At 45.6% G+C, this 69,665-nt stretch overlaps 6 protein-coding genes, 1 long non-coding RNA gene and 5 other non-coding genes across 15 annotated transcripts; 6 read left to right on the top strand and 6 right to left on the bottom strand.

Moving 5' to 3' along the window:
• The first annotated feature begins 3,112 nt into the window (after positions 1-3,112).
• TRNAV-CAC lies at positions 3,113-3,185 on the top strand. The gene has a single exon. It is a non-coding gene; the product is annotated as a tRNA-Val (tRNA).
• Positions 3,186-12,397: 9,212 nt separating this feature from the next.
• LOC103665079 lies at positions 12,398-22,080 on the top strand. The gene is made up of 2 exons (XR_569230.2): positions 12,398-12,535; positions 18,702-22,080. It is a non-coding gene; the product is annotated as an uncharacterized LOC103665079 (long non-coding RNA).
• On the top strand, positions 12,663-12,736 carry TRNAI-AAU. The gene has a single exon. It is a non-coding gene; the product is annotated as a tRNA-Ile (tRNA).
• TRNAT-AGU lies at positions 19,492-19,565 on the bottom strand. Its single transcript has one exon. It is a non-coding gene; the product is annotated as a tRNA-Thr (tRNA).
• A 1,764-nt stretch (positions 22,081-23,844) lies between the features above and the next one.
• TRNAV-UAC lies at positions 23,845-23,917 on the top strand. Its single transcript has one exon. It is a non-coding gene; the product is annotated as a tRNA-Val (tRNA).
• Positions 23,918-29,149: 5,232 nt separating this feature from the next.
• Positions 29,150-29,221, bottom strand: TRNAH-GUG. Its single transcript has one exon. It is a non-coding gene; the product is annotated as a tRNA-His (tRNA).
• Positions 29,222-35,986: 6,765 nt separating this feature from the next.
• Positions 35,987-36,412, bottom strand: LOC103665080 (histone H2A type 1-E-like). The gene has a single exon (XM_008692998.2). The coding sequence runs from the start codon at positions 36,386-36,388 to the stop codon at positions 36,002-36,004; it is 387 nt and encodes a 128-aa protein (XP_008691220.1). The 5' UTR covers positions 36,389-36,412; the 3' UTR covers positions 35,987-36,001.
• A 260-nt stretch (positions 36,413-36,672) lies between these two features.
• On the top strand, positions 36,673-48,242 carry LOC103665081 (histone H2B type 1-K-like). Of its 4 annotated transcripts, none has more exons than XM_008693001.2 (2): positions 36,673-37,106; positions 48,158-48,242. In XM_008693001.2, exon 1 carries the CDS (start codon positions 36,717-36,719, stop codon positions 37,095-37,097), a length of 381 nt encoding a protein of 126 aa, XP_008691223.1. In that variant the 5' UTR covers positions 36,673-36,716; the 3' UTR covers positions 37,098-37,106; positions 48,158-48,242. The 4 variants fall into 4 exon arrangements, with proteins under 4 accessions (XP_008691223.1, XP_040501118.1, XP_008691224.1 ...); XM_040645184.1 differs by lacking the exon at positions 48,158-48,242 and adding an exon at positions 44,053-44,067; XM_008693002.2 differs by lacking the exon at positions 48,158-48,242 and adding an exon at positions 39,141-39,221.
• On the bottom strand, positions 39,447-40,946 carry LOC103665083 (histone H4). Its single transcript, XM_008693003.2, has one exon. The coding sequence runs from the start codon at positions 39,840-39,842 to the stop codon at positions 39,531-39,533; it is 312 nt and encodes a 103-aa protein (XP_008691225.1). The 5' UTR covers positions 39,843-40,946; the 3' UTR covers positions 39,447-39,530.
• On the bottom strand, positions 45,417-50,913 carry LOC103665202 (histone H3.1-like). Its single transcript, XM_040644633.1, has 3 exons — positions 50,875-50,913; positions 50,230-50,785; positions 45,417-45,550 (listed from the first exon to the last, which is right to left on the bottom strand). The coding sequence occupies exons 1-3, from the start codon at positions 50,911-50,913 to the stop codon at positions 45,546-45,548; spliced, it is 600 nt and encodes a 199-aa protein (XP_040500567.1). The 3' UTR covers positions 45,417-45,545.
• LOC103665085 (histone H2A type 1) lies at positions 50,795-51,495 on the bottom strand. The gene has a single exon (XM_008693004.2). The coding sequence runs from the start codon at positions 51,484-51,486 to the stop codon at positions 51,094-51,096; it is 393 nt and encodes a 130-aa protein (XP_008691226.1). The 5' UTR covers positions 51,487-51,495; the 3' UTR covers positions 50,795-51,093.
• Positions 51,496-51,757: 262 nt separating this feature from the next.
• Positions 51,758-52,914, top strand: LOC103665086 (histone H2B type 1-J). The gene has a single exon (XM_008693005.2). The coding sequence runs from the start codon at positions 51,796-51,798 to the stop codon at positions 52,174-52,176; it is 381 nt and encodes a 126-aa protein (XP_008691227.1). The 5' UTR covers positions 51,758-51,795; the 3' UTR covers positions 52,177-52,914.
• The last annotated feature ends 16,751 nt before the right edge of the window (positions 52,915-69,665 follow it).

Genomic DNA, 69,665 nt, shown 5'->3' on the forward strand with positions numbered 1-69,665 from the left:
GCTCACTCTCGTTCTCCGTCGCCCACCGACAGTCGAATAAGCAGCTGAACGGAGACTCGGAGGGAATCTCTGCCCCTGTATCCTTCTGGTCGCTGATGTTGGCGCAACTCTCCGCAACCCCTCCAAGAATACCAGTGTTGCTTTTGGTTTACCATTGTCACAGTTAGAGGAATTGCTAGTGGCTTCCACTTGGCCTTTTCTGCCATAATAGCATTCCCTCCATCGGGCATAGGAACAATATTAGGGGCGCCTGCGTGGCTCAGCCGGTTAAGCGTTTGAATCTTGATTTCGGCTGAGGTCATGATCTCAGGGTTGTGGGATCCAGCTCCACATCTGGCTCCATGTTCAGTGAGGAGTCTATTTGGGATTCTCTCTCTCCCTCTGCCCCTCCCTCTATGCTCTCTCTCTCAAAATAAATAAAAGAAACAGTGTTAAGCTGCTGTCTGGAGTTAGGGAAATGATCTCAGGGTGGGTTTAGGGACCCCCGGTGCCCACAGTGAAATGGACCAGAAGCAAACTTCACTGAGTCCCTACCTTGCTTGGCGGACAGCAGTGATGCTTTTTAACTCTAGGACTTAATGCCAGCTCTGAGTCATTTTCTAGAAATCCCAGAAAATTCTATTTCCTTTTCCCTAATGCACTGTCACTTTGGTGAAAGAACACAGTTCCTTTTAGGAAAGGCTAGGAGGAAGAAGAATGGTATAAAATTTTGGGCAACATGTCAGTGGTCTTTCTCAAGGGAAGCTGGACTTCTCTACATTCAAAACTGGCTCCAGTGTGGGAGCTCATACAAATCAAGTCCGAGATCAAGGTGCCTGCAGGGCTGGTTTCGGATGAGACCTCTCTTTCTGGCTTGTAGATGGCTGTCTTCTCAGTGTGTCCTCACATGGTCTTTCCTTTGTGCAAACTCGGAGAGAGATTGCTGGTATGTCTTTGACTTCATATAAGGACACCAGTCCAGTTGGAGGAGGGCCCACCCTTCTGACCTCATTTAACCTTATTTACCTCCTGAAAGTTCCTATTTCCAAATACAGTCACATTGCGGGTTAGGGCTTGACCATGTGAATTTTGAGTTCGTTACAACGCCCATCTAATCCTTGGAAATTCATTGCCAGCATTTGGCTCCTATCACCCTGTGACCCAATCATGTCCATTATGTTCGGGGATTCCGTTCAGTGGTAGCAGGTCCCCCTGTCATTTCCGGCCTATTAGGAAAAGTCACCGCAGAGCAACTCAAGGATGCTGAGGCTCTCCTCATGAATTTCTTTCTCACAACCTTGGTGAAAGTTCCCCTGAAGAAGCCCATGATCAATTCATTCTAGAATTTCAGTCTCCTTATGCTTCTAGTTTGCTCCGCATACACTAAGGAAATACTGATGTTTCAGTTTCATTGTGTTGGTTCACCCTAACTTTGGGTCCACATATTAATCATTTATTATATTTTTTTAATGAATAAAAATTTAGAGCTGTTCCCAGGTCCTCGGGTACCTCTACCAACATAGTAAGACTATGTCCGTGAGCTTGGTCTGATGAACTTTATATTCCTGCCGCCTTGATCCTATCCACTTAAGATCCAACCCCATTCACCCTGCCCGGTTTCTGTCAGTATAAATGGGGGAAATCATGCAGTTATTTTGACGTGTATCACACCTCTTCATGGGTCATGCTTTGTACTTGACCCTCTGGAGTCTCAAAAAAGGAGAGAGGTGGTAGTGACAGATCGTAGAGAGTATCAGCTGAGCTTAGCAAGACAAGTACCTCAACGAGGCCATTACAGATATCTCAGACAAGAGGACACTGATCTCTTAGGTTGGGCTCAAAGGATGGCTTCTACCAGTTAGCACTAGGGGGTTGTAATCTGGAAGTGTTGAATAATTCCCCTAAATATGGTTGAGAGAGGTGATCGTTCCCCTCTTCTAAGCTTATCTCATTCCAGAAAATAAAGTCTGCAATATTTCTAATTTTTAGCAGAATCTCTGACTAAGATCAGACCCACATTCACTAAATTATGATGCAATTTACTCCTTTCCTTTTTTGCTATCCTATTTTACCCATTCCCCAAGATAAGAATTTATCTTTTACCTACATCAGTTCATTTTTATTTGCGTCAGTTCACTTCAACAGTACATTTAGAAAGACTTGTTCTCAGTCTGAGTGTCATCAAGAGCAGCTGTGCCATTACATTTTGTTGCCAAATATTGCCAATTTGGTTGGCGTAATACCTTATACTAAATTTTTTTTGCTTTAATATCATGTGTCCAGTTCAGCTATGATAGAGAGGACATGAGATCCAAGAGCGAGGTGACATAAGCTTGTCTGATTCTTGCTTGTATGGGCTGTAAGTCTGGCAGTAAAAGTACAACAAAGGTGTCATGCTTCTGTAAGAAGACTGCTTACTAGACTCCGAGTTCCTGGACAGAGGGAAGAGACAAGACTCTTGCACGTGTATCTGAGCCGGGGACGGTGTCCTGAAGCATCTCATCTGCTCCCTGCTGGGTCTCGGCAGCCTGTAGTGAGATGGGGCCGCATGACTCTTTCTGGCCAATTATCCGCAAAGGAAGAGGCTGTGGCAGAAAGTGCTCGTGGCTTCTGACCATCTCCTGAGCTTAAGCTGCTCAATTCTGGTTCCCAGAGAGTCATTTTCTGTTCCCAAGGGATGCATACTAGGCCCCACTGCAGGGGCAGAGAACTGGTGTAGACAGCATGGGGAGGTCTTGAGATCAAATTCTCCGGTGTGGTCATTTGACAGTATGTGTGAGTTTAATCGTTACGCTCTACTCCTTACATTTACACACTGTTGTCTGTCAAGTTCTATTTTTTTTTTTAATAAAAACTTATATTATTAGTTCCACAACCCTCCACCCCCGCTCTAGTTCTCCAAGATGCTGTGTAGGCTTTTCAGGCCTGAAGTTTGTGCAGGGACGGGGCTCTGGGTGAAGCTTTTGCTTGGTTATGAGGGTTTTCTTTCTTTGTAAATAGAAGAGAAACACACCACAACAACGAACATTTATTTCCTGGACGGGCCTGCAGTCAAACCCAGGCTCTGCAGGCAAAAACCTCCTTAATGACGTGTGGTCGGTCAGAGGCACCTACGGGTCACCCCGCCACAAGCGTTTCCGTAGTGTAGTGGTTATCACGTTCGCCTCACACGCGAAAGGTCCCCGGTTCGAAACCGGGCGGAAACAACTTCTTTTCTGAACCGCACGTCACTTGATTGCAGATGTCGACTTCCTTATGTCCACAAACCACGGGCCAGTCAAGCCGTCGCCGCTCCTGTGTGTTGGAAAGTAGTTTTCCTGGGAGACCTGCGCTGCTGCTCCCCTCCGCTCGCCTCTGCGGTCCCGGGGCCCGTGCGCAGGGGGGTGGGGGGAGGCGCGGGGACAAGGACGGGGGCGCGCGCCGCAGGGAGGGTCGCTCTCCTCGGAGTCCGGGTCTCCTCGGAAGGCGCGGCTTCCCCTAGGAGCCGAGAGGCAGGGACACCAGCCGCCAGCCCCACTCTGTTTCTTGGCAGGCCCCTATTCTCCCCCCGATCCGCTGACCCCGGCGCCGGGGGAGCAGGCGCTGCGGGGCGCAGAGGGGGTGCGCTCCCCGCCGCGCGCGCTTCCCGGAGGCTCGGAGCACGGCCGGGTGCGGCGGCAGCAGGTAGGACCCGGGGCTCCGCGCTCCACCTGCGGGGGCGACTCTTCCCTCCCCCGCTCTGCTGGCTGTCTGCGCAGACTTCGCCGGGCGGTTCCTTCCCCGCCCCGGGAGGTCCCGGGCTCGGCGAGGAGGGAGCCCGCGCCCCCTCGCGGTGGGAAAGGCGCTCCGCTCTCCCGGCGCTTGTCCCGTGCGGTTGTGGGCGCCGGCGAGCTGAGCGTGCCAGAGCCGACCCGGGTCACAGCCATACCAGGTCACAGTGGACACACATAACCATGAACTACAACACGAACGACTATACACAGATGTGGTAGTACTTCAACATAATATGGAAAACAGGTGTTTATTTGAAATTATATTCAATTTGCTGTTCTGTTGCATAAATACTGTTACTCAGTCAAAACAATAGGACTGGTTAAAAGTAGCCATTAGTAACTAAGGGACTAATTGAACAAATAATATATGGGAGGAAATATAACAATATTTTTATAATGTTTCTGTCCCTCGACACAGAAACTTAAGCTTCTTATTGCTTCTGTCAGTTTTGTAGCCTACGTTATTGTGTATGCATTAAGTACATACGTGTAATATTTTTAAAAAGGAAAACAAATACAATAGGACACATTAAACATATTACCTATATTAAATAAAAGATAACAACTTTTTTTTTCCTGTCCCATGATACTGTAGGATATCTTTACTTTTTGCTTCCTTTTCCAGTAATGAACTGCCTGCAGCCTTTAGGAACTTCTTCTTTTCTTTAATGTAATGATAAAACCAAGACCAGTTAAAGATAAAATTCACACTGATATGCAGCTCTGTTCCACTCAAGCCCATGTTACACTGGTCCTTGTGTCAGTTCAGTGCAACGACACCCAACTGATATCCTCTCAATAAAACCAAGCGTGGAATCCTCAGGGTTTTACTTAATAGCAACATCCGGTTCCTTGGACAGGTGGGAATTATTTTCTAGCTCTGCGAAAGTGTCCACCTACTTTCCATCTTGTTTGGGTTGACCAGCTGTTTGACATCAAGTCTTCTGCATCCGTAACTTCATCATATCATCTCCATGTCAGAAACGTCCACTGGCTAAAAACATTCCATAGCACATTGGACACTATTGTATCTCAACCACTCTTTCTTGGGGAAAATGGTTTTAAAACACAGACGTAATGTGAACCTGTAAAATAAAAGTTGGATTCCAAATAAGTTACGGCTTTAGTAAAGAAATGAGAAAGTCCTGCCCTTTGTGGTGATTTTTTTTTTTTTAGTTCTATGTGAACTAGCCTTATTTCCAAAACATGGAGTCATTTTTCCACTGTATGAGTTTTTCGACATTGAACAACCTGCCTCATCTAGTCGGTTCATCCCTTCCTACTCTGCATATGCCCTCTTCAAAGACCACCAACCAGTTTGGGAGCATCTGTATTTCTGTTTTGCAATGATCTTTTTCTACATTCTCATCCTCAACTGTGTTCCTAACTTAAAGGAGGGAATTCTCCTTGTCCCTAATTTTGAAAATCTGATTTTGTGACTTTACAAAACACAAGTATTTTTACATCTTTTCTGTGGCCAGCAGCAATGATAGCCGTCCTGCACACAGGTGTTTAAAGAGGCCAGATCCTTTCATTTCTAGACAGTCAAAAAATCTCATTGTTTCTGCAAATTTCGAGAAACTGAAAAGTGAACAAAACCTTTAGTTGTGAAAGCTTCACTATCACAGGTGAATAAGGCACACCGTGTTCGGCATGAGCTGTGCTTTACAAGATGTGACGTGTGACACGGGTGGGACCTTTAGCAGATATCAGCTTTTCCTGTTCTTTGGTAAGACATCCGTTGGCTGTATTTGCCAAAATTTACATCTGTGCTGTCAGCTGAGTATGCAGATCGACGAACAAAATCTAGTATTTATTTGGGCAAAAGATCATGAGGTTACAAGTGATGTGGGCCATTCTGATAGAGTCGATCCCTGGTTATCTTTAATAGGACCTAGAGGATGAGGGACTGTGTTCACAAAAACATTTACTGAGACCAGGAGGGAAAAGTTACATCTCATTCAAGGAGAGACTTTAGCAAAGATGTGCATCTCTGAGTGTCTTGGCCTTGTTTAGAAATTGTTTGGTACTATAAAAATATTCACCAGCTGTGATGGTTCATTTCATGTTTCAACTTGAATGGGCCGTGGTGCCTGGATATTTGGTCAAACATTATTCTGGTTGTTTCTGTGAGGATGTTGTTGGATGGTATTGACACTTACATTGGTGGACTTTGAGTCAAGCAGATCGCCCTCCGTAACGAGAGTGAGCTTCATACAACCAAGTGAAGTCTTGAATGGAAAAAAGGGCTGGTCATCAGGGGACAGGAGGGAATTTTGACACCATGCTGCCTTTGGATTTTATCTGCAACATCAGGTCTTCCTGGTTTCCCAGCAGACTCCCTTTGGACTCAAAGTATCGCTCCTTCCCGGGTGTCTAGTCTGCCAGCTTCCCCATCAGAGTTTGGACTCACTGAGCCGCCACAATCATGTGAGCCAACTCCTTCTAATGAATCTCTTTCTATAACGTAAACATCCTATTGGTTCTGTTTCTTTGGAGAAACCTGACCAACATACCAGTTATTATTGTAAAGTATGTAACTCTTCAAGAGTCCATAGGTGGCCCCCTATAGTTTCTACAGCAGTGTTCTGATCCAAGTGATCTTTTAAAAGGGGGTCTTGGTCCTCCTGTCCATGCAAATAAGGAGTATCGTTGGCAGTACAAGACAGCTGGCAGTCAAGGATGCCAGTCCTCGAGCAGCAGCATTTCTGGTGTTGGGGGTGGGGCACCACCTCTGTCACCTGGGGGGGGGCAGCCACCTCTATCACCTTGGGGGGCTGTTGGAAGTGGCTGTCCATCCCAATTTGGGAAGGGGGTCCATGGAATATCCGTATTCTCAAAGGAACATAAGATCCAAAATATCCATGACACACTGATGAGAGGAGGAAAGGACTAAGGGGTTATTGCAGTTAGTCATAGTCACGTTAATCTCCGCTCCAGGAACCTCATGATTGCTTTCACAGGATATATACAAACGAATATAAGTGAATGTAAGATAATATAAACATAGTATATGTATAGCATAGATACAAATATAATATGTTATAAATAGTATATAAATATCTAATTGTAGTCTATAAATAATAATAATATAAAAACTTATCAGAGTTTCCGGGAAGAAGATGTACTTATCTCTGTCCTTTCATCGCGAAGTGCAACTAAAACCCCTGTACATTATACATAAAGTAGACAGAAGAAGAATCCGGAAGGTGGAGAAAGGAAGGAGCCCGGCTAGGGACCTGGGGCCAGAGGAATGGTCTCCTGGGTCCTAGACTTGGAGCTACGTAAGCTGGAAGCCTGAAACATCAGTGGGTGCAGACAGAAAACTTGAAGAAAAGCTGCTCTCTCCTGTCAGAAGACCATCAAAGGACAGCCCAGCGTGACAAAACACTTCTGGACGATAACTGCCGTCCTCTAACCACACACCGCATTAAACTGTAGACTCACCACTACCCAGGGCAGCAAAGGTCAGGCAGGAAGCCCAGACTTGTACCCCCACCCAGCAGTATCTCTCCCCCTCCCTCCCTGCTAGGGTGGTGATACAGGAGCCTAGTGAAGAACAGGACTTTCGTCATTGCCCGGTGGTAACTGGGTCCTGCCTCCACCCACAGCTCCGGGCCAGGGGAGACTACACGGGAGCCAGAATTCTCACCAACTGCCAACAGAAATAAGATGTTCCCCGCCTCTGGTGTCGGTGGACCTGAGTGGGGGATTCTGGACTTTTGGACTGTCCACCTGGCAGTAATGCCCCCCCCATGGGGGGGTAGAGAAAGCCAATTACAAGAGACGGTTTAAATAAGAGCCGGGGTCTCATAACACAAAGTACATAATGTCCAGATTTCAGTTGAAAATCACTTGTCAAACCCAAAACTGGAATAATCTCAAACTGAATAAAAGAGACATTCAACCAAGTCCAATAACAAGATGAAAGGGACGTTAGGAGCATCTGACAGAGATTTTAAAGCAGCCATCTTAAAAATGTTTCAATGAACAATTATGAACATGCTTGAAACAAATGAAAAATAGAAAGCCTCAGCCAAAAAAAAAAAATCAGAAAAAAGAAAGAAAAAATGTAAAGGAATGCAAAATGAAAATTTTAGAATTGAAAAATTCAATAGCCAAAATAAAAATCTCAGCGCATGGGCTCAACAGAAGAATGCAAACACCAGAGGAAAGAGTCTGTGAATTGGAAGACGGAAAAACAGAAAGTACCCTCCAGCAGCCCTAGCAACGAATACACTCATACACTGCTGGCGGGGAGTTACTACAGCCGCTGTGGAAACACTTCGGCATTTTCCTTAAAAACTAAATATGACATCACCATGAGACCAACAATTGCCTCCTGGGCATTTACCCCAGAGAAGTAAAGACTTATGTTCACACAAATAACTGCGTAGGGAAGGAAAAACAATTTTCCTCTATCTTCTAGATTCTTGGCTGAGACCTCCCTGTTTAAAAGACAAATTAGCAAAAGAAAAAGAAACAGAAGTTTAACAATACGTCTATCTTCTGTATATACAGTAGTTACACGGTATTCCTGGGTCTCTCTCGTGTATACAGAGGTAACATGTTATTAAAGTTCTGTTTCTTTTACTTTTGTTAATCTGTCTTTCATAATGGGTGATGGGAGGGTCTCAGCCAAGAACTTAAAAGGGTAGAGGGAAGATTATGTTTCCTCTCCCTCAACTGTGTGTGAATGTTTATTCATCACAGCCAAAACCTAGAAAAAATCCAGATGTCCTGCAAGGAGTGAATGGGTTGAACAGTCCTGCCATGGAATATTGCTCAGCAAAAAGAGGGAAACACTATGGATACCTTTAAGAATCTGGATAAATCTGCACAGAATTTTGGAGTGAAAAAAAATTCCCAAAGGTTACATACGGTATGATTCAATTTACGTAACATTCTTGAAATGGTAAAACTACAGAAATGGCGGAGAGATTAGTGGTTGCCAGTGGTTAAGGAGGGAATGGGGGTAGGAGGAAAGTGGGTGTGGTCCTTAAAGAGCAACTTGACAAATCCTCAGGCTGTTGGAAACGTTCTGGATGGTGACTGCTTGAATGTCAATATTCTGGTTGTAATATTGTTTTGCAAGATGTTGCCTTTGGGGAAAATGGTAAAGGGTACATGGGATCTTTCTGTATTATTTCTTACTACTGTATGGGAATCCACAATGATCTCAAAATTAAAAAATTATTTAGAAAACTTAAGTATTTATCTAATACATTCAGATCTCAAAGCATTTTTTTAAAAATATTATTGTTTCATTTGCTCTCAGTCTTTTATTGTATGTTTTTCCTTCTGCTCATCTCTGTTCCTTCATGATATCACCTGGTTACTTCTGGTGTAAAGCTTTCACAAAAGCCAGAATCTACTATGCAGTAATTTTCACAACCAGGTCACATCCAGTCCCACTTTTACTCTTGATGTCCTCTTCTGAATTCCGTCCCCCGTTCTTCTGCTCCATTTTCATTTACAACCAACCTACGAGTCCTCTTTCCCTCCTTCACCCAAAGTCACTACACTTTGCAGAGTTAAGGGAATCATGTGTTGTCACTGATGACATTTTTCATGTCTAGGTACCGGTTCCAGCAACAAACAAAAGGAACATCATTTGCTGTCTCCAAACGATCATTTCAGATACAGATTTCTTTGACTTATTGCTCGAAATGCCTTTACCTAATGTTTATCTGAGCTTTGGATGAATGATGGGAAGTAGCAAGACACTTTCAACTTCTGTTAAAAACGACTTTTCCCTGCTCCTGCGGCTTCGGAGAGATCAGTTCACAGGAGAGAATCCTAACGAGAGGAGTCAATTTATACAAATGATACCAGATTTGTTTACTTTTCTTATTTTTTCTTGTGTTCCTTAGAGATTAATGCTCACATTTCTGGGACTTGAAGCTAAGCCATTTGAAGCCATGGGGAGACACACTAGAAATCTTGCACAAAACCAATTTGCATCCATGTTCGATTTCCTTACTTGAGACAGAAAGAAGAAATTGGCTCTTTGTCGTTCCATTTTCAAAAATTGGTTGAACAGCCACTCACTGTAGCTGTGGTGGATGCTCTGATGGGGAGAAGGGGAAACAAGAAGAGTCAGGAGAGGCTGTCCAAGTAGAACAGTGATGCACGGAGACCAGTGAACTGCTCGCTGTTTCCATATGACAAATGCATACTGAGCCCAAGGGCCAACTCCTACATCCCACTCAGGTTTTTGGATTCCTGCCTTCAAACTCCATTGCTCTCCACAATTTATTGGTGGTCACGGAAAAAAAATTCTGCACTCCACAGTTTCCAAGACAGAAGTTAAGGTACTCTCCTGAGGCCCCACTGGGAGCGTTTCGTATTAGGGTTTCTCTACAGAAGGCCCCACTGTCATAGCCTACTTTCCTTGCTGACATCACGGTTCACAATTCTCTCCATCAGTTAACTTGTAAACACTACACAGTATGCTCTGTCATGCTGTCTTCATCTGGTGACAGTCCTCTCCAAAATCACAGGAAAGAAAGGGTGAAGGATTCTAACACAGGAAATTCTGTTTAAGCGGCTGTGCCATGAAGCCAAAATATGGACGTTTTCCATGGCATGTGGTTTAAGAGCTTTCACTAGACTGTGCTGCTAATCTATCCTGATCATTCGTCAGAAAATACATCAGTATCAGACCGGAAGAACAAAAGAAGATCCTTCTTAAGGTGCAATGAAGGTACTCCTCTGTGGAGGAGATCATGCCTGTACTTAGGTACTCAGAATTGTGGGTGCTGCTGGATTTTAAACTCTGGGAGGTTGTCGGGAGGGACCATGTGTGGCTTTGGGCCATTATGGGTTACATGGTGAAGACCAGGCTGGATCATGGCATCATGTCCATAAACATTTGTCAGATCAGTGAACAACATTATGGGTAACTTTCTGAAATGTATCCGAAACTCTCTCTGACATACCATTGCCCCCCAGGTGCCCAGCAATGTCCCCCAGAAGTCTAAGTAAAGACTGGCAATGCACCTGTAAGGGGTCAGCCCCTCGCAATTCTGGAAGTTTCCATGGCAACAGGTACATATTATTTCTCATTTTGCCCAACTTCAATATAAGAAAATCATGGCTATCTCTTACTATCAATAGAATAAACGACGTGTGATGGAAAGTTGACTTGAAACAACACACAAATCACCCAGCACAAAGTAGGCCCACAAATGGTTAGTGTCTTCATTGAGAGCAGCTAGGCTGTTACCATATATATGTTAAAGGAACTAGTTTCAAGGATGACAAAAGCAGTTTTGGCACAGAAATCTGGAAACATTTGGTTCTGTTGTACAGAGTTGCAACCGTGTGTCCCTCTCAACCTAGTGATTAAAGCAAGCCCATAAACTTCAGAAGGTCAGGTTTCTGAACCCGACAGGGAGTCAAGGATACAAAAGAACCTAAGGAAACTAAATCCCACAAAGAGGCCTCCACAGGATGAAAGAGGCCTCTGGTTGCCCTTCTCCCTGGCAGATGGGCAGAGGGGCAAAGGAAGACAAACCTATGAAGACCCGATCAGGAGAAACTGGAGGAAACTCGAAGAGACTTTTAAGGTTTGTTGGCCAGGCAACCCAAACCACTGCCGACTGTCTCTGCTAGGGAGAGTAAGCCAAAAGGGGGCTGCGGGAAAAGTCCAGAAAGTGGAGAGAAATACCCACGGAGGCACCCGCAACGGCAAGGCCTTCTAAAGTCAGGGAGAGTGGCAGGAAAGCTAGGGGCAACCAATCCAAGGCACTTTGCATTAAACTGCCAACAGCCAGGACTGAGAGCTGAGAGAAATCTCTCTGAGGCTGTCTGGAAGGAGAGAGATGGCCCAGCCACAAAAATAGCCCGGGGAAGACTGGAGAGCAAAGAGGATGCCCAGCAGCACGAAGAGCTGGCCCTTAGGCAGGCGAGATCGCCCAGGGTTTGGAAAGCCAAGGGAGCGGCAGTGCAAAGTGCAAAGAGAAAAGGGGCGCGAAGAGCAAAAAATCTGGCTTTTCAATTCACCTTCCACTGAAGTTTTACTAGAGGACAAGCAAGTGCGGACAACCGCGAGCTCACACGGAGGGTGCTGACGCAGAGAAGGAACGTGGTCTTACAGCTTTTATTTTACATCAAAGCCAAATTTATAAATGGCATAATGGAAAATAAGTAAATAAATAGTCGATCTGCCTTGTCGAAAGAGCTGTCCTTTCTCCAAAGGAAAAAAAGAAGAGAAAAATTGTCTTTCGAGGCTTAGATACATGTTTGTATAAAGGGGTCCATGAACTTCAGAAGCAGCAAAGGGTAGTGAGTTAGAAGGAGGCATGGGAGGGCTGTCGAGTCCAACAGAGAACAGATAAAGGCCCGGGCTCCGAACTTACCCTGGTTTTGACTTCTTTTGTCTTGGATTTAGGGCGTCGTAGTTCCCGACGGAGCGGGGTCAGAGGCTGTCGAGGGGGCGGACCCCACAGTCCTCGCGTCCCGCAGTCGCCAGCCCTGCCCTCGGGCGCCACCACGCGCCCGCGAGCCGTACTGCAGCCCCGGATTCCGGACGCCGCTCGCGATTCCGGGTGGGGCGAGCGCGGAGCAGCCGAGGCCGGGCGGCTGGGGCTGCACCGTCCGGCGGAGCTGACGCGCCCCAACGGCCTCCAGGAGCGGGGAGCCTGCGCGGCGCGCGAAGCCGAGTCCTCCGAGCCTGCGCGGCGGCGGGTCCCCGGCCAGGAGAATGGGAGCCCCGCGCGGGACTTCCAGCTGCCGCCGCCGTCACTTTGAGAAAGACTAAGTTTTCCCGGAAGTCCGTTCAGCTGGGTCGGCACCGGGAAGTAAGTCTGTTTTCTCTTTCTTTATGGAAGAAAGAACATTTCTCTTAACCTCTTAGAGGGGAAGGCGTTGGTGGAACTTGGCGGGGCATGACTTTAACACGTGCAAGTAAAGAGGCTGCCCTAGGGTGGCCGGTTAGCTCAGTTGGTTAGAGCGTGGTGCTAATAACGCCAAGGTCGCGGGTTCGATCCCCGTACGGGCCAAATCTTTTCCGTCCAGCACATCCCGGTGGGCTCTGTTGCCTCCCGCCCATTGACAAATAATCTGACGTCGCCGCTGCTGGGCGTTGGGTTCGGAAGCTTTACTCTTTTGAAGAAAGAAATCCCGTCCGGGAATCCGGAGGGAGCGAGGTGCTGCCTTTCGGGACGGGTCACGAGGGGCGATCAGAGAGGGCTTGCACAGCTCCGGAGACTTTGTCGTGACACCTTGCAGGCTTCCGGAGGAGCGGGCGGCGCTGGGGCAGCAAGTGCGGTCGCGGAGGGGGGGGGAGCGGGGCGCGGGGCGCGCTCGCCGCTGCAGCCCCTTCCCTCCTCGTGGCGGGAGACGGTCCCCGCTCGCCGCCGCTCTCTGCGGCGCGCACGGCTCGTTGGAACATTTACGAGCTCCAGTCCCAGCCCCGCGAGTTCCGCGGCGGCATCTACGCGGCTCGGGCAGGGTGGGGGCGGGAGGAGTCTCGGGCCGCCCCGGGTCCTAGCGCCGGCCTCGATCCCCTCCCCCCCCCACCTCCCCGCCCGGATCCCCCGGCCTCCGCCACCTGCTTTCCTCGCCCCTCCCACGACCCCGCAGGCTGCCAGCGTGCTCTGCTTTTCCTCCTGCTTCAGAGTCAGGGGCTACCACAAAAGTGACGTTAACCGTACTGATTAAATAATAACGAGAGCAATGGCTCAAGCTTGGTTCCTGGGACGTAGGAGATGCCCAGTGAATCCAAGAAAGCAGGGCTTCGTCTGTGTGCACAGTGACGAGCTCAAAGTTAAAGGCTGAAAAACCTATTTACAACATTAATAAAGGATATCTACTTCTCCATGGTATATTAAATACTATACCTAGAAATTTGTACAAGGACTCGACAGGCCTTTGCTGACTTCGGGGACGAAGGGGCAGCCCCGCCACGGATGCGGACACGCGCTAGGAACTGAGTGTGACCGCTCACTGACAGCCTGCTAGGAAGCGGACGTCTCAGCCCCACACCTGCCGCCAGGAACCGGGGCCTGCAACACCTTCATGCTAGCCTGATGAGCCCCCTGGGTTTTGTTTTTCTTGGATAAGGTAATAGCTTCACGTGGTCAGTAACTAAATGGGTGCGCCCCCCACCTGTCCCTTTTCCACCTGTCGCTGCTCAGCACTGTCTCCCAGATGTAACTCCTATTCTTAGTCTCACGTGTATGCTCCCTGATTTCCTTTATGCATGGAGATGTAAATATGAATATAAATTTTCTCTTTCTAGTTACACAACATGTCACATTGTACACACTATTTTGCATCGTGCTCTTTTCACTTGATGTATCTTGGAGGTGTTTATTGATCAGCATATACTGAGCTGTCAAACAGCATATTTACTATTACATACCATACAGAAACAGAGCCTATTTTCAGTTGAGTTGGTCCAGCTAGCCAGAAGCTGAATCTGAACTTTTAAATCCATTTTTCCCCCGACTCAGGAAGTATACGAGTAGGGCTGGCAAGAGGCAGGAACAGGACACCTTTAACTTTCTGTTGTATTGTGCATGAAACACTTTCTGTGTGAATTTCAAATAGCACTGAAGCAGGAGCTCCAAAGCACACCGTTGATCAAGGGAAATTACTTATAGATTTGTTCAACGATAATTTTCAGAAAAGGGTAAAACTGTGACTCAGATATAAAAATGAGCATGCTGTTAGACAATAAGATATTTTCTTTTGTTCACAAGAGCGAAGTCTACTAGACTGTTACGACTCAGCATAGATTGAGGAAAGAGAAAGAGCTTCTCTGTAGATCTAGACGCTAGAACTGTGTGACAGCGTCAGCCATATTCCAGACAAACAGGACAGTCATCCCTCAGTCAGTCCTCTGTAATTCTTGCTCCCCTAGATCTTGAGTTAACAGTTGTAAGGGTAAATGGAAATTATTTTCTCTGTTTATATAGTGAAAAGTTGTTCCTTGCAGTGTTTCCTTGGATACGTAGTGAATCTGAGTCCTTACTCTAATCTTCAGAATAGAGATAAATATCTCTATGGATTAAGTCCAGTCTTCAGTTTTTACAATGTAGACTATTTCTAAGGCTGTGGGCCAAGTAACCTCTAGGTATATAAAAATGTACCTCCAGAATTAGGTCAGGGGTCTCTCAGGAGATTGTCGGGAGACTCACAAGGTGCAGCCTTTTGCTTCTCCAGGAGATAAAGAGAAGTCAACATTCTTTCTTCAGCTTTGCTGTAAACAATGAGTCAGATTTTGTCAAAATCTTGTTGTCACTTCTGTGCTGCATTATATACGTGTAAATACGGTAATACTTCATAAAGTGTGTTCTCTCTCTTCTGTGGATAAGGAAGCATCTTTCTGCTGGCAGAGTCCTTTTATTTCCCCAACACAGTTTCATGAACCCATGTGCTTCTTGAGAAGAATTCTGGAAATCCAGACTCAGTAGAATGGTTATGGTGTTAGAGTGGTTGAAGCCATACCACCGGGAGTCTGTAACCACGTGTATCTGGTGTAGCCATCTTTTCCTGTGAAGCTTGGACACGGTCTTTCTTTGTCAAAGATGGAGCCGATTGCAAGCGCTTTCCCAACAAAATTACTATATAGAGAGATGACAAAGGATTTTAAGTGGTTGTGATTGATTTATTACTTACAATTTTTGAAGGCAAAAGGGCTGATGAGAATTCATAACAAGAATAATGTCACTAGCAGGGAATTTGGTTGTTTCTGTGGCATGCAAAACAAGATCACAAAGCCAGTCTATAATAAGTTCTAGACAAAATAGTTGTAGACATAATGACCTATCATATTTTCAAAGAAGATGAAAAATACTGCATCTAATTTATAGAAGTGGGTGAACATAATTTCCACAGAGAAAACGTCTTGAAATGAACATATGATAATCCTGAGACATCATATGCCACAAACATACAAGTCACATAGGAAGAACACACCAAGGCTATGTCTACAGTATGGAGCAAAGAGCCTTGGTAAGTCTGGAGTAAGTACTACGTATTTATACATTAATAAGACTTATTAATAATTAATAACTGCGGTAAGTCCCCAAAGTAAAACTCAGTAGCCTAGAAGATTCTAGATTCAAATTAAAGAAGTAAAGTTGTGACCAAGTTAACATAAAAATAGTTGGAATTATGCCTGATTACATTCTACCCCTGTTGTCAAATAGCAGGCAAAACGACACATGTATGTTGATGGAAATATCGCATGGACAGTAAGATCATTGGTAAACCTCCAGGAATTTCCCATTCAGTGTGCAGTTTCTGAAATATTTATATTAACATTTTACCCACGCAACCTTGACTTAGGGAAGACTAAGCCTTTCTCCTCCTCTTCTCCTTCCTCTTTCTTCTCCTTCTTCTGGCTTCCCTTCTGATTTTCAACTCTTCCTGTGCAATTTGTCAGTAGTAACATATCAAATAGCCTTGGTTCTTTCCGGCATCTCTCTTTTTGCAGGGCAAAAGAACTAGAGCCCATCAGCCTTTCATAAAGGAAATCTTTATGATTTTCCAGGTCTCTCCTGGGAAGTCTCAAAGACAGTTATAGGTGGAAAAGATATCTTGAACGTTTTATCGTACATTTAGGATTTGATTTGGGGAAGGCAAAAATTAAAAGCTGTTGGGATATTTGAACACTTAGGAGAGGAATCAGATCATGGTTGCTGGAGAAAATACTTGGCTACTTGTTTCAAAGTTACAGTAAAACATTTTAAAATAAACATAGAAGGTAACATGATGGTAAAGAACTGTAGTTCATTCCTCTGTGAGAAACCTTTGCTGTCTTCAATAATGAAAGACAGCACAGTCAGCAGAAACTATAAAAGGTTATTCTGCTAAAATACAGAGTATTTGCTCTCCAAGAAGATGACACAAGGGAAAACCAAAAGGAACCTGTCATATTATGGGGGCAGCAAGAAGCAGTAAACCAAATATCAAAGTGAAGCAGACTTTCCTAGATTTTAATAGAGTTTATGGCTCTTCAAACTCGGGTATTATAAATGAGGATGAATAAACTTAACTTTCAAATTCTGTCCTTCATTATGCTCTTCCCCATTCTGGAACACTGACACTGTACTTTAGGACTGGCTTCAGGAATCCACAAGGTTGGGACTCATTTCGTATGATGACCAAGCTGTTACCAACACGGATGGTGTCCCACTTTGGTATCTTCAAATGAATTAGTGAGTAAGGATCGTAAACATTTGTGTCGGGATTGTTTGTAATGGAACAAGCATTCCGAGTTTGTATTTTAGACACTTGAACCTCCGAGACCTAGTTTGTTCAGTTGTTCACAGTGGTTTTTAATAGCAGCTCTCCAGTGTAAAGGACCCCGAAATACCAGACTTCTGACTGTTCCCCCAGGTGGCCTGACCGGCCACGAAGCGTGAAAGCAAGGGACACGGGACTTGGGATGTAGTCCTCTGAGAAATATTTGGCCAGTTGCAGCATGTAAATAAATAGATCAACCAACCCACCATTAACAAGCATATTTCAGGGTTTGGTTTATAGATCTGTTTAAAACCCCAAGCCACTGCTTATAAACTGCGAGGTAGCCTTGTTTTCCAACACTTTCCCTGTCGCGATGCCACCGTTTTGTTTAGTTTGATCTGCCGGTCTTGCTTTCTTGAATTTGGTTTGATCATTATCTTTCTAAGAAGACTTCTTGTCAGCCCACTTTATTTATTTATTTTTTTTAAAGATTTTATTTATTTATTTGACAGAGATAGAGACAGCCAGCGAGAGAGGGAACACAAGCAGGGGGAGTGGGAGAGGAAGAAGCAGGCTCATAGCAGAGGAGCCTGATGTGGGGCTCGATCCCACAACGCCAGGATCACGCCCTGAGCCGAAGGCAGATGCTTAGCCGCTGTGCCACCCAGGCGCCCCTCTTGTCAGCCCACTTTAAATAAAAGATCCTCACCGAACCCGTTATCTTGCAAAACTTAAAATGTTGACACCGTATGTTCTGTCTCATCTTCTGTCATCCCTCCGACTTCCTTCCTCCTTCTCTTCCTAAGTTTGGCAAAAGACAGAGGAGAGAGGATTCAGCTTCCTTATCCATCACCCAGGCTGTGGGGGGCGTCTGGGGGACATACTGATAATGGTATTGAGAGTGGAGAAGCCTCCCTTTAATCCGTCGTGACTTTGGAGAAGCCAACAGTGTTAGGCAGGGAGGTCTGACCCCTGTTGTTCGCTTCATGATTCAGACAAGGATTGATGGCGTGTCTGTTCCTGCCTGACGGAGTTTTTGGTAGGTAGAGGACAGGAGTAACACTTCACTATGTGATCTCTGGGTCTCAAGGCATTTTCAGCCTTCCCCGGATTTAGTTCCTGCAAGGAGAGAATACTGCAGTAGGAAAGTTCCATGAGGCTTGTAAGTGAGCGGGGAGGAAAGCCCATCTCCCTCGTGCCTTTCTGCGATCTTAGCTGAGACCCCTGTAAGGAAAGATTAAGAAGGGCAAAACAACCGGATTTTGTTAACACGTTTACCTCCGGTGTTACCTCGGGAGACACCCCGGGAAAGATGAGTAACTGTTGAGGAGGCTTCGAAGTCCAGCTCACACAGCTTTTGAACCAAGGACAATAAATCCGTGGTGAAAAGACGTAACAAAGGGAAGGCAGATTCAGGCCAAGTGCGCTCGGAAGCAAAGCAGGGTCGGGCCTGGTTAGTACTTGGATGGCAGATTCAGGCCAAGCGCGGAGATAAAAGTTGGTCAGTCAAGTTTGCGATGTGACTGCCAGGGTGCTAGGCTCTAAAGTTGTCTCTGCGGATTAACCTTTGTCTTTCCCGGTAGAGAGGGAAGAAGGGACCTCTTTGTAATCTTCTGTCCTGCTTCTAGGCAGGTAGGGGGGAGGGCAGAGAACTTTTTGGGAATCTGCTTCTTCTCATTTGCTTTCAGCTCGCAGTCACCCGTAGGCCGAAGTGGCAGAGTTTGGGGTGGTGTCATCTGCCACCCTTCACCTCCATCTTTTTGTTCACAGTCCTTTGGTTTGGATGTCGGCAGGCGCAGAACTGCTAGGAGTACAAGGGAGATGAAGCCAGGTTAGCTGTGCCGTGTAAGCGGGATTCCAGGCACGGGCAGGACCGGGTTAAAGACAGTGACGCTGGAGGAACGCCAGCCAACAACTTTGAAATCTCTTTACACAAGACGGAAAAGCCCGTGCGCAGGCCCGTGCACACACACTTTAGGTTGTGGACTACAGTGTCACTTCGGAGTCAAGCAGGCGATAGTCCCTTTGTGGTTTATTTCTTCAGAATGTCACTGAGCTCCAGTCTTGCCCCTCGCACTCTGGCTTGTCCAAAACCAGAATGGTGAGTGTTAAGTGTCCGGGGCGCTCTTACTTGTCCTCATAAACGATGAGTCTGACTCACACCGGATGCCACGGCTTCTTAATTCTTCGTCTGACACTGACAACCAAACTCCCTCATTTAGCTGAAAATGTTGGCTGTCACAGAGCCAGAGATTGCAGACTGAACCTCCAAGACAGAATGTGGGATGTTGCTTTCTAGCACCTACTGCAAGATAACTGTCGCTCGGTTCCTAACCTGGTCTTACCTGTCATGGGCAAAGCCGTCGCTTTGATCAGCTATGGAAATGAGACTCGTTTTCCCTTCATCCCAGTCCGTCACCACGTGATGCAATCACCTAGCAAGAGACTGTCCTCAGTTGGAATAACAATTGAACACAACTACCTGCCGTACAAATTCTTCAAGGCGTCTCCAACATATCCAAGGCAAGGACACTGTTGAAAATAGAAAACGAAACAAAGAAGGCCCCGCTGGGATTCGAACCCAGGATCTCCTGTTTACTAGACAGGCGCTTTGACCAGCTAAGCCACAGAGCCCCTTTTTGCATTTATGTTCAATTATATCATATTTATACCATTTTCTGTGAAATGTGGCAGTTTGTCAGAAATTTACTTGATTCCATGACAAAGAGAAGGTATCTGTGTTTCTGAGCGTTTATGAAAACAGAAACTTCAACATTTAGAAAATGCATTCTTCAATGCAAAGTTTAAAATTTTAAATTAAAAAAAAAAGGGTTAAATTCCTATTTCATGGTGACTATCGCCATCTAGAGGAAATGTTGGATATTGCAGCACCTTCTAATTTTGTTTCTGCTTCAATCCACTCATTTTGTCCACAAATGTTGAGTCACTAATGTATGTACTTTTCTAGGTACTTTTCTAGGTATTGAAGATAGAACGGCAAACGAAAAGCAAACGAAACTTTCTTTCCTTATAGAATTTGTATTCTAGAGGGAGGTCAGGAAAGCAAGTGTAAACAATTTGCCCTAACCTCTACCCCCCCCCCCCAAACAACAATGCGGGGTGGAAGAACTAATCCCACCACCGCCAGGTCACGAACCCACAGTGCTACCTTCTGAGCTAATTTTGTGCATTTGAACAAGACTACTGTGCTTCCTTCTATTTTATCTGGTTGGCTCAAGCAAGCAAGCGGGGCTGAGGACGCACTGATGGAGAGGAGATGTGCAGCCACCCCACTTCCAACTTGCCCAAACCAGGCAATGTCAGGCCCCTTCTTTCACAGTTTGGAGCCCCACAGATGTGCTCAGCGTGGAGTTCCAAGGAGGAAACTTCACTTCGGGCACAGTCTCGTTCTGTTCATTGACCGCTGGGTTAACACTGAGTTGATGTCAGTCTTCGTCAAGACAGAGAAACTGAGTGGAGGATACAGAAAAGTCAGGAGAAAAGTGGGGTACAGTGTGATAAGTAACCCCCACGGGATGCGGGGTGGGGGGGATCTGGGCTTGGTCAAGGAGGGGCTTAGCCAAGTCACATGACCTCTCCTGGGACAAGTTCTGCCTCAGGTGTTGGAAAAGCAGATGGGGTTGTGGCCGGTGTGGCCTGCATGCAGCCCAGCCCGGGGGAGGAACAGATGGGCCCATCAGCCTGAGGTGTTTAGGTACCCACCCTGTGCTTTGTGAGTGACGAGGGCCTGTGCATTCACCGGGCATCCACAAAGGGCAAGACTCTGGCGTGGTGAGAAATCACTTGGGAGACTTCCTTGGGACAGAGCCTCTGTATACCTGCTTTCCTCTGGACATCTCCACCCCTCCGGGCCAGCCCACCCTGTATCTGACCTATTTGCCCTTTCTTACAACACTTCAAGGTTTATGTATTCCCTTTGTCCCCAGGTCCTGCTGCCTTCCTCTCCTTATATAAGCTAATTTGTTTATTGTACATCATTTTGACATGTATTTTTTGTAAAGTTGACATTGCGTGCACATATATTATAAATTTACATAAATGGTATATTATGTATTTTTATGTCTTTTAAAAACACTATGACTTTAAGATCCATCAAAATTGTCCCACGTCTACCTAAGTCATGACTTTTGACTGCTGTATAAAATCCCCTGGTGGGCACTCACGATGTGTTTCCTCTCTTCTGTCCCAATGGTGGACTCACAGGTTGCCTCCACTGTCTCCCGATTCCAAATAACACTGCCTTTTCATCCACCCCCTTTATGTCCGTGTTTGCCAATTTCCCTGGGCTGTAGGAGCAGAATGGCTAACTAGTCCCAGTCTATTCTCCAGTCCACACCCCACCAGCTGTGCATGCCCTGTTATCCTTGTCCACACTCAACACTATTCGGCTTTCTACTTTGTAATCTAACATGAGTAATGAATCTCATCATTTTTTTAAAATTTGCATTTATGCTTTCTAGGGATTTTGAGCATCTGTTTATATGCCTGTTGGCCACTGGCACAGCGTCTTATGACATCGACTCTTTTCTTACAATTTGCCTGTTCTTACTGAAGTTGGTGTGTCTTTGACGTGGACGCACAGGGGTATATTGTATATTGTGGCTGTTGGGCTACTGTGAATTTTAGATCTTGCAGTATCATCTCCCCTTGTGTTACCTGTCTGTTGACTTGTCAGTGGAGGAACTTAATGACAGATGTTGTTAAGGATTTTTCTCCTCCCTACCCCATGGTTTGTACTTTTGAGGTTACGCTTAAAGGGTCTTTCTCTGTTACTAAGTTAAAAAATGTTCTCTCTAAAAAACAAAATATGTGTAGATTTTCTTTTTCACATTTGAGATGTTGGTCCATCGAATACTCTAGATAAGTGTGTTGGTTTTTTATATGACAGTCTATCAGAACTGTCTCTTCTGGTTCTCAAACTTTGGTTTGGTAAGGGTCTCCAAGATGTGTGATCGCTCATGTGGTGTCCTTTATCTTACCCTCTTCACATTTCCATGCAATTACGTATTTAATAAAATCATTTTTCCTGTTAGAATATCTATCTGCAAGGTCAGGGAGAATCCAGTTATTTCCTAATGCCCTGTATGAATCATAACATGGAAATAATATATTTTAATAAAACAATTGTTCAAATTATATTTTATGAATTTCCCATCAGATAACCTTCCATAGATTTGTCTTGTGTTTATATTCTTGTAAGCCTGGGCCTATGTTTCATGGACCTATAAAGTCAATCCTAGGTTCCCCAAACTGTAAGCAAGTATTTTGGATCTTACAAGAAAAAGATAGGAGAATACGGATTCTGAGTTGCTGGGATGGATGAATGGGCAAGGTGCTGAACTTAAAGTTTGGGTGAGCCCACCCTTGCTTGTGGCAAATAATCTTATCTTCTAATTTTTCCTCTTCAATATGAACTGGAAACCCCTCTTGTTGGTTCCAGAAAACCTATGGATTTCTATTTTGCAGTCAGGCCATTTGATTATTTTTCTCTCTCCTGTAATCCCGCATTTTACCACCAGAGCTTGGAAACAAATCCTATGAGACCGTGTTTAATAGGCACATGATTGGACCTTCCCACCATGGTCTCAGCCCACCATGGATTTGGCATCACTGCTCACGGTCATCAGTTTCTAAGTCTACTGTAATTTTATCCTCAACAAAAACGTGAGCTGAGAAGACGGTGCGAGACACACAAAAGGATTATGTGGCCCATAAACAACGTCCTCGGCCTAGTGGCCTGACTTTCAAAGGGCTCCTAACTCTTCACGAAGGCTCTGGAGAGCAAGGGCCCAGAGTTTGAAGGAGACCCTCAGACCCATATTGTGTCTGAGGAAAGAGGAGACAGAAAGAGAGAGAGATTGTGTAAGGGAGGTAAAATTTCTCTTCTAGGCTTTTGGGGTTTCTGGCTGGGCCTAAGAATTAAACGGACATAAAACAAATTAGTAGGAGAAATACACATTTCAGTAAGTAATTTTTACATGGCCGTGGGAGCCGTCACAAGAAAACAAAGGCTGGAAGGAGCAGTCAGGGCCCCTTGCTACTAGGTTGGGCTAACGGTGTGAAAATGGGACGAGACAAAGCGGTTGGGAGAGGGCAGTTAACTGTGGACGGGTGACCAGGAAGACAAGGGTTAGTTTCACCAGGGTTTTGGTGCAGATTTCTCTTGGCCTGGACGCCCTGGCTCTGGCGATAAGAAGGCTTCCTTCCTCCCGGACAGGGAGGGGCTCCTTTCGCAGGGGGATTTTACCTCCTGCTTTCAGGAACAAAAAGGAAGGTCAAGAGTGCTCTTTCTTCCACCTGCTGTTTTTCAAGTGCCTTTAACTCAAAATAATCAATATGCCAGAGCTGCATATTTTGGGGTGGCATGCTCTGAACCCCGATAGTTGAAAACGTTTATTTGTGCCCCATCTTGATGCATACATATCCTAAGCTTAATCCCAGCTCTGACCCAACCGCAAATGAAGGGAGGTCAGGACAGCGCCGCTCACTCGTCTGTAATTTCCCGGACCTGAAGGCGGGTGTTTGCCGGCACGTCCGGTGCAGGTGCGCGCGCGGTTTAAACCGCAGCTCCTGCGCGGGGCGTGGCACGTGGCCGGCGCTCGAAGTACCTGGTCTCGGGAGGAAGGGGCGCGTGGGCCGCAGTCTGGGGGTGGCTCAGGGCGCACGCCAAGAGCGCGGCTTTACCGGAGTTGCTCTGGCGCGTTCACGGCCGGCGTTACTTGGGGCTGTTCCAGGCTCGTGCGCGGCCCGGACGCGCCAGGAGCGCAGTGACAGGTTTCCCGGTGTTTAAACAGGGTCGCCCACCTTTCTGTTGGGTAATTAGCAGCAGTTGTTCGACGTGTTTGTGCAGAAGCTTTTGTATTCGGCGACATGCAGGTGCCCGTCAGCTTGCGGTTCCATAGTGTAGTGGTTATCACGTCTGCTTTACACGCAGAAGGTCCTGGGTTCGATCCCCAGTGGAACCAGCGGCGGCAGCGTTTCCTTTTCTGCCCCTGCTCGAAGGCAAACGGAGCGGGTTTGCTTTGGATTTTATTCTCAGTGCTTTGCTTTCCTTTTCCTTTTCTTTCTTTCTTTCTCTCTCTTTTCTTTTTTAAGTTAAGGTTTCTGAGAGTGCTGATAGAAACAGGCTGGCGGACAGTTCTGGGCGATGCGCCTTCCTCCGCCGCACAGCTGCGGGCTGTCGTCCCAGAAAAACGGTCTTGTCCGTGCCACGTCCAGCCGCCGTGAGGGGCAGGAGGAAGCCTGCGTGCTCCAGACGCGGATTCCCGCACCACGACAGCGAGCGCCTCACCTGCCCGAATTCCTACGACCGTCCACCTGGGCGAGGGGCGGGGCCGGGGCCGGGGTGCGGTCGGGAGGGGCAGCCTGGGCCTGGGGTAGCGACACAGCGCAGGTGCCTGGTCTGGGGGCGCTGCACGCGGCCCTGCGGTTCTGCGCCGGACACAGGGCCGTGTGCAAGGATGCGGACCCGCACCCTGAGCCCTCCCGGCCGTCTTCAGGGCCTCTTCCCGATCCCAGGGAACCGTGCCATCGAAGGTCCGAGCTGCCCGTCACCTTTCCAGGGTCCTGCTCTTACCTCGGAATAGAAAAAGTCAGAATTGTCACATATTCGAAGACTGTATTACAGAAAGGTACTAAAAACACAGAAACAAAAAGCAACTTGGACGGAACAGGCCGAGAACACACTGATGCACTCGGAGAGGTGGGGCACAGCACTGAAAACCCAAACAACAGCTCTGCGTATCTCTCTACAGAAGGGAAGAGGCTTCTGTAAAACGAAAAGATATTATCAGAAAGGAAAAATTCAACAAGTAGATCAGAAAGTGTGGTGATATTCTGGAATGTGAAGCAGAAACAGTGCTGAAGGAGAGAAAAAAATTATAGTGGAGGAAAAGACAAGGGAATGTGTAGTAGCTAAATACTATTACTTCTAAAAATAAATAATAGGGAAAATGCAAGGAAGACAAACTTCAAAAAATCAGGTATACAATCACAACCCTAAAAAAAAATTCTAGGCAGCCAGGAATCACTGAATATTCAGTCAAAAAGATAAAAATATTCTGATCCTTGACTATTGAGGAAACAGAAAAGAACATAAAATCTTCTAGAGAGGGGGAAAGACAAGTCACAAAAAGGATCAGTTAACCAAACAGCTGATTTTTCAAGGTTGACACCCGGGAGCTAGAAGACAACGAAGCAATGGTCTCCAGGCCTGAAGAAGATGAACTCTGCCCTCGATTCTATGTGAAACCCAAGTATCCATCAAGTGCGAACATAAAAGAGAGACATTTTCAAATGTACGTTGCCTTGTAAAATTTACCTTTAGTTCTCCCTTCCCCAGGATCTCTGTAAAAGTGAAGTGTCAGTTGAGGTGAGTAGGGTGACTTGAGACGCAGAAAGTACGAGAGAGAAATGCAGCGTAGGAGACGAGCGAGGGATAGGCCAAGATGAGAGCAGCAGCATGTGTTCGCGGTGCTGAGGACGCCAGACTCGCAAGAGTTCAGGAAAGTCTGGGGAAGACAAATTCAAGGAGGTGAGAAGTGGAGAGCAGCTCGGACGTGGGTAGACATCCTCAAACGAGATTTCAATAACCGGGGGATGAATTTGGGGTTGAAATAATAAGGTCTATTGGAAACTGTGCAAATAAAAATAACATTACTCACTCCATGTGGGAGGGGCATTCATTGTCTGTTAGGACGATTTAAATTGGAAAGGAATAGATAAGGAAAGAAAAGGATAAATACGGAATCGTTAGTTGCTGATGATATGATATCTACAGAGAAAACAGAATTGATAAGTGTTTAAGATCAATAAATGAGTTTAGCACAGTTGCAAGATACTGCTCGTAATCTTAATTCAGAAGCAGACAGAAAATTAGGCTTGAGAAATTATACCTAAGAATTAATCTGACAAATTATGTATAGTATTTACGCAAGAATTACAAAATATTATGGAAAGATCAAAAACTGCTTAAGTAAATACAGAGATACTCCGTATTAATGAGAGCAAAAGCTTTATAAAATAAACGTGTAAACTTTCTTTAAGATTATAATATATATTAAGTGAGAGTTCAATCAGAATACTAGCACTGGGAAGGACTAGAGAGCTTTGGCAAGCTAAATCATTTTTAAAAAGAAGGTAGAACTGCTTTCTCTTTCTTTTTTTTTTTTAAAGATTTTTAAAAATTTATTTATTTGAGAGAAAGAGCAAACATGAATGGGGGAGGGCAGAGGGAGATGGAGAAGCAGGCTGGGAGCCTGATGCAGGACTCAATCCCAGGACCCTGGGATCATGACCCAAGTGGAAGGCAGGTGCTTAACTGACTGAGCCACCCAGGCGCCCCTGAACTGCTTTCTCCTGTAAATATTACATGTGCTGCAAAGGATAACGATGAATATATATGGTATTTTTGGAGAGGTATATGAATAAGCCAATGAAACAGAATGGATGGCACAATATAGACCAAAGCAAATAATGAAACCATTGAATCTGACCGAGGGGGCAGGGCAGGGCAGAGGGCAACGTCAACTGTTCTTTAAGTATTACGGACTCAATTATCCATATTTGGGGACAAAAAAATCCAAACTTTAAAATATACATAAAAATGAATTATAGGCAGATCACAGGCTGAAATGCGAAAAGCAAAGATTTTAGCTATTAAGGCAGAGGAGGAGAATTGCTAAAAACTCTTTCTCAGCTCTGGGTCTACCAGGAGCCGTGGGGGAGAAACCAAAGCACGTGTGTCACGTGGTCTCTGCTCATGGGGACCTGCTTACCTGCTGTGCTCCGATCGGGCGTGCGGTTGGCCCTCTCCTTCTGCAGCCTCTGTGCATAGGAGTCCATCCTGCCCTGGGCCTCCCACTTAAAGGGAAGACCAAGAAGGCTGGAGAACAGAGAGCAGCAGGCCTGCCTCCGGAGGCCTGTAGGGGTTAAGATCCCAGTTTTATTCCTTAGCCAAGTGGGGGGCTGTTGCTTCTGATTCCCGGCGCTGGGGCCCAGAGCTTCTGCTCCTGCCGGGCTCATCCCAAGGCCAGCACCTCTACACGTCTTAAGCTTTCTCGACTGACTGTTCTTTGGGAGGTCCTGGAGGAAAAGCCCCTCGTTTCCCTGTTGAAAAGCTTTCCAAGACACGAGCAGCCGTGCCGGCGTAAAGGAGACGCGAGAGTGGTCTGCGTCGGGACAGATGGCTGCACGCTGGGGAGACAGGAATACTCCAAGCCCTGCCTAGCATGCTCCCTCTGGGTTTCTGCTCAGATTAAGAGAAAGTTTCTTGGACGTAAATCCTTCCTTTTCCTGTTTCCCTGACTTGTGGCCCTTCTTCCCACGATCTGCCTTTCTCCAAGACCTCTCTCTGTGCCTTCCCCAAATGGAGAGCCTGTTACGGCAAACATTTTGGCCGTGACCAGCGTTGTCAATAGGCTAGCTGAAATCTTGAAATCAACCTTAATCTTGAGGATGGACCAAACTCTGCCTGTCATGGTGGGAATCAGCTCGTCACCATCAGAATCGCACGAGATTGCAGTCATTGAAAAAGAATGCTGAGTTTTGTGCCGGTGTTTGCAACATCATGCTGCACAAAGGCCTTCTTCCGTAGAAGGAGCGATGCAATTTCTTCATTTAACAGTAAGCACAACGGCGTATTGGGTCACGTGTTTGTACCTCAGCAAGCTAGTGGTGTCGTGCGTATCAGGCCCTTAAAGCCTTAGAACAGTTGTAGCAAGTGGTAATTCTCATCACCATCCACTGAGAGATGAGGGTGACGAGGCACCGAGAGATTTAGAAGCCAGATCGTGAATGCCGCAAAGGGGGCAGCTTTCTCTCTCCCAGACCCATATTCACGCATTCATAAAAGGATACCCGGAAACTGCAAAGTTTTTGTCCCATAATTCCCCTGCTCGGTTTATACCAGATTTGCTACTGATGCTTATTCAAAGCTACGCATATACCCGTGAGCCAGAGACCTGGATACATCTAACATAGGCACGTGCTTGGTGCCGAGTACCCTTTGGTCCATGCCAAGCAAGCTCTCTACTTTCTGAGCAAATCCAGAGTATCGGTCTTTACCCCCTCACTCACCTGGCGCTACAGGTTAATTCAGTGCCAGATTTAGGACCCTAACCCTCTTATGAAGAGGTAGCCTCTAGGCCATAGTCTGTGACTTCCTGTGACTCAGGCCAGTAGGAGTGGAAGGCAATGTGTGCAAGATTCAGGGGTTTGTCTCTGTTCTAAATCAGACTTTCCTCGTTCACTGGTGGCAAGAGAATCGACAGGAACCGAAACTTCTGGATCAATACATACGTGATTCCTGTCCTCACCCATGGAAAACTGATTAGAAATAACACACATAAAAGTAGATGTGATACAGGTGACACAATAGTGGCGTGAAACCGCTGGGGCCACCAGAGGGATGACAGCGAAAGTGTAAGCCACTTCAGCCCAGTTACAGTATCTCTGAAGATTTGCTGGTGCAAGTTTCAGAATCTGTGTCAGACTAGTGGGGAAGGAATGGGGACTAGTTCAGCCTTAAGAAGGGAAGGCTTTTGAAAATCGAAGATCTTCATGCTAGAATTTCTTAATAAGCTGCTAAAAATATGAGAAAGAAGACAGAAGACAGTATTTGTGGGGCCTTTGATATCTGCAAGGCCCTGGGGCGATGAGACACCACTTGTGTTGGGAGAAGGAGGCTTCTGGAAGTTTGGTGGGGGTCTGCTTGTCTCCTTCCAGCCGCCTCCCACCTCAGGTCCACTCTCCCCTCCACCCACCTTACCCGGTCCACCTGCCCCTTTCTAAATCGCTCTGCAAGCTGAAGAGGCTAGATATCTTCTGAGCCATAATGTTGTCCTCCAAAAGTTTTCCCCATTTTCTGCAGAGGTTTCCAATTTCTTAGCACTGGCCCAGCCACCAACCGCGGGATGTGCGATTTCTAATTAGGCCTGTGTGCGCTCGGAGAGGTCGCCAGTCAACCTGGGTGTGCAGCTGGACAGTCATTCCCTCGCGTGTGAAAGGAAAAGATTTCTAGGTTTATTTTTATTACCTCCGTTTCTCCTTGGGACCTCCAGCCAGGGCCAACAGGACTGTGGGGCTTGGGAATGGTTGGGGAGAGAAGCACAAAAACAGAGACACACACACCCCGGGAGGCCGGACTGGTGGTGGAGGGCGCCTCCGGCGTCTCTGGCTGTTGGAAAAGGAGGGGCTCCTGCCGTGACTCGGATTCGAACCGAGGTTGCTGCGGCCACAACGCAGAGTACTAACCACTATACGATCACGGCGCGCCACCGGGAGTCGCCGGCCGCGGGCCCTGCCGTCCTCCCCTGTCAGCAACACCTGCTCCTGTCGTCCCAAGACCCCTGCGCTCTGTCCTTCCTCGGAACTGCCCACCCGGGGGCGGCCTCGTCCTCCTCCTCCCCAGGATTTCGCTTCTGGCAAACAAACCAAAGGGGAGAGAAGCAGGTTTGCCCGCATGGACCTGACCGGCCTTGGCGGCTCCTCGCCCGGGGTGCGAACACCCCCGAACCCACCACCCTCACGTCCGCTCCCAGCCACTTCAAAATGCTCGGTCCTCTGACCTCTGGCCCCAGGCTGGAGAGGCGCTGCTTCGAAGAGAACCTTCCCGGCGCCCATTTGTGGCCAAACTGGGAATGTGCGGGGGCTTGGAGCGCAGGCGGGGGCCGGTCCGGAGCCGCGCACCTGCGGAGGCCGGGAAGCCGGGAGGCCGGGTGGGCCTCGGCCCGCAGCCCGCGCTGCGCACCGGCTCCGCCGCGTTAGGACCTCTCTGTTGGGCCCACCTGGGTCACCAGAACCCCGGGGAGAACGGCGCGCTGCTCGTGCGGCCCGGCAGATGCACGGGACGCCCCTGCCCCCGCGGGCTGCTCTTTACCGGCTAGACTGGCAAGCTTCCGTCCGTCCGGGACGCTGCTCGCGGCCTCCGCCACCACGCACTCCTGCCAGTCGAGGTGAATTGTGTTTCCTCTGTCCCGCGATCCTTTCTTCCTCCTCCTTCGACGTCCCTGACTATGACGTCCGACCTCATGACATATGATAACTGCCGTGACTTGAATTAAGGGCAGTCTGCGCTCCCCTCCCCGCCCCCCGTGCCCCAAGGAGAAGTGACTGTAGTGTCCAGTAGTTCCGCTCCGGGCTCCACTTCCAGGAGGCTCTGCGTGAGTGTCGCTTGGCCGCAGGACGAGTGGTGGGCAGGGAGTGCAGATCCGTGCTTTCGGAAAGCAACTTCTCCCAACAGCCAGTGGCCGGCCCGAAGCCTGGTTTTATCGTGTGTGGACCACGGGTGCCCGGGTTAGGGCCGCCGGTGGGAAAAAATCCATAGAAAATGCAAGCAAAGCAGTTCAGAAGTCCCTCGACCGCTGTCTGGACAACGCTTCTCCGCAGAGCCGAAGGCGGCGTGTCTCCTTCCGAGAGCGTCTTTGTCTGTTTTCTTCTAGATCACACAAAGCCGCCCTAACTACAGGCAGGTTTCCCGAAGAACTACCTGCTACTCCTTCTGAGGTTTCCGATCCCGGAAGGGAGCTGGGGATGTTTCTGGTCTCCAGGACAGGAGCTCAGCGCGGCACAAGGGAGGGGAAGGCTGGAGGCGGCCCTCTGTTTCCTCTCCTTCCCTCAGGGACCTCCTCTCCGAGATCTAGAAAGCTGCTGTGGACACTCGTGCCCTTCAGCGTTCTCTGTTGGCCTTGTTTTTGGCAGTTGGACTGATCTGCGTGTGCTTCTCTCTGAGGAGAGGGGACAGCTAATCCCGTGTGTCCTGGTCCTCGGCATGGCCCCAGAGGTCGGCCTCTTTTCTTGTGCCTTTTACAGTTAAAGGCCTTCCTGAGGCTCTTGTCTGACACGTCACCAGGCTGGCCTAGGCCAAGCTACTAGCTCTACATTCACAACGCCAGGCGCTTACCTACTCCGGACAATCTTGCATTTTCTAGAAATAAATTTCAGAACGTTTCTCCTACGCAAGGGCATAGCTCTAGCAACTCTTCCTTCTCTCTCTCCTATATTATTAAAAAGCAAATCTCTATGGGAGCTTTCCTATCAGCATTCAAAGATGCTTTTATTTGCTTCATCTGGAAGGCGTGTTCCCTTGCTCCTCCTTCCCCTTTGAGCGACTGACGTCACTGGCCTTCCGGTTCACGGCCACAGTTTCCGAAACTGTCATCACACTGTCTTCTTTCATTGCATTGCTTTTACTGAATGGATTTCAGCCTGCCTGTCCCCAAACACTCCAGTTACGCGTTGATTGTTAGTCCTCCTCGAGCTCAAATTCCGGGCAGCACTTAACACAAGTGGCCGCTCCCTCCTCCGGAAACATTTCTTCATTTGCACCCCACTCCCTGGACTCTCGTCCCATTTCCTTAGCCCCCAGTGCTCAGTTTTATGTATCAGCTCATGCTTCCATCCTCAAGTCCTCAAGGCTCGGTCTCATTCTCTACTTTCTCTCATTTCCTTGGGGATTATATGGTTGTGCCCACACTCTGGGAGTTCAGCCAAGACCTCCACCCCAAACTCCGAGGTGATATTCAGCCTCTTGGTTGGTACCTCCCCCGGATGTCTGATAGATGTTTCACATTCAGTATGTCTGGAGCTGAATTCTTGATCTTTTCTGCAAACGTAAACTTTCTACTTCTCTCCACTTGATGCAAACGTTGGATGGATAGTAAGAGCCGAAGAGTAGATTACCGCACACTTGATCAGACACTGAAATCGAGTACCACTGCGCCGTCACACCTGATTCCCTGGGGGAAGAGAGGCAGTCACCATGATTTCTAGTTGCTTCTGGCAACAGTGGTGGGTTAGTTCTGGAGGGTGGAGGGGGGGAAATGACCACGGTAACACAGTACTCCTTCCCCCCAGGAGATGGATGGAACAACTCTAATATTCTCTCTTTGGGTAAACTGCTCTACTGAAAGGACATTTTGGAGACTAGTATGTTCGGGAAGGCTTCTGATTTATTCAGCAGTTGTGCCAGACCGAACCTGGCAATCCCTGACAATGCTTTCTAGTTCTTGTCTGATAATTTTATTAATTTGTAAACTTTTCAAGCAAACAAAGTAGGAGATTCAATGATTCTCCACAAAAATATCAATGAGTTTAGCAATTCTACCGTGAATAGAAGGAGGTTAGCTTTTGAAAGGTCAAACAACATTCATTTGCACAACTGATTTTACCCTCAAAGCTCTTTTATATTTTCCTTTATATTATTCAAAGGAAGATCTGGGATCTTAAATTCATATACCGATGGCCAAGTGTGGATCTAGATATCAGTTGGGCATTCTTGTAAATAATTAAAACTCCTATCAGGTGCTTAAAATAGCACGTGTAGGATTGAGAGTCCCTGGTAAGTGAGGCCATGTCCATGAAGTTATAGTCTTTTGTCCTTTGTCAGGCATCCTCATTACCCATAACCATGTGTATTCTGAGATTTTGTCAGTATTAATTATCTGAATCATGCAGTTACTTTGGGGTATATATATTTGATTTGATATTAAATACTAGATTTGACCTTACAATTGTTCCCTATCCCCAGTGCATTACAATCACTCCATCTAGTAATAGGTACGAAGATGAGGGGGTAACGAGTGGAACACGGGGAAAAGTATATACTAACTGTGGTCCCCATTTTCAGGAATCTGCTACTGTAAACATAACTTGAATAACTAAATCTAGTTTTATCCTTTCTCATTGGGTATTTATTAATGCAAATCTGATCGTGATACTCCTCTGCTGAAATCTTCCAGCATCTTTTGAATATTCGCACCCAAGTTTTGCACACTTTAGACCAAAGTATGTAAGACCAGGTAGTTGTGTGTGGGGTGTGTGTTTGAGTAGATAATATCCTGATTGACAGATTTATCTCTTACAAATTGAGAATCTGATTAAAGAAATAACACTGTACTTTCTCGTCTTACTCAGTTGGAGATGGTATGACAAATACCATAGCCTGGGTGGCTTAAATAACAAATGTTAGAGTAGATAGTGAGGCTCTAACAGGATGCCCGGAGGCCAGCAAGGAGGTGGCCATGGCCAGCTGTGGGGAAGGTCAGTGGCCTGTCCTGGCCGCATCCACGAGCAGCCGGATCCCACCAGACAGGCCCATGATGGCGGCGCCTCAACAGGAAACCCCTGAGCGAGTGAGGAGGAAAAAGCGGGAAGCCCTGCTTCCGGCCCCACATAACAAATACTCAGCCCCCTAGTTCACAGCTGTCAGTAAAGGATAGGAACCCAGCTCCTGGGGCACAGCTCTCTCTTTCTCTCTTGAGCTGCCTGCTCTCCTATCTTGAGAGTGTTGCTTTTTGCTTTAATAAACTTTCCTGCTTCTGTCACGTGTCCCCTGTGTACATGTCTGTCCTTGAATTCCTTCTCAGGAGAAGACCAAGAGAACCTTCATGGACTCCTTTGGGTCTGGCTGGGTCGAGTCCCTAGGATCTCCCCAGTTCACCCTGCAACACAGTTATTTTTCAGAGTTCTGGAGTCTAGAAAGTGCAAGATCAAGGAGCCGGCAGATTCGGCGTCTGCTCAGGGCCTGTTTCCTGGCACGTAGGGGTCCCCATCTCGCTGTGGCCCCTGTGATTTGTTTGTGGGCTGCGGGGAGGGAGGTGTTCTGGTCTCCTCTTATAAGAGCGCTGATCTCAAGTCTCATCATGGGGATTCGATCCTTATAACCTCTCTTTAAAGGCTCCCTCTCCTCTCATTTGGGCCTCAACTCTTCATTTTGAAGCTTTCACCTAATGGTGCAAAGCTGGATTCTTCCCAGTAGTGGATACGTGAAATGATTTGCTGGATGTGGAGAAAGGAGAGCAGGCCAGTGGGAGATCGTCTCGTAGTTCCTACAGTGGTTTTGTATCACCTTCCATCTGCAAGGATGGAAGCATCTAAGACTGTTACAGGAGCCTATAACATTAGTAAAGATTTTCAGAAAGTCTGTAGATTTTCTCATTTCTCTAAAAAGAAAACACATCCCTTTTGAATTCTCTGGTGAAGGTAGTTAATGCTAGCTATAGATGCTAAAAAGTAAGTTTTACAAATATTATCATAGGCACAATGTTGATACTTACATTCATGTTACTGTATGACACAGACATAAAAATGTGGTGTCCAGATTCCCTCCCTGCCCCCCAAGGAAAGATGGGCTGTCCAGCTGCGGAGTGAGTGCCGTCCGAAGCTGGGCAGCCGCTGAGCTCCCTCGGGCTTTCTGGAGCGACAGAGCTTACCCCACTCAAGGTCACGCCCTTGCCCCGGGCAGCCCACAGCCCGGACGGAGCAAAGTGGGGCTACAAAGAATGCTCCAGGGGGATTTTCACCAGGCGTGGGGCATCGCTGGCAGGCAACCCAGGCGTCAGAGCTCCCACGTTTGTCTGCCTTGAGCACAGTCTGACATTCTCTGTCCCATCCTCATTCCTCTTCCTCCTTTCACAGCTGTTGGTCCCTAATCACATCTTGCGCCCTAAACTCCGTCTCAGCATCTGCTCCCAGAGAACCTAACCTGCGTGGCTATGTCACCATAATCTTTTTCCTGGGTCTCTTGTATTTTATTCTTGTTTTATTCAATAGGGCTTCTGTAAGCAAAGACTAGGAGTAGTGTAGGGGCCCAGGACAGGCCGCCCCAAAGTGCACCACAGGGCATAGTGATTATTTTGAATGGAAGCTACTCGGGAAACAGCAGGTGCAAGGACATCACACCCTTTTCTGTCCCCCTGAAAGAAGGAAACAGATCTCTCCTATGAAAGACACCCTCCCAGGACTGAAAAGTAAGACATCCTTATCACCAGAAAGAGGAAATTAAGAGCAAAGAAGGCTCTAGAAACAAACCTTGTTACTTCTTTAATAATCTACTACCTCAGCCCAACTTTTACTAAGAATTCTTTACTAATTCAGGCTCCCAAGCATCTGCTTTCTTTATCCTGTCAAGTCCTCACTTTTTTTGGGGGGGGGGGTCGTCTCTATCTAAAATGTATAAAAGCTGCCTGCTTTGATCATTCTTTCAGGTCTCAATTTCATTACTGGGCCTCCCACGCACAAAATAAAACTTTTTTTCTCCTGTTAACCTGTCTCATGTCAATTTAATTCTTAGTCCTGCTAGAAGAAACTCAGACAGAGGAAACTTTCTTCCTTCCATTCAGCAGCAAATAAACCTGTGTGTTGGATTATAAACCGTGCTCCTAAATCTTTTTTTGTGAACCACACGATAAAGTTAATACTACTTTTATAGTGTTTTTTTTTTTTTAAAGGGGGTTGGAGTCCATAGATTTTCACATCTAGCTGACTTGTATTATCAAATTTATTACCTCAGACATCAGGACTGCTATGGCTTGTGATTACTCATACACACTAATTTACACACCCTACAAAGTCTTCTACCGTGCTCCCCACCTCCTACTTTTCTGTCATAGCTTTCAGGGCCTGCTGGCTGTTCCCAACAAAGGCCACACACGTTTTTTTGTCTTAAGGTCTTTGCATTTGCAGCCCCCTCTACTTGGAATTCTCCTCCCCTAATATATACCTGGCTCATCTCTTCTGATCTATGTAGGTCTCTGATGAGGTAACACCTTTAAATGAATTATCTACACTTACCTTATATCTAAAGTAGGAGTTCCCATTATGCTCTATACCTTCTCTATTTTCTTCATAGGATATTTATCACCTGACCCATTGTATGTTTACAGGTTTGTCTCCCCTGCCTAGAAGCAATTTTCATGGAGGCAGATATTCCAATTGCATCCATTGCTGTGTCCTGAGCAAATGTAAGTGAATTAAGCAAATACATGTGTTCTTAATTAATAGGATCATAATTAAAATGGTTTTAGGGATTTGCCCGTTTGGAACTTCTGAACTCCTAGCCTCGCCCGAGGATCTCCAAACTGTCCTTTCTGTAGGCCAGACTACGTCCAGGATTACCCATAGAGCTGTTCCTCCTTCTCCCCAAATAGAAACACTTTACAATATCATCACCAAGAAGTGAAAATGCAGATGTGTTGTCAGCTTTCTTTTTGAAACTATAGGTGGCTCTGAAAAGAGCCTTTGTTTTACAACGTCCCTAACCTTGCTCCTCCTTATTTGGCCTTGTGGTGGCTCTCGGTCTTCTTGGGCAGCAGCACGGCCTGGATGTTGGGCAGGACGCCGCCCTGCGCGATGGTCACCCGGCCCAACAGCTTGTTGAGCTCCTCGTCGTTGCGGATGGCCAGCTGCAGGTGGCGCGGGATGATGCGCGTCTTCTTGTTGTCGCGGGCCGCGTTGCCCGCCAGCTCCAGGATCTCGGCCGTCAGGTACTCCAGCACGGCCGCCAGGTACACGGGCGCGCCGGCCCCGACCCGCTCGGCGTAGTTGCCCTTGCGGAGCAGGCGGTGCACACGGCCCACCGGGAACTGGAGGCCGGCCCGCGAGGAGCGCGTCTTGGCCTTGGCGCGAGCCTTGCCGCCCTGCTTGCCGCGTCCGGACATCACGACCTTAACTGCACTGAAAGTAGGTACCGAAGCCAAAGCCCAAGCCTGGCACTTTTTATAACCCCTGAGCGCGAAAAAGAGGGTTTTGCATTGGTTAAATTTGGGGCTTTATATTAACCAATGAAAATGCAACGTTGGGACCCTTGCGTTCTGATTGGGCAGAACTAACGTATGACGTTGCCCTGAAGAGTCACCAATCAGATAGCGGATTGTAATTTACGCCTTATTTGCATAAGGGCTTCTATATAAAAGGGGCAAACGGCACTGTGCTCACCTTCTTTATCTTTTTTTTCTTTCTTTGGGCGCTTTTCGTGTTTTCCCGGCCATGCCCGAACCGGCCAAGTCGGCTCCGGCCCCGAAGAAGGGCTCCAAGAAGGCGGTGACCAAGGCGCAGAAGAAGGACGGCAGGAAGCGCAAGCGCAGCCGCAAGGAGAGCTACTCGGTGTACGTGTACAAGGTGCTGAAGCAGGTGCACCCCGACACCGGCATCTCGTCCAAGGCCATGGGCATCATGAACTCGTTCGTCAACGACATCTTCGAGCGCATCGCGGGCGAGGCGTCGCGCCTGGCTCATTACAACAAGCGCTCGACCATCACGTCCAGGGAGATCCAGACGGCCGTGCGCCTGCTGCTGCCCGGGGAGCTGGCCAAGCACGCCGTGTCCGAGGGCACCAAGGCCGTCACCAAGTACACCAGCGCCAAGTAGACTTCCCAAGTAAGCGTGTTTAAAACTTAACCCAAAGGCTCTTTTCAGAGCCACTAAGTTGTCGGCAATAGAGCTGCAAATACGCGATCAGAATTTGGCTTGGGTTCAGGCAGTTGCTTGGAGGCCATTGTGAGGATTCCATTGCACTGAGTAATGCGTGCCGTGCTCGTAACCGCCTTTGGCCAGAAGGAAACCGGATAGACCGTGCGGTGTCCGCTGTGTGTATGTAGTAAACAGCTCCCTTAACGGACGTTAACACAAGTGTGTGTTTGTGAGCACAAAAGGATTCCTGCCTCTGGCGCGAAAGTGGATCGTTTGGTTGTGTGCGAGAGCGGCTTCCTGTTTAAATCCTAACAGCCTGGTCTTAACGGCCTTCCTCCGTTGCGGTTCTAGTCTGCGTTTATATATTATGAATTTAGTCCCCAGTGATCTCCCGAAATCGGCCTTTTAGCTCAGCAGTTTTGTCACGTCCGAGGCGGTTCCGCATGGCGGAAGGGACATTAAGTTGGCAGAACAATGCTTTCATCCAGCTTTAAAAACTTGGCTTCTCCGGCGCATGGGATCCGGGCCATGCCAGACTACCGTGGGGAGAAGTCTGCAAAGAAAAGAAAAACCGCTTGTTCTCCTGAGCTAGGAAATGGAATACTAGGGCACACACACACAAAGATAACCTGGCTAACCTGGCCAGCTTTCTAGTTTGTCATACATACCGCTAGAGAGATAAGCGATGGGTGGTATAATGGGGAGAAACAAGGGCACATAAGTAACAGGTGGAATCTTGTGCCTCCAATAATTTGAGCAAATTAAAGTCTGTGCAACTGTTTGTACGAGAACATTGTTCTGAGCTTTGTGACTTTTAAGCTACTAAATTCTCTGCTCTCCAGAGAGAATATGAAATCTGTGTGAAAAGAGTGAGAGAATAAAAGTGACTTTCTCAGGCCCACAATCAGACCTACTGCAGAAGAGACTGGAATGACTGGATCAGATTGGGATAGTCAGAGGCACATCTTGTACCTGTCCTGGCACTTCCCACAGTTCTCCACTAAAGGAAGGAAGGACCAGGACTGCAACCCACTCTTTGTGATGGCTTCTCTAGCTGCCCACAGTGCTTAAAAGTTACAGGTGTGGGTTATAGAATATAACATTTGTGAGTTGGTTATTTGACTTGGCTGTCAGTACCTGTATTTTGCCATTTTAAAATGAGAATAATAAAACCTATTTCAGAAGATTATTTCATGAGAGAATCCATGGAAAATATTTAGCACAAATTTGAGTAAACTATTATAGGCATGGTTTCTGCTCTTTCACTCTACCTTTGTCTTTTATTAATGCCTTGCAAAGTTTAGGCTTTCGGTTAACCAATCATTGCTTATTGAGAGAATAGAAAGATCTGTCTGTTATCAGTAATTTCAGAAAAGCCTTACTCTCCAAGCCAAATAATGAGATAAGCAGCCTAAATTTTTTTGTCTACTTACGCCTGCAGTTCTTTGGGGGAATTAAGGGAGAGGGAAATAACCCCTATAAGAATAGGCAGCATTTGCAAAAACTACCAAGAATATAAACACAGCATAATTAGATGTGACTCCAAAATAGCCCAAAAGCTTGTAAGAAACTAAGCTATTCTATTATAATCAGAGAAATGCAATTTAAATACACGAAGATTTAGTTTAGCAAACGCTGACTGGAAAAACATTTTAGTCTGCCCTTAGTGAAACGTTGAGGATGGGGAGTAACGGGAACTGAGTACCTGTGGAATATGGGGGTGTAAACTAGAAGTACAACCCTGGAAAGCAAGTTGCTCTTTTCGTGTTGAAAATACACAGACCGCAGTATCAAGCAATCCCACTCCTAGGTCCGCAACCCGAGAAGACGTACAGCCGTGTGCAATGCCCATAGCAGTGCGATTTGTACCAGGGGAGCACAGCAACTTGAATTTCTAGCGTAGAAATGGATATTTGTGTTTTGCAGCGTAGAGAGGTACATTTTCCAGGACCCCTGCGAGAGCTCTCTGCAACTCCTTAACAAACACCGCCGTTTTTCAAGGTTCCCAGTGAGTGGATCCTATTCCTTCGCTTAGACCCTTCGCTCTGACAATATACTCAACAGAAGGTTAGTGTTGGGCCCGGACCTTCACATCTAAGGCCTCCGGAGTCTTAAAACTTTTTTGACTCGACTAATGATCCAGGATTCACCAGATTCCATGCGATTCCACCCCGCAGCGAAAAGCCGTTGGTGAGCAGAGGCTGCGGCCCCCGGCCACCTAGTGCCATTCTTTGCCCGCGTTCTCAACGCCCCACGCGAACCTGTATCTTACAAGCCGCAGCAGGAACTTACACCAGCCAGTCTGGAGACAAGCACTAGAGCTCTTTCAGGGAAAACTTGGGGGCCCTGAAAAGGGCCTTTGTGTTTGGAAATACGGTGGGTCGTGGGTGCTCAGCCCCCGAAGCCGTAGAGGGTGCGGCCCTGGCGCTTGAGCGCGTAGACCACGTCCATGGCCGTGACCGTCTTGCGCTTGGCGTGCTCCGTGTAGGTGACGGCGTCCCGGATCACGTTCTCCAGGAACACCTTGAGCACCCCGCGGGTCTCCTCGTAGATGAGGCCGGAGATGCGCTTGACGCCGCCGCGCCGGGCCAGCCGCCGGATGGCGGGCTTGGTGATGCCCTGGATGTTGTCGCGCAGCACCTTGCGGTGGCGCTTGGCGCCCCCCTTGCCCAGACCCTTCCCGCCCTTGCCGCGACCAGACATTTCCCGGCAACCTAGCGCACAAAAGTGCAGGACAGGTGCGCGGCTCCTTTTTATAGGTACCCTCTGCGGACCGGAGTGAAAACCGGAGGCTCTGGGGCGGGCGGTGCGTCCGGGCTGGAGGAGGGATCTAGAAAGGACACGCCCGCCGCTATGCTGCTCCCTTTGTTCTCCGGCCCTCGTTCCCCTCCAGACCTAAGGCTATTTTCTTTTTCTAACGCTATTTACATAAGACTGTACCATTTTGTAAAGGTTTTCTCCTTGTTATGGGGGGGGGGAGGGAGGGTTTATGTCCCAAACCTAACTTCCTAGAAGTAGAACAACATGTGCTCATAAAATAGAGATTTTAAGATCTTCCAGGTATGTGGCTAAATTCCACCAAAGGTGTACCGAGTTTCATTTTCAACAGCAGTTCCTATTATCTCTTACTAATGAGTAGAACCATTTAAGAGAAACTAATTTGAAGAAATTAATTGTTCATATATTGAATAGTTCACTTAAAATTATTTCTTGAATTTTCGCTGTTCTGCTGATCAGTCTATTTGTACTGCTGAAATATTATACTTATTTGTAACATTGAAAATTATCTTTGTATTTGGCTCTACATTTATTATGGTAAATTAGTTATCTTTGAAATATTGTGTCCTCCTAACCTGAAAAATACTGAATCTCTCTATCAATCTAGGTCCTTAAGTGTATCTCAGTAGTGGGGTTTTTTTTCTAGATAAAATATAATTTTAAAAACTTTTTTGAGCTTTCATTAATGGCAAGAACAAATAATTTGTCATTAATGAACAAGTAGAAAATTCAGGGAAATCAGAAAAAGAAAGTATACTTTGATCTATCTAAGAAAATCTTTATTAAAAGAATATACTTAATATTATATACTTAGTTAAAAATATATATAATTTTACTATTGCTTAACTTCTGAGAAATTTTAATCACTTTTTTCGGCATTAGCATGTTATCCCCTTGTTGTCCAATTATTTTCTTGCTGTCGTTTATTTCAGTGAGTTACTTTTAACAATGTTGCATTATGGTATTTCTAAAGTATTCCATTTAAATTTCATAAAATAAAAATAATTTTAAATGTCATTAAAATATTGAAATTTTTTCCTGCATTTATGTTGCAATAAAAGAAAACTTGCCAAACACTTGAAGAAACTGATTCAGACAGTGGGAGGCAAATTCAGTGTATTTTATGGAGGGGGGATAGTATAGGTTAATTTAAGGGCAAATACAAATAGAAAATAAGAGACTTACTTCTCCCTGAGGGTCCCTCTATTTTCCTTTTCCTCTTTCAGGATTTCTTTCTCTGTCCTTTCCAAATGTATGTAAATCCTTTTGATGGCTAAATAAGTCTTTGGCCAGCCTCTTAACTCAGGAACTTTCCTCAAGGATCTTCGAGACCTTTTTGGAAATGTAATCATCAAGGAAAACAGTACTCTGCCAGTTGCTTGAAAGGGAATTGGACCTAACTTCAGCTGGCATCTGAGTCCACAGTGCAAAACCTATCTAATGTAAAAGGTTGTGTCCCCTTGGTTCTAAGAAAGTGGTATTTCTCTCTGTCTTTGCCATCTCTTTCGAAGATTGCCAGTGATGAACACAATATTCTGACTTTATGCTTATTGAACAATACAATTGTTTTCTTTTTCTTCCTTATACTTCCCCAGCATTAGTTCATTGGAATACATTTTAGAGACCCTCCTTTCTCTACTTTAAAAATCTGTAAAATTCCACCAACCTGTAGCCTCACTCTTTCTCTGATTTCTTGGATATTTGCATGGCCTCTAGTCATGATAAAGGTAGCAATGGATGGATGTCTGAAAAGTTGGTCAGGCTCTTTATCGTTTATGAAACTGAGAGGCAACGGCATTTATTTTTCTATAAACCTACAGTATATTGTTTTGTAAAAAATGCAAAGCTATTTGGGCTGTTTTCTAATACTAACTGACTTTAATAGATGAAGATAAACTTCAGGCAAATCAAGGTACTTTCCTTGTGTTTTCCACAGTTGAAGGGTAGCCGACTGTGCCACCTGAACTGTTTGTCATAAGGCTGACTTTGAACTGATTATTTTTGAGAAATAGCATATACAGGAGGATGTCTAAAAATACAAGTAACTTTTTAGTAAGAGACATTTACATTTATAAAGGAAACTGCCATTTCTAAGTACCAGGAAGGAAGACTATAAATAACAGGAGAATTTTAATGGAGAAGACACCACTTTAATGTGTTTATCCTGCTTTTCCTGGTATCTTCCCATAACTGTCCCCCCTCCCCCCACCCCAACACATGCCCCTTTCTTTTGGCTTTAGCAGGAGATGGTATATAAGGTGCCGGCTTGGCCATCTTGGGGAGTTTATTCATTTTTCCTGTTTCCCATGTCTGTATGAGGTATACGTGTTGATAAAATTTGGTTGTTTTTCTCGTAATAATCTGTCCTTTATTACGTGAATCTCAGCCCAGAACTGAAACAGGTAGGGGGACAATTCTTTTCTCCTCCCCAACACAGGACACCTCAAAGCCGGCAGCAAGCTCTCTTAGTCACACTTGTAAAGTGCATCCTGTACCTAGCGATTGTCTACCGCTTCCTTTAGGCCAAGCCTCCACCGTCTCTCAAACAGACTACCACAGCAGTTTCCTAATTTATAGCCTTACTTCTGAACTACGCATTCACCACACACTTGCCTTAATGAACTTCCAAAGTTATGTAAGTTGGGTTATGCCATTCCCGTGTTCAAAACTTAGAATGGCCATTTAGAATGACTTGCAAGACTCAGCTTGGCATGATCTGACCTCTGCCTGTCTCTGTGAACACACTTTCTACCCCTGTTCCCTCTGCTCTTGATCTTTCTTACACATTCTTGATCTCAGACTTGATCTTTACCTTCCTTACGCTTTGTGCTCCTGCTGAAACATTTCATGTATACGATGGCTTCGGGTATTTGCATTATCTTCTTAGAAGACTTCTCCCAGCACAACTGTCAGAATGGCTACAACCAATGACCCAGGAAACAACAGACGTTGGTGAGGATGCAAAGCAAGGGGGACCCTCTTGTTCTGTGGGTGGGAATGCAGCTGGTGCAGCCGCTCTGCAGAACAGCATGGAGGCTCCTCAAAAAGCTGAAAGTAGAGCTACGCTAGGACCCAGCAATTGCACTCCTGGGTATTTACCCGAAGGACACAAAAATACGGAATCGAAGGGGTACGTGCAGCCCGATGTTTACAGCAGCATTGTCAACAATAGCCAAACTAGGGCAAGCACCCGAATGTCCATCGACTGATGACTGGATAAAGAAGTTGGGGGGCGCCTGGGTGGCTCAGTCGTTAAGCATCTGCCTTCGGCTCAGGGCGTGATCCCGGGGTCCTGGGTTTGAGCCCCACATCAGGCTCCTCCGCTGGGAGCCTGCTTCTTCCTCTCCCATTCCCCCTGCTTGTGTTCCCTCTCTCGCTGGCTGTCTCTCTGTCAAAAAAAAAAAAAAAAAAAGAAGAAGAAGAAGAAGTTGGCATATATACACTATGGAATAGTACTCAGCCTTCAAAAAGTATGAAATCTTGTCATTTGCAGTGATGTGGATGGAACTGGAGGGGATTGTGCTGAGCAAAGTCAGTCAGTCAGAGAAGGACAATTACCATGTGGTTTCACTCATATGTGGAATATAAGAAACAAAACAGATGAATATGGGGGGGACGGTGAGAGGCAGACAATAAAACAGACTCTTAACTATAAGGAGCAAACAGGGTTGTTGGAGGGGAGGTGTGGGGGAGGGATGGCCCAGTGGCGACGCGCATTAAGGAGGGCCCTTGTGGTGATGGGCACCGGGCGCTGTGTGTAAGTGACGAATCACTAAATTCTAACTCCGGCTACTGATCTAATATTACACTCTGTGTTAACTGGAATTTAAATAAAAGATTGAAACACAAACAAACCAAAAAAAGAAATATTTTCCCCAAAAGAACAGCATAATTTACCACCTGGTATTATTCAAATCTCTGCTTAAATACCATCTAGTCAGAATTTTTCCGGGGTCATTGTAGTGGGTTGAATTGTGTCCCTTCTCTCACCCCCAGTTTATGTCTACCTGGTTTCCTCAGAATGTCACTTTATTTAGAAATAAGGTTTTTGCAGATATAATTATTACAGATCTTGAGATGAAATCATGCTGGATTTAGCATGGGCCTTAAATCTAATGACTGGTGTCCTTACAAGGGAAGGGGAGGGCACAGAGATGCACAGGGACGAAGGCTACGTGACGCTCCACGTACACATTGGAGACAAGCCGCCGCAAGCCAACGTCAGGGATTCCGATCCACCACCAGGAGCCGGCACGAGGCACGGAATTTCTCCCTCAAAGCCGCTAGAAGGAACCAACCCTGGTAACTCCGTCGTCTTGAGCTGCTGGCCTGCAGAACTGGGTAAGAATACATTTCTGTTATCTAAAGCGTCCAGTTGGTGGTAAATTGTGACAAGCAGCCCAGGAAATGAGTATCGGCACCCAAAAGGGAAGACTCACAGCTCGCCTGTCTCTCCACAGTCCACGAACCTGATTTGGTTTTCCTGATGGCACTGATCACAACCTAAAATTTAATAGTTTTTAAGTTTATTTTGTTTCTTGCTGGAACACATATGCTATGAAGGCAAGGAAATTGTCTTGTTCACTTTGTATGTGCGATGTCAGTTGGGTGTGTCCTAGGACAGTCGTTGAAGCATTGAATGACTCCTCTTGAAAATAGGTGATATTTTTCCATTTTATGGAGAATTTTGTAATTTATTACCTTCTTCCTTGAAACTCATGTTTCCAAATTGACGCTACCATATTTTTGAGTCTAAAATGAGTGTAATGTAAAATTAATGTTACAAGTAGAGTTAGCATTTCTTTTTTGAGTGTTTCTTTTGTTAAAAAGAAAACCACGGCCCAAAATGGCTTCACTTAGGTTAAGGCTCCAAGTCAGCAAACCAGGGCTTAATACCTAATTGAACTGCAGTTTCAACCTTCCCCAGAAATGGACATTTTAACCAGTCAGTCAGAAATTTTCTGATAAGCACCAAAGAGGTGATCTGTCTCAGGGACCCCCTTCACCCCCAAAAGGAAGATGAGGTAATCTGCATGACCGGACCCCTGACCTTTCCCCTAAGAGGTGATCTGGCCTGAAACAATCCTTTTTCTTTTGTTTATACTTTCTTGTCTCACCCTTCTAATAAGAAGAATGTTTTATGAAACATTCCATTTTCTACAGCTCCTCAGATGCTGCCCAGTCCGGGAATCAATTAATGAAGTCCGTTAGAGCTTCAAATGGACTTGGTTGAATGTTATTTTTTTAACAGATTATTGGCACATAATGGTCTATTGTGCTTGCCTACTTAGGTGTTTTAGGTTTGATGAAATTCGGTACTAAATGCTGTAGTCACCATGAACGTATGTGCGTTTGACCAAATAGCTCTTCGGAATAAACCCATAGAGATTCATCTTAGCCAAAAAACATTTTTAAAAGATTTTATTTATTTGACAGGGAGAGAGAGCACAAGCCAGGGGAGCAGCAGGCAGAGGGAGAGGGAGAAGCAGGCTCCCCGCTGAGCAAGAGCCCAGCGTGGAGCTCAATTCCAGGACCCTGGGATCATGACTGGAGCCGAAGGCAGATGCTTTACTGACTGAGCCACCCAGGCGCCTCTTGACCACATTTTTGTTGGAGAATCCAGTCTTCTCATCCTGTACCAGATGGACATTCAGAAGAAAAGTGATGCACTCCAGAAGGAAAGTGACGATGTCACCAGCTAGGGCCCAAGACCTGACCTTTGCTGCCCACCTGCCTGTAACCCCTGACGTCTGTCCCACATTTTCCTGTAGCTCTTCTTCCCAGCTGGTCTCTGATCTCACGCAACAGACCTGGGGGGCAGAGTATCCCCTGGCAGAAAGTGAAACTACCCGTCAAGTATTAACAACTGCCCAGACCACCCAGACCAGTTTGAACTTATCCCGACTCCGGCCTGTGCAGGTGGACCACGGAGTGACCCAGGGAGTGACCAACAGTGACCTGTGCCTCATTATCATACTAGAATCTGCCCAAGGAGGAGCACAAGGCTCATTTACATAACACACAATGTGTGTCTAGGCATGTTTCTTTAAGGCGCATGGGCGACCTTACGCCTGCCTCTACATACAATGACGAGTCATCTTCCTACATATTCATCCAAACCCGAAATAAAAGGAACCCACTCAGCCTTCTTGGGGAGTCACGGCTTTGGAAGTTCTTGTGACCTCCTTATTTGCTGCAGATAAAGTTTCCCTTGTGGGACAACTCACCTGGTGCAGTTTCTTTCTTTTTAAGATTTTATTTATTTGAGAAATAAGGCGGGGGATGGTGGGGAGCAGAGGGAGAGGGACAAGCAGACTCCGTGCTTATCGCGGAGCCAGGGGCTCGATCCCAGCCAGGAGATCATGACCTGAGCTGAAGTCAAGAGCCGGGTGCTTAACCGACTGAGCCACCTGGTGCCATTTCTATCTGTGACTCCCGAGGAATGAACTCCCACATGACTTCCCTTACAACGATATAGGTTTTCTGTGTTTTTTCTGTTTGCTTTTGGATGTCATTCCACATGAGAGCAATCCAGGCCTTCTATTCCCCTTTGATTTGGGTTGCAGCTCACAAATAAATTGATAAGGGAACATACAGGGAAAGGAGCAGAATCCTGGCAAGGCAAGGGCGGGTCTCAGGCTAAAGGAAGGACTGATCATCGTCCTTCCCTCCTCTTTCCTCCGTCCCCTCTCCCCCCAGTTTCCCCAGCATGCCCACATGGTTTTCTTAATGTCTCCCTGCACTATTCTAAAAAGTCAACAAGCCTATGCAACTTGAAATGAATAGAACATCCAAACTGTGTTTAATGGATAGATAAATGTCTACAAATATAAGAAAAAGTGCTCAATTACATTAACCCAGAAGATTAGATTTAAAATGGGAAAAAAGCCTTAAAAGTATTGTAAAGAGAGACCTTTCATTTGCTTTAAACTTTTGTTTAGCAATATTCTGTGTATCATTTAGAAATATAATGCAGATTTCAGATTTATTAATACAGACCTACTACTGTACTAACAAATACAAATACTAGCATTAGGTACTGAAAGGTAGCAGAACAGGCCACCCCAAAATATTCCACTCTGGCATAAGGTTGATTTTGAGCTGAAGGCATTTGAGATGAAGCAGACAGAAGAAACGCTCCTTGTCTTCCTGCTTATTTCTCTGAAGCAGGAAGTAGATTTACAAAGCTGTCCCTCCTTCCCTCTCTACCAGGAAGGACAAAGGTTCATTCCAGTGTCAGGGTAGGCAGTTAGTGAGTGCTCTCACAGGATGCCTGGAGGCCAGCAAGGAGGAGGCCACGGGGAAGGTCAGAGGCCTGTACTGGCCGCATCCACGAGCAGCCGGATCCCACCAGACAGGCCCAAGATGGCGGCGCCTCGACAGGAAACCCCTGAGCGAGTGAGGAGGAAAAAGCGGGAAACCCTGCTTCCGGCCCACGTAACAAATACCCCGCCCCCTAGTCCACAGCTGTCAGTAAAAGATAGGAACCCAGCCCCCAGGACGCACAGCTCGCTCTGTTTCGAGCTCACCATGCTCTCACATCTTGAGAGTGTACCTTTGCTTTAATAAACTCCTGCTTGTACCCATCATACACTGTGTTGTGTTTGCTCTTGAATCCTTTCTCTTGAGGAGACCAAGGACCTTCTGCGACATCTTTGATATGGGTTGGGTCCAGACCTCAGGGCCCAGGGTCTCCCAGTTTACCCAGCAACACCCGTAGACGGCTTTAGACTCTTATCAGTGGAGAAGGCACCAACTTATATCTGCCTAACAAACTTTATTTTTGTTTTCCTGGTAGTCTTCCCATAACTGACTTCCCCTCACCTTTTGTCTTTGGCTTATAGTGGCGGAGGGCAGGATGCCCCAAAGATGCGCCACGTTGCCGAGATTATTGAGCTGAAGACAACAAAGACCCTGTGCACTTGAGAGAAACTTTTGTCCCTCCCTTAGCTACAGAGAAGAATCTAAATTGGGTCTTTCCCCAGAAGGGGATTATTAACAGAGATAAATTTTAGCCGAGTGACCCATCTGTATGTCAGGGCAAACATCTAATTACCAAACTTCTGCTCTTCTTATTGCCCCATGAAGTGCATCCCTTTCCTTTGAAATCCCGGCCCCTTCTCCTTAGCTCAGAAGGAGATATATGCCTTCTTTTGCCTGTCTTTGGAATTTCCAGGTCTGTGTGGATTCCCTGTACAAATGCTATTAAATTAGATTTTTCTCCTGTTAATCTTTCTCAGGTCAAGTGGATTCTTGGTCCAGCCGGAAGGACCCTTGAAGGAGACAAGAATTCTTGCTCCCTGACAAGCTGAAGACAGTATTTAAACAGTATTTCTAAGGCACCTCGCGGGTTCCTCGTTGTCCCCAGTGTAGCTCCCATGCGTACACGAGGTACACATGTTAGAAAGGAGACAGCAGGCCCCAAATGGAGTCAGCGGTATAAGCCCCACATCAGCAAACCAAGATTTAATACCTAATCTAGTCCCAGTCTCACTCCGCGACTCCCCCCACCCCCCCACCCCCAGGAATGTAACCTTTAGCCAATTGCAATTAACCTAGTCTGCTAGTAAAATAATCCACCAATGGGGCCGTCCAATCCCTTTAGAGGGTGACCTTGCCTGAAACAATGCATTCTTTGCTAATAATTTTCTTTTTCTGCCGCCTTTCCACCTTCAAAAGCCTTTTCTTTTCTATAGCTCAGCAGAACTTTCTATGGCTGGACGGGATGCTTCCTGATCCATGAATTATTGAATAAACCCAATTTGACCTTTACCCAGTTGAATTTTTGTTGTTTAACAATGTTAATATTAAAACTTCTGTGTGTTTTTCTTTGGGAAAACTGTCTTTTATTATAGGGATCTCAGCCAAACACTCAGAAGAGTAGAGGAAAAATCATTTTTCTTTCCCTATGATTGGAAGACATACTTAAAGACAACAATTGAATAATGAGTAAAATCATTTGGGTCACAGCTTCTAATATGCCCATCAAAAAGTTAAATATTTTACCACGGGGGGGGGGTGCATTTGAGTGCCTATCATTGTTAGATACTGTTGTCAGCATTCATTTTTAATCCAAGAAGCCATATTTATACTAGGATTAGAAGCAGGTATATTTTACCTAAAAAAAAGTAGTTATATTTTAAGTACAAAAATAGGAACAAGGGTATGAATATTAATATGACATATTAATAGACTTTAGGTGTTAAAGAAATCCCATATAGGAAGGTGTGCTTTCAGGGAAAAAAATTATAATTAGGTTGAAAAGTCACGGGTAGGTCAACCAAATTTTAGAACACGGATTCTGAACCTGGAGTCCATATATGCCACAATACCGCTGAGGATAAAAATCCGGCCGTGCATGGTTGGGGGGGGCAGTGGTAGTGAGGAGAAACCCCAGGAGTTGGGATGGGGAAAAATATAATTTATCTCTGACTGATCTTTAGCATTTTTCTTTATAATGAATTTAGGCCACAAATCTCAGAACCTGTGAGTATGTCACCCAATGAAAATCACAGATAATCTCATCTCTCATAACAATTGCCAGATTATCTTGAACCGTTATTTGCTCGCTTAATTATTGATGGCAGTCATTAGGCTCGCCAAGATTGTATTATGTAATGTGCTCACTATTGAGGCACACGTGTCAGTCCTATCAAATTTATTCTTAAAAATACAGTGATAATTATGGGATGCATTTTTTGCAATGTTTGCATTTTATGCACTTCAAATATTATTCTGAGAAGGATTTCCATAAATGTCACCAGGCACCCAAGGGTGTCCATGACATTGAAGAAAAAAGTGCTAAGAATGCTTTTTTTTTTTCTTTTCTTTTTGAGATGACATCAGTTAAAGGAGTTCAGTGAACAGAAAGTAGGAGGCAAGATTCTGTGCTCTGGGCAGTAAAAACCTAGGCAGGGGTTTTCCTTATTTTGTTACAACAGCAACGAAAGTTAGGCGTGGTGCTCATCAACGGACCTTCCTCCTGGGAGGAGAGGCCGGGGGCTGTCAGAGCCCACCACCCGGATACTTCATTCCTAAGCAGCCCTTTGTCAAACCGTACCAGAATCCTCTACTTGAGAGTATCTTCCTTCCTCCACTGGCACCTTTAGGCCTGTAAGGCAGAACAGCCTGTGTGATGAGGGGCCCTTTACGTTTCAATGGCACTAGTTACTAGTTACGGGAAACATCCTTTAAATGTTTTGAGTAGTTTCAGGTGTGACAGAAATTGCCCTGAAGCAACAGCCCCGACGATTTTAGGCTCATCCCAAATGTGAGAAACTTTTCTCGGGCCCCAGAATGGCGTCATACCTACCAATGGATCCCAATATTGTATTCATTTGGCAACATCGAGGGTGGTGGTGAGAGCAGTGCCTCAAAGCATGTGTGTTAGGAAAAAATGGATGTGACTCTTGACAGCCTTTGGATGGGGGAAGACTGTCCTGTAATGAAGCTCTCCATTGACCTGTATGGAGCTGGATGTCCTTGGGCATGATGGTGACGCGCTTGGCGTGGATGGCGCACAGGTTGGTGTCCTCGAAGAGCCCCACCAGGTAGGCCTCGCACGCCTCCTGCAGCGCCATGACGGCCGAGCTCTGGAAGCGCAGGTCGGTCTTGAAGTCCTGCGCGATCTCGCGCACCAGCCGCTGGAACGGCAGCTTGCGGATCAGCAGCTCGGTGGACTTCTGGTAGCGCCGGATCTCGCGCAGGGCCACCGTGCCGGGCCGGTAGCGGTGCGGCTTCTTGACGCCGCCGGTGGCCGGCGCGCTCTTGCGGGCCGCCTTGGTGGCCAGCTGCTTGCCGCGCCATCTGCTAAACTCAGCCAGGGACGCTTTTATGCACCAGAAAACTTCACTGACAAAAGCTTGTAGCTGGGGGCGCGAACTCACTAGGCAAACAATTAGATTCTGCCCCGTTTGAAAAGGAATTTGCGGTAATTGGGAGAAGGCACCTTGTGTACCTTGTCTATCGTCCACTGCAGGTTTAGGCTTTCGTGCATGGTGTTGCTTTCAACCGGGATAGAGGACAGGTAAGAACGGCGCAATTTCGTACGTTTCATTTTCTCATTCAGTATAGAAACAAATGTTAAGCTCTTTTTCAGAAAATATAGGTGGCCCTGAAAAGAGCCTTTGGTTTGGACTCCGCTTACTCGAGCTACCGTAAACGGTCATATGGGCCACTACTTGCCCTTGGCCTTGTGGTGGCTCTCGGTCTTCTTGGGCAGCAGCACGGCCTGGATGTTGGGCAGGACGCCGCCCTGCGCGATGGTGACTTTGCCCAGCAGCTTGTTGAGCTCCTCGTCGTTGCGGATGGCCAGCTGCAGGTGGCGCGGGATGATGCGCGTCTTCTTGTTGTCGCGGGCCGCGTTGCCCGCCAGCTCCAGAATCTCGGCCGTCAGGTACTCCAGCACCGCTGCCAGGTACACGGGCGCGCCGGCCCCGACCCGCTCGGCGTAGTTGCCCTTGCGGAGCAGGCGGTGCACACGGCCCACCGGGAACTGGAGGCCAGCCCGCGAGGAACGCGTTTTCGCTTTGGCGCGAGCCTTGCCACCCTGCTTGCCACGTCCAGACATTATGACTTCAAACGTGTTGAAAGGGTAGGGGTAGCACTTTTTATAGCCCTTATTGGGCTTGAAAAAGAAAATTTTTCATTGGTTAAGATTGCAGCTTTATCTTACCCAATGGAAATGCAACTTTGGAACCCTTGCGTTCTGATTGGGCAGAACTAACGTCTGACGTTGCCCTGAAGAGTCACCAATCAGATAGCGGATTGTAATTTACGCCTTATTTGCATAAGAGGTTCTATATAAATGGGACCCATGACGTTTTCCTTCTGCTTTTTTTTTTCTTTTTTTAAAAGGAGTTTTGAGCCGTTGCGAATCATGCCTGAGCCAGCCAAGTCCGCGCCTGCCCCGAAAAAGGGTTCCAAGAAGGCGGTGACCAAGGCGCAAAAGAAAGATGGCAAGAAGCGCAAGCGCAGCCGTAAGGAGAGCTATTCCATCTACGTGTACAAGGTACTGAAGCAGGTGCACCCCGACACCGGCATCTCGTCCAAGGCCATGGGCATCATGAACTCGTTCGTCAACGACATCTTCGAGCGCATCGCGGGCGAGGCGTCGCGCCTGGCGCATTACAACAAGCGCTCGACCATCACGTCCAGAGAGATCCAGACGGCCGTGCGCCTGCTGCTGCCCGGGGAGCTGGCCAAGCACGCCGTGTCCGAGGGCACCAAGGCCGTCACCAAGTACACCAGCGCCAAGTAAATAGTGAGTTGGCTGCAAATCGAAAACTAACGGCTCTTTTCAGAGCCACCTATATTCTCAAGGAGAGAGCTGCTGCTTGCTTTCTGTGCTGGGCTCTTGTAACTGTTACTGTAATCACTGAGCAATGTCAGACTTTTCCTGTCGCGATAACTGAACGACAAACATTACCAGGCCCTGGCGAAGCTCTGGAGCTCCTTTGTGCAAAGTCACAATCCTCTGAGCTTTTCACTGTCCCTTAGGAACTATTAATCTTTAGGATTAAGTAACGCTGGTAAAGAAAGCTAAGCTCGAAGCAAGTTCAAATACTCTTCCAGTTATCTGTCGAGAGTAAAGAGTTGGGCGCGGGTGCAGGGGTTTCGCGGGCAGTTTGAATCTGCCGCGCTTCCTCTCCGCGCCCTGATTGGTAGCCGGCATCTGGGCGCGCCCGCGGGGGTGGATGCGCGGAGACCCGCGGCCGGTCCCGCCCCCTGGCCCAGCACACCGCAGCCCCCGGAGTGAACGTGCCTGGCGGTCCGTGCTGCTTTTCATTCCCCTCGTCTTTAGCGTTCTATCCTTGTGGGAATGATGTTTATAATTTTCCTCTTGGAATTTTCGTTGGAGAGAAAGGAGTTTGGAGGATGTCCTTTTCAGTCTGAGGAGTACCAGTGCTTTATTGCTAATTAGGGCGCCGCTTTCCCTTTGCCATATACCCATATAATGGAAAATACTACAAGGCGAGACCGTTGGGGGGGGGGGGGGGTCCAATGAAGGCAAAGAAGCTTGATGGCATTTATCCTAGACTCTGCTGGAACAAAAATCAGTGTTTGTTTTAAAGTTCCTTTTGTTGGTATTTTAAATCCTATGTTGGACGTTGCCTGGAACCAGCGAGGAAGATCAAAGAAACTCCGTGTCAGGTTGTAAGTAAGAACCAGTCGCCCAACGATTGTGCGTATTCAGTATCCTGTGTCTCTTAGCTTAAAAGCCTCGATGTGTAAAGCATTTGGAAGCTTCCACTACGGCTGGTTTGGGGTTTAGGTCATTTTAAATGAATTTAATTTAAATACATTACCTAATTTATCTAAAACGGACCTAAATCTAATACAGTGATAATGCGTAAAACACTATTTTGTTAAATCCAGTGTCAAATGTACAGTTCTTTGTTGACTCAGATCGTACTCCTGCGTCAATCTTGCCTGCTCTCCGAAATGTCCTTCCGTTTCTGAGCTGCTTCTAACGGTGTGTCCAGCATTTAGGAACTGCCTCCATACAGTTCCTCATATATGTCGGTTTGAATTGCTATTAACTGGTTTGTTGTATGTTTCCACATAGAAAATGTTCAGTCATGACAGGAAAAACAAAGAAGGAAGAGAAAGTTCTTTCCTTCATCTCCATCCCACACGAATGATAACTGAGTATCTGTAAATAAACAGAACATAAATAATTTTTGTCACTTCTGTGACGTGTCACATGAGCCCCCCGACCCTTTCCAATAGTCCAGGTAGTCCAATAGTCCAGACCTAATCCAAATAGTCAGATGATCATTTCCAAGCTAAATACTTTTTTTGTTGTTTGTCTTATAGGATATAGAAACCAGAATAAAAAGCCAGAATCTGTGGGAAAAGGACAGGGCTTGAGACAGAAGATGAGTCATAGGCAGTAGTCCGTTCCCAGATGAAAATTTGTAAAGACTCGAAAACTACAAAGTTGAAAAGATCCCAGCTAATTCTCCTCTTACTCAGAAAATTAAACTGCCTAAGCCGTAAACAAATCAGGTAAATAAATCGAATTTTCAACTTTGAGGTAATTTGCACCTTGATGGAATCCCCTTGTAAATAAGGCAAGGTTTTAATCCTTTCCTTGAAAAACTCTTATCACTTTAATCCATTGCTAATCAGCTCAGAAGAACTGGTTCAAAACGAAACTAACATGGTATGTCATTGAAAAAAATGTACATTGTGAAATATCATATCACAAAATAAGTAGATATTTGTTGCTCTAAGTACTTACGACTATTTGACAGGTCTTCCCCAGAAATCACAAACTAGAATGATGCCTAGAACGTCGTGTTAGAACTAGTTGGTTGTACATATCTTGTTTTCCAGCGATATCAAATGATTATATTTCATTTTTCTACTGTGTACATATTTCTTTTTAAACTAATCTCCAACAGTTGTTGAAATCAAGGCACCCCTTCCCCAGGGAGTTAATAGAGCCCCACTGACAAAGTCTATGGAGAGATCAGTGGCCCTATATCTAGAGATCATGCAGGTATCTACTTCCGTTATACCTTTGGTATGTTAAAGTTAATTCCATTGTAATGTAACTTTGGTTAATTTTATTTTCAAGTTTTGATAATATATGGTAAATTTCCAATTAGTAATAACTATATTTACAAACTGTCCATTGATTTGCATGAATTCTCCTAAGCTTTAATTTCGAAGTGTCACTTTTCTTGGTATTGCCCCCAAATGCTGGACGTGCGGCTCTCTTAAGCGTTTGTATTCATGACATGAAGGCACATTTGCATCCTGCACATAAATGTAGAGCGGAATTTTTGAATTTTAATAATAAAGAAAGGATTCCTTATTATTATATATTATATATGTATATATATTATATATAATAAAGAAGAACTTGTTTTGCACATTATTCATATGTGTTCTAGGCTGTGTAAATGCATCTGTTCTCACTTACTGTGGAAACTATACTACACACCGGACACTGGGAAACCCGACGAACACGTTGCTTGTGCTCCTGCTGTTCCTTGCACACCGTGGGATCTAGAGCTATGGTGCTTAGGTCAGCGTTTGATTGGCACATGGAAGCGACGTATCCCAGGCCCAGCCTGAGCAAGGACGGAAGGGAGAAAATAAGTGTTGGAGCAAGTAGCCCACTCTCCAGTTATTTCTACGTCCGAAACATAGTTATGCTTTTTATTTTTAATAACATGAGGAGTTTCCTATAAATTGTTGATTGAGAAAGACTATCCAGGTTGGAAACTAGGCCGTGGCACTTAAAATTTGCATTTACACATGACTTTAATTTCTCTAGCTTTTTTCCTCATTTAAAAAGGGGGTCTAGTAATGCTTCTGGTGAGTTCCCATTTTTCTTGTGCCTAGAACAACGCCTCGCATGTGGCAAGTATTCAACCTGTGTGATGTGACTTAGCAGCGGTATCAGAAACAGTGAGGACAACGTACCACTCAGGGTACAAAGACGAGGGTGAGAGAGGGGAATTGCTGCCCGTGGGAGGAGCATTGCATCTCACCGGTTACTTTTGCTGGAAAGAGAAGTGATCTAAGATACCGACCTAAACGGATTCATGTGTGTGGCTGATTCGTCTGGGGAGGAAAGATGGGAAGGGGCAAAAGTGGAGGAGGTTTGTTGACAAGTTTTGGAGAAGAGTGAGATGGATGAACTCAGAATGGTGCAGAGTATAGGAATAATGTTGGCCCACGCCAGTGCCAACCACGAAGTCCAGGCTTCCAAGGACGCTTTCGGTAACCAGGCAGACAACACCAACCGCATGCATGTCGCCAAGTTTCTTTTCTCAGCGCCCTTCTTACTGCCCCGGCAGTTTGTAAGCGAGGCGGCGAAGTGGTGCTAGGACAGGGTGCACGGGAGCGCTTCATACACGCTTAGCTCGGCAGAGCTGACCCGGAGGCGGACGCTGCCAAGTCACGTATCCTAGGACAAGTCTTCCTGGCTCCATTTTGTCCTGGATGAGGCAGATACGGACTTCACTGAGATAGACAATTATTCTAGATTTGGGGTGTTTCGCTCTCAGGCCGTTGCTAGCAAGCTTATCTATGAACTTATTGAATGCTTTATACCTCCTGTCTCACAACACCGTTTTGACCCGTTTCAGTACATTATAGAGAAGAGGAGGCAATGCGAAGACGGCCACGGGACTCACTACTCTAACGTGTAGCACAGCCTTCATGACGGCGGCCTTGTCAATTACTGGGAGGCTCAGGGAAAGCGGCATCTGGGAGTTTGGCAAGTCACTGGAGTTCTGTTCATCTGGGTAATGTATAGGGACTGAAGAGCGACAAAGAATAGCCCTAATTTCTGCCATTGCCAAAACACACTGGTTAAAGAAGAGAGAGGCAGAATTGGAGGGTCCGTCTGCTGCGAGGCTTAATCACCAGCTCAAACGACCTTCACTTTCCATCCTTGGATCTCAGGGCTTACTCTGTTGAGTTTATTGGCTTTTTGGTTTTTGTTTTTACAAGTTGTGGTATTCAAAGGAGGAATGCCTCTGCCAGTGGACGCTGAGATGACACTATTCAATTTTATTGACTTACCAAAAATGGTTCATTTTTTTATGTAAAGTTAAAGCAATTTTAATTCGATTCACTAGCTGGCTTAAGACATACGTGGTAAGTTTTGATTTGGGGGATTTTGGCCTTTGGATTCCTCTGTTGCTCAAACTTCTCTAAGTTTTTAATTTCCTTCTTCCTCTTGCACTTTCTCTTTCTAGGAGACGGGCCGATAACTGGAACAGAGGCAGTTTGCATGTTCTTTAAAAGGCTGTCATAAAAAATACACAATGAAAGCCAGTCCACTTAGTCTCAGAAATCTTCAAATACAAGTTAAACTACACTAATGTAAGTTACTATAACATTGATAAATACACAAATAAAGTTTCAATAATTCTTAAGAATTGGTCACCTGGTGAAATGGTTTTTAGATAACTGAGTTGAGAAAAATTGTCCTTTCTACCCATATTTGTCTATTTAACCTGATCACTGGTTTTTCTTTCCTTCTCCCTTAGCATTTTATTTAGGGTGTCTTGGTGTCACATAACTCTGCAAGTTACACAATATATAGATGGCCTCACAATAGAACCAGAAGAGCAGTGGATTCCAGATTATGAGCTATTTTCTATAGCTAAAAAGATTTTGCATGCTCTTAAAATTAGGACTGAGACACGCAAAATGGCAAATCATCATTGTTATGGAGAAGCAGTATGTGGAAAAGAGTGTATTTTGGTTTTTGGCCATCGTTTATTTCTTGATTTACAAAAATTAATTGAATTTCTGTATAACAACAAACTTTTTCAGAAATTATTAAATATATATATAGAACCACATAATAGCTGGGGTGCCTGGGTGGCGCAGTCGTTAAGCGTCTGCCTTGGGCTCAGGGCATGATCCCGGCGTTATGGGATCGAGCCCCACATCAGGCACCTCTGCTATGAGCCTGCTTCTTCCTCTCCCACTCCCCCTGCTTGTGTTTCCTCTCTTGCTGGCTGTCTCTGTCGACTAAATAAATAAAATCTTAAAAAAACAAACAAACCACATAATAGCTGCATTGTATGATTAAGAAGAAATCCAATGCTATCAGACTCTTATTTAAAGGTATTAAATGAAAAGATGTAATGTGTTCATGGACAGGAAATATTCAATAGCATAAAGATGTCAATTCTTCTAAAATCAGTATAATTATTCAAGGAAATTCCAGTCAAAACCGTAATGTTAGTTTTGGAATTTGGAAGTTAATTCTAACGTTTATTTGAAAAGCAAAGTGATAAAAAAAAAATCCAAGAAACCCAGTGAGAGGTTGAACATGGTTTAGTGATAAAAGACTTATATAATACTATGTCGTACTGCACAGAGATGGAAACACTTACCAACTGAATTCAATAGAAAGCCAAGGATCACATCTAATTTTTTGTTGAAACTTCACAAAAGAGAGGTGAGATTTCAGGTTAGTGAGGAAGAGTTGGGCTGCTCAAAAAATTTGGGGCAACTGGTTATGGGGTGGTTGTTGGAGGAAGACCCCTAAATGTACATAGAAAACCACTAAGGTCTTTGGAAGATAAAATAGGAAAATATGGCTATAGAGAAGGCTTTTCAAACAAGAAACAAAGGCACTAGCCACGAAGAAGAGTGCCACATTATACCTCATTAAAAGAGACGTTTTCTCTTAAGCTATTTTGCAACATCAAGACTTCTAGGTTCTTTCTTCCTTAATTTGGGAAGGAGAAAATATTAGTGAGTGTCAGTTGAAAGTGGAGAAGGGATTGAAAAGTCTGTTTCTACTGAAATCTGACCTTGACCTCACCTGAGGTCAGATTTTTAGGTTCAAGCCTTTTCTTCTTCTCTCTTTCTTTCTGGTTCCTAATTCAGAATAATAAAGTGTTAAGATATCTTTCCTATTTTGCCTATAGATATAGAAAACAAGTTTGTTTGCTTATTGTGTAAAAAACTAAGGTTTTCAGAGAAGTGTTTCAATTATAAACTTAAAGATGCTAACTTCTATGTGACTGAAATATGAACAGAAACTATCAGTATGATATTACTTTTGCTTTTTAGAAAACTTCTCCCCAGGACTTGTCACAGAAAGGCTCTACAAGCAATGACAATCCATGAACAATGAGAATTGTCATCACCCAGATCATCGTTTATCAATCCTTTTCCAAAGAGCAAACTTGACTATTTGGAGATTTGGTTAAATGTTATGAATTAAAACAGATTTGGGAGACATAGCAACCGATGGAATCCAAATTCAGATAAAATCATTGTAGAAAAGTATATGAGGCACCTGAGGGTTGTGGTGTTTTGTTTTAAAGCGCTAGATATTGGCTGATGTCGCAAATGATCCCTTCTGAGTTTTTTTTTTTTTTTTTCTGTGCGAGAATCTTGTATTTTGTTTACCTCTGTATCTGTTGGGACATTTGTGACAATACTCAAGACTGAAATGACGAGCTTGTGTCCCCCTCCCGCCTGATGAAGCCCGGAGAGTGCAACAGTGTGGGCAAGATGCTGGTAATTCCTGGAGATTCGGGGAGTGCTTCAATACGGCCCCAGTCCCTTCCCTGCCTGCCTCCCCTGCACCTCCACCCCCCCTCCAAAAAAAGTTTTTTAAGAGGTCGGCCCAGTTAACGAATCTGTTTCTCTTTTGTCAACAAAGGGTGACACAGGAATCAAGAGACAGAGAAATTCCGGCGACTGAGTTGAGGGGACAGGAAGAGGGGGGCCGCAGGAAGGGCCCCCCAGCCGAGTCTCCGCCTTCCAGCCCACCTGCGGGAGCGCGTCACACGCTATCGCCATCTGCTGGCAGTCTGGGGTAATGCAGCTCAAACTTAGTTTTGTTGTCTGGTGTCTGTTAGGCAGCCCCTTGCGAGGGTTTCATAATTGCATACATAAAGAACACAAGAAGCAAACACAAGAGGCAATCCTGCTCCCAACATAGACCTCCACCGCCCAGCAACCCCATCAGTAATAGGGAACCTGTTTATTAGTTTATTAGTTTCGTGTGTAGCCGTCTGGAACTTCTTTATACAAACACAGAAACGTGGACTCTCCCCCCTCCAACCTCCCCCAACACACGCACTTTAAATGGCCAATGGTGATGTTCTCACGGTTCTACCTATTGCTTTTCTCATTACCTAGCTTGGAACCCTTTCTTTTCTTTTTTCTTTTCTTTTTTTTTCTTTTTCTTTTTTTTTTTTAAGATTTTATTTATTTGACAGCACAAGCAGGGGGAGCAGGAGAAGGAGAAGCCAACTCCCTGCTGGGCAGGAGCCCGATGTGGGGCTAGATTCCAGGACCCCGGGATCATGACCTGAGCGGAAGGCAGAAGCCCAACCCACAAAGGCACCCAGGCGCCCCAGACCCTTTCCTTAGTAACTAGAGCGGCAGAAACTTGCGCGCAGGTGCGCCCTAGCTAGTAACTGAGGAAGGAAATAACATCCAGCACTCACCTCTGCTCCTGAGTGGGGCCTTCGTTAACAGTCATGTTTATCACTGAGCGACCCCACCCTAATTTTCTATTCCTTCTTACCTTCTATTTGTCGCCGTAATATGTACCAGGATTTGACACGCTGTATGTTTTACCTGTTCTTTGGCTTCTCATCACCCTAACACCCTCTCCACTAGAATGTAAATCCCTTGAGAGCTGTATTTTTCTGTTTTAGTCTATTTTGCTCACTACTGTGTTTCCCAGCTTTTAGAGCAGAGCCAGGCTCAGAGTACATCTCTGAGTAAATGAGTGAGGTCATCTTCCTTGGATCCACTGTTGCCAAATGGGAGACCCTTGATGAATTTTCACTTCTTTTGCTGGATGATCCAATGATCAAAGACAAATTGTCCCTTCCCAGCATTCTCTGAGCACTCCCGGTTGAGTTCCCAGTTTCCCTCCTGCAAAAACCTTCGGTTTTGTTAAAACTCTGATTTCCTCTAGTTCCTGATGTTCCTCATTAATGGTGATTGGCACAGGCGTTATTTTTATATACCAAATAAGGCAATGAACACATTGCGTCACTTCCAGATACTCTGCGCTTCTCTGAGTCTCAGACTCAGGGCCCTTCCTTCATTAGGGAAGACACGAAGTCTGTCGGTTTCAATGGGAAATTCCAAATCCCCTTCTCTGAGAGCGCTGCCTGCTGGATTTCCATTTCTCCCGGAAGAGAAACCCTGGTCTCTAAGGACTTCTCCCCCAGAGCCCCAGGCTTCCATCCCACCCTGCACCTACGGTGACCAACGCCCCAGGGCGCTTCTGTCCAGCCTTTCCCTGCTCCTCCAGCCGCGGGACCTGGTGGCCTCCTGGGTGGGCGCAGTTAATGCGCGCCTTTGCCGAGGCTTTTTCCTTCTGTTTCACTTACCTCCAACTCCCTGCCTTCTGAAATTTCCATCAGTCTTCCACTGGAGTAGGCCATCCTGTCCAACACAGGAAGGCACACGTGACTGCCACACCTGTCTCCAGCCCTAACTTCTCCTTTAAATCCGCACTAGCTACCGCGTGGCCTGAGACACTCTTCAAAGTACCACCAAAACCACCGCCCATTCGGGGCTGCGTGTCAGGGAACCAGAAAAGGAGTCACTCACCTTGTTTTATTTAATCCAGTTTATTATTTTTTTTTCACAAACATATACTATTATCCTCATCTTAGAGATGGAGCTGAGGCTCGGGCTGGGGAGGGGGGCGTGTGGAATAGCTTCCTAAAGTCACGTGGCTGATACGTGGCAAAGTCAGTGCTGACGGGCAACACGTGTTACACCAAAACTCATGCTCTTTCTCCACCCCGGTCCATGGCCCCCCGCCTTCCTTCCCCACGCGCGCTCGCAGCTCACTGAACATCTCGACACAGCTGTGGGTTTCTTCATCCACCAGGAAGACGTCCCCACCTCCAGTGGCTTGACAGATCTTCCAGATTTTGCTCCTGTGCGTTCCCTTTCTTTTCCTTCCTTCCTTCCTCCAGCTGTGGCACAGTGTTGTGGAGGAAATGCTGTGTCACACGCAGCTCAGCTCTGACTCCAGACGCTGAGAGAAGGCTCCTGGCCCCGCATGTGGGGCCCTTCCATGTTGGGCTGTGCTCTGCTTTCTCCACCTCTAGTGGCCCTTCCTGATGGCCCGCAGCTAAAGAAAGAGACTTCAAAGCTCAGTTTGGCCATGTGTCGGAGTGCTGACAATACCGACTCCATCTTCTTCCGGTTTGCAGGATGGCCTCTCTGGGGGCTATGTGTTCCCAGCCCATGGAGATTCATAGACATACTTTAGGAATGCCTGCCAAGGGCCGGGTGTGGGAGGCTTGCTGTGGCCTCCCATGAGTCTGTTAAAGATAACACAGTCTTTCCCCTTCCTGACACAGGTGGGACGCAAGATGTAATTAAAGGTTAGCTGTCAATCAGGTGCAGGCAAGCCCTTGGAGAGGCATGCGGCCCCTTTGATCCCACTACTGTGCCCTTCTGTGGGGCCCCTTGCTCTATCAAATCTGGGGACTACTGTCTGGACTTTCCGGAGAATAGCCATGCAGCTGCCCTGTCTCATTTTCCAGCAGATTGTCCCTGTCAGTGTTACCCTGAGTAAAGCTCTGTGTAAACGGTCCGGAGCCCCCTGCTTAGTTTTCCAGTCTCAGCTCAGGGCACACTTTACTGTCCCTCCCCCCCCCCCCCCCCCCACCTAACAGGCATGTAACTCCTTGGCCCCAAGTTCTTCAGAAGATCTTCCATCCTTTTGACCTGCATTTCAAACCATGACTCAACACCCATCTACAATTTCTCTGCTCATTTAAAAAAAACAAATCATTTCTATCATGGATGAAGGTTTCATACCCAATTACTAAACAGGAGCTTTCCTCAGAGAGAAATTCCCAATCCCATGTCTTTGGCCCCTCTGCTCTGTTCTTGCTTCAGCCTTAACCTCCCATGCTCATTCTGGATTCCTTTGATCTGATAGTGTGTTTTTCTCTACCCCTCCCCCCCGGTCTTTCTTTAAACTTGTTTTGTGTTTTTGTGCTTTTTGGGGGGTTTTGGGAGGAGGATGGCTTCTGTTTTGAACATTTCTCATCTCCTCAAGAGCAGTAACTATCACACTGTAACCTTGCACACGTTCCGACACCTAACATGTGGATTTCAGAATTTGGTGATTTGTCTTGGGAGAGTGGAAAGAACCGGTTTTTTTCTTTGGACCAACTTTTTATAGATGTCAAGATAGGAAAGGAAAAAACAATTTATATCTTTCATTTTCCCTAATTGACAGCTTCCTCTGTTCAGGCCTTTGCAATGCTTTGTACCAAAGAGGTTTGTCTTGGTATGTTTCCTGCTGGAAACAAAATGTGACTTCTCAATTAAAAATTCCAAAAGCGTACTGGCATGATCTTAAATGTTGTCCATATGATGCATATCAAATTAATTATTTTCTAGGACTAGATTGTTGCTTTGCAATCCATTCTACTTATCTGGTAAGCAAAAGATATTGGAATTAAATCCTACAGGATTTTGGTTTTGCATGTCTAGTACTTCTTGATACTCATTTCTTTCCACAAAACCTGCCCTTGGATTAAGCCCCATTTGCTTTATTTAGTCAGTTCCACACCTGTCCTACAAGAGCCTGGATAATCGAGAATAACTTTAATAGTGTATAATGGTGTGTGGGGGGGTGTGGGTGGCTCAGTCGGTTAAGCGTCTGCCTTTGGCTCCGGTCATGATCCCAGGGTCCTGGGATCGAGCCCTGAGTTGGGCTTCCTGCGCAGCGAGGAGTCTGCCTCTCCTTCTCCCCAGCTTGTGCTCTCTCTCTCTGTCAAATAAATAAAATCTTTTTAAAAAATAGTGTATAATGGTACAATAAATAGTAACTGTTGAATAAGTGCCTATTTGTCAAGAACTGATTCAGGCATCTAATAGAAGAGACCAAAGGTGCTTTTACACTTAATCCCAACAATCAGGAACAAAGTGATGTGTTCAGGGCCTTCCTCCACACCATAGGCCCCGGCTCTGGGGAGCTAGTGCTGCTGTCCCACTCGTTCCCATGGGAGCAGAAAGGCCTCCTGAACGTAAGAGTAGGACCAGACCCTCCACACTACTTCTGTAAACCCAAAAACCATCCTGCCAGTTTCATTCCGTTCCATTCTGATCATAGGGCAGGTCAGCAGTGTAACACTGTGTTTGGGCTTTCCAGCATTATTTGATTCAAATACCATTTTAAAATATTTTTATTTATATGCTTGATTGAAAAGTCCATCTTATGTAAAATATTAAGTTGACGACTAACAAACCATAATATCTTTGAATTTATGTTTACATTATTTATGTTACAAAGTCAATACTCTGAAGTTTGTAGATTTGAATTCTAAAATTTCGTTATTGATTAAAAATAATAAATACATGTTAAAATATTTGATTGACTCCTAACGACCTGGAAGTTATGGTGACATCTTATTAGGGCTAAAGCGTTAATTTGTACTTTAAGAATGCTTACAAGACAATTTCAGGAAATGCTAACAATTTAAAATTTAATGTCCTGGGTTACTTTTCAGTTGCTTTTAGTTTTTTGGGGTATTATAAGCTCTATGAATATTTTTATGTATGTCTTTTGGTGAACTTATGCATTCATTAATTTCAGGCATATAGTTAGGAGTAGAATTGACAGTTTTCAAAGTAGTCATATTTTTACTTTTCATAAACACTGACAAATATTTTTCCAAATTGAGAAACCAGTCTTCTGTGAGCAATATAAAGTGATTTTATTTACTTCATATCTTTGCCTTTATAACTTGTTAGCTTGTTGATTTTTGTCCTTCTGGGCAGATGTGCAGTGATATTTCATTGTTTTAATTTGAATTTTCAGTTCCTTTATGAGTAATGATGTTGTATAACTTTTCATATGCTTCCTGTACCTTGAATGTCATTAGCAGAGGAGATGAGTATTTTTGAGTATTTTTTATTGGGTTATTTAACATTTCTTCCTTGATTTTTAAGAGTCTTTTCCATATGGATATTTCCACATGGACACATCATTGACCCGACACAATTTATTAAAAAGACAACCCTTTGTCCATTGCACATGCCCATTTGTTTGTCACAAATCAGGAGACTATATACATGTGGGTATATTTTTAGCCCAATACCGATCATCCTTACTACCGTAGCTTAAGATAAGGATTAGTATTCATTTAATAGTCCCCCAAACTTGTTCTTCTTTTATGGTCGTCTTTGCAGTTTCCATAAGTATTAGATTCAAGGAGACACGCTTCCTAACTCAGGTTGGCAAACAATGGTCTGTAGGCTGAATCTAGCCCCTCAGCTGATCTGGGGAGTAGAGTGCTACCGGCGCACAGCTACAGCACTCGCCTGTGAGTTATCTACGGCGCTTCCTCACTGCGACAGCAGAGGCGTGGCAGAGACCCCACGGCCTGCACGGCCTAAAATACTTATTACCTGGCGTCTTAAAGAAGATGTCTGTAAACCCCCATCCTAACTCATTCTATAACCGGGTCATCATTTTGATACTCAAATGAGGCAAATACGTTATAAACAAAGAAAACTCCTGACCAATATCCTTCATGAACACAGATGCAAAAATTCTAAACAAAATTTTAGAAATTAAAATCTATTAATATATTAAAACAATAATACATCATGATCAAACATTCCTGGCTTATCCCCCAAATGTAGGGTTGGTTTAACATGAGAAAATCAATCAGTGTAATACACTGCATTAACAAACTAAAAAAGAAAATCCATATGATCACCTCAACAGGTGCAGAAAAGCACGTGATGAAATCTAGTATCCATTCCTGGTACAATCTCTCGGCAAACTAGGAACAGAAGTTCCTCATCCTGATAAAAGGCATCTACAAAAATCTCAACTAACACCATTCTTAGAAGGGAATCACTGTTTTCTTCCTAAGATTGTGAATAAGATAGCTATGTCTGCTCTCACTACTTCTTTTGAATGTTGTGCTGGAAATTCTAGTTAGTGAAATGAGACAAAAGAAAAAAGAACGAAAGAGAGAAAGAGAGAGAGAACAAGAACCCAAGAGAGACACAGAGAGACACAAGAGAGAGGAAGGAGGGAGGGAGGGAGAGAGAGAGTCATCCAAATTGAAAAGAAAGCACTTGTACTGAATTTACAAAAAGCTAGAACAAATGAGTGAGTTCAGAAAGGTTACAGGATGCAAAATTAATATACAAAACTCAACTGTACTTTTAGGTACTGACAACAATCAGAAATAGAAAATTTTTAAAATTTCTTTTATAATATGATAAAAAGTATGAAATACTTAGAGGTGAATCTAACAAAAAATTTAAATGCCTGTGCTCTGGAAAATACAACATATTCCCGAGAGAAGTTAAAGAGGACAACTCATTGTGAAGATACAGTTTATTCAGAAGTCAGGAGACTCATGTTGTTAACATGTCAGTTATCCCCCAACTGATCCATAAATTCAACAAACCCAATCAAAGCCCAGAAGTAATCTTTGTAAAAATTGACAATATGATTCTAAAATTCTCCTGGAAATGAAAAGGATCTAGGATAGCTAAAACAACACAAAAAGAAGAAAAAAGATGGGTGGCTATCAATTACTGATTTCAAAGAATTATTATAGAAAGCCAAGCAACATGGTGTCACCAGGTAGGTAAATAGGTCAACAGAACACAACAGCACAAGAACAAACTATCACATATGAACAACTGAGTTTTGAAGGAGGCCCAAAGGCAGATTGGCAGAGAAAGGATATCCTTTTTAATAAGTGGAAAAACTGAATATCCACAGGCAAAAAAAGAAAAGAAAAAAAAAGCCCATAATTTGCAAAAATAACCTCAAAACATATCACAGACTTAAACATACAACAAAACCCACAAAACTCCTGAAAGAAAATATAGGAGAAAGTTTTGTGACCTCAGGTTAGGCAAAGAGTTCTTAGATATGACACCAGAGATATGATTCAAAAAGGAACAAACTGGTAAATTGGGCTTCTTTAACATTAAAATATTTGCTCTTCAAAAGACAAGAGAATCAAAAGTCAAGCCACAAACTGGGAGAAATCTTTGCAAATTCACTCATTTGATAAAGGACTGTGTTTATAGTATGCTCAACATTCAATACTGAGAGAATAATGGATCCAATTAAATAAATGGGCAAAAGATACGAACAGACACTCCATGAGAAAGTATGTGATTGCCAAATAACTACAGGAAAAGATGTTGAGAATCGTTAGCCAGTAGGGAAATTCAAATTAAAACCACAACCAAGGACCATTACACACCTACTAGAAAAGCCAAAGTTAAAAAGATTAATCATGTAAAGTGTTGGAAAGGACATGAGGGGACTGGAACTCTCTTAGGAAACTTGTAATGTCAATGGAAAATGGAAAATAATTTGACAGATTCTTAAAAAGTTAATCATATAATCTATGATACGATTCAGCTATTGCACCCTTAGGTTTCTACTCAAAAGAAAATGAAATATATGATCATTGTAGACGTGGGAAGATTTTCCCTTCTTCCCTCCTAGGTTCTTTGGCTGGTCTAGTAATTAAAGGGACATAAAACGGACCAACGGGAGAAAAGCAAATTCAGTTTCATAGGTGCGGGAGCCCCATAAAAACATGACTCAGAGATGTAAGCAAAGCAGGAAGCTTCTACGCTTTGGAGACAAAGAAACAATAAATTTGTGAAGATTTGACAAGACAATCTGGGGTTGGGGCAGTAAATTAGTGAAGAAACAAGATTTGTCTATACAGCCTCGTTGGCCCTAAATTCCCATCTCTGGTGAGAAAGAGGTCTTCTGCCCTCCTGGTACAGGGATGGTACCTTTCACATGGAAGATTTATTTCCTGCTTTCAGGGAAATGAGGGTCAGGGAGTTCTTGTACCAGCTGTTTCTCAAGTAACTTTGTGCGACATAATCAATATGCCGAAGTGGCATAATCTGTGAGGCTATGGTCCAGTCCCCTTCACCATACGGACACTTGTACACAAATGCTCACAGCAGCCCTGTTCGTATTCGCCAAAATCTGGCAATCGTCTCCACGTCCATCAATACAAGACGGCTACAAGGTGGGGTGTATTCGCGCAATAGAGTCCTGCTCAGCGGTGAGCAGGAATGAACGGGTGGTGCACAAATGTGTTGTTTTCCTATTGTAGCACAATACATGACCACTGTCAAAAAAAAAAAGACAGGCCCCAAATCGAGTTGTTCTGCCAGATCTACTGGGCCCACTGAGGCAGGCACTAAAACTAGGAATTAAACCTGCCAACGCAAAGAACTAAAACACAGAACAGGCTCACACGTTGTAGCCAGGACCCTAGTCTCCCTCACTTCCAAATGCCCTCTCGAGTTACCAGCTCCCAGTCTGGAGGCAGGAGCAGGGGCTGACTTGCCTCGAGTGTGATGCTGATAATCTCAGCCGCTCCAAGGTGAGGCGACAGCTGCCGCCCTAGTTTTGGATGACTGACCTTCTCTTACACAGAGAGATGTACCGAGCTGCAACTCCACATGTCATCTCGAGAGGCAACGTATAAATTGCATCAGCCTCAAATATCTATCCTGAAGCTTCTCTTAAAATTCACCGGGCCCTTTAAGTTAGAACAATGATCCCTCCCCTCCTGAGCAAAACTAATGGAAGTTGCCTCTCCCTGTTAGGGATGGGGACTCATGTCCAGCCTCCAGGAGACCACGCTCCTCACCAGCATCCTCGCCTGGATCTCCACCAGCCTCCTCAGCATCACACTGGTCCAGATCCTTCGAATAAGACTGATGTCAAGTTCAAAATGAAAACAGAGAATCTCACATAAAATAACCCCCGTGAAAGCTGGAGGACTTCATGGAGGGGAGGACTTTTCTAGGGGAGCGAATGCCATCACCATGAAACAGAAGACTGAAAAGTGGCATATATTAAAATTATGCTTTAAAAAAAAAAAAAGGAAACCACTGACAGAGTGGAAAATGAAAAACATGAAATGGCAAGGAGCTCATTTGCCAAAAAAATACAAAAACAAGCAAAAACTCTCCCTAATGAAGTAAAGATAAAGAAGCCCATTTAAAAAAAATGGTCAAGACTTGAAAAGGCACTTTATAAAAGCAAATTTCTAAACGGACAAGGGGCTCAAACTCATTAGTGTATTCAAATAAAAATCACAGTTCATAACCCTGCACACCAACCCCACGAACCATGCCCCCCACGGTGAGCACACTAACAAGAGAGAGAGACAGAAGTCAAGCAACGGGGACTCTCGGTACTGAGGACGTGGGAAAACGGCAACATCCCCATAGAAAACCTGTTCATCAGCATGTACGAAAACGAAACACAGTCTGATCTCGAACTCAACAGCTCCAATAACCGCGAGCCCACGGTCTCCGGAAGGACTGGAACATTTCCAGCAGCAGCGTCGCTATAATCGCCCCAAACATGCCAAGGCCTCTGTGGGAACCTGTTGATTGGTATCTAGTAAAAATGCTTCTACACACCCGCTAACGCCATCACCAAGGAGGCAGGGCTCCGGGCACGGACACTGTTCGCACATCACAGTGGGGCTCCTCAAAGTCCCCGAAACAGAGACAGGTGAGAGCTTTCTGGAGTTGAGCCCTGGATGCTGGGGAAGGACACTCTACTGATGCCAACTCTTTTAAGGTTCTTGGATCCAATTCGAGTGGGGGGGGTCCTCCCATCAACCAACACCAAGCAATTCCTGGAGACCAGCAGGGTCCGCTCAATTCTGAGACTGTATATGGGAAGACAGCATCAGATCCCACGGGCTAAGGGCTCAGCCCTATAAGACTGCCCCCATAAGGTGCCAGTCGCGAGTCCCAAGCTGTTACCTGTGCTTCTGATTCACTGGATACCGATTGGAGGTTCTCAGGACCTCCTCCTCTTTCAATTTGCTAGAATGGCTCACAGAACTCAGAGAAACAACATCACCAGTTTATTAAAGGATGTGATAAAGGATATGAATCAAAGCAAGATGGAGAGATACATAGGGCAAGGTGTGGAGACAGGGCAAGGAGCATCTGTGTCACACCACACACCCCGCATCTCCACATGTTCACCAGCCTAGAGGCTCTTTAAACCCAGTCCTTTTGGGTTTTCGTGGCGGTTTTATTGCATAGCATGATTGACTAAGTCACTGGCCGTTGGCTGATTTAACTTCCAGCCGCACTCCTCTCCCCAGAGTTCTGGGGATAGGACTGAAATTTCCAACCCTCTAATCACATGGTTGGTCCTCCTGGCAACCAGCCCTGCCCTAGGGTGGGGTCCAAATGTCACCTTCATTAATAACA

The sequence above is a fragment of the Ursus maritimus genome, unplaced genomic scaffold, assembly GCF_017311325.1.
Source record: "Ursus maritimus isolate PB19 unplaced genomic scaffold, ASM1731132v1 scaffold_30, whole genome shotgun sequence".
In the NCBI taxonomy this organism is placed as follows: Eukaryota; Metazoa; Chordata; class Mammalia; order Carnivora; family Ursidae; genus Ursus; species Ursus maritimus.

Coding starts and splice junctions, on each gene's coding strand:
- LOC103665080 (XM_008692998.2), bottom strand. CDS start 36,388: ATGTCCGGACGCGGCAAGCAGGGCGGCAAGGCTCGCGCCAAGGCCAAG.
- LOC103665081 (XM_008693001.2), top strand. CDS start 36,717: ATGCCCGAACCGGCCAAGTCGGCTCCGGCCCCGAAGAAGGGCTCCAAG.
- LOC103665083 (XM_008693003.2), bottom strand. CDS start 39,842: ATGTCTGGTCGCGGCAAGGGCGGGAAGGGTCTGGGCAAGGGGGGCGCC.
- LOC103665202 (XM_040644633.1), bottom strand. CDS start 50,913: ATGCACGAAAGCCTAAACCTGCAGTGGACGATAGACAAG. Junction 50,786..50,874: donor TGCAGTGGACGATAGACAAG/GTACACAAGGTG, acceptor TCGCGCCCCCAG/CTACAAGCTTTTGTCAGTGA.
- LOC103665085 (XM_008693004.2), bottom strand. CDS start 51,486: ATGTCTGGACGTGGCAAGCAGGGTGGCAAGGCTCGCGCCAAAGCGAAA.
- LOC103665086 (XM_008693005.2), top strand. CDS start 51,796: ATGCCTGAGCCAGCCAAGTCCGCGCCTGCCCCGAAAAAGGGTTCCAAG.